At 52.4% G+C, this 71,448-nt stretch overlaps 1 long non-coding RNA gene across 1 annotated transcript; it reads right to left on the minus strand.

Annotated features, from left to right (window-relative positions):
* Positions 1-29,018: 29,018 nt before the first annotated feature.
* LOC137231464 (uncharacterized) lies at positions 29,019-39,668 on the minus strand. The gene is made up of 4 exons (XR_010946554.1): positions 39,166-39,668; positions 37,528-37,879; positions 36,604-36,685; positions 29,019-35,872 (listed from the first exon to the last, which is right to left on the minus strand). It is a non-coding gene; the product is annotated as an uncharacterized lncRNA (long non-coding RNA).
* Between the last annotated feature and the right edge of the window lie 31,780 nt (positions 39,669-71,448).

Genomic DNA, 71,448 nt, shown 5'->3' on the forward strand with positions numbered 1-71,448 from the left:
CCTAGTTGGCAAGATTTTCCTCGAGGGTGGCAGGCAGTGTCCCTGGGCTTATTCATTTTCCTGCATCCCTCATGAAATGACCCCAATAGTACAGTCTTCCCCAGGCCCTCTCTAAGGAAAAGCTTTCCAAGCTCTGTCCACGGGAACAGTTGAGACAGGGTAGCTGTGTAATTTTGCCCCTGAGGCTGTGTGGTGTGGCACAAGGCCGCCCACCCAAGAGGCGCGGCCCTCTTCCTTGGTGGTCATGTTGGGGGAAGAGAATCTGCACTTCCAGAATACTCACATGCCCAACAAGAGGCGTGTGCCCTGGCCTCCCATACAGAGCCGACCTCTCTCACCCTCTCAGGCGGTGGGACCCACATAAAAATGATGTGTTCCTGGTGAGGCGGCCCCCGCTCCATCTCACTGTGACCTCTGGTCTCACTTTCCAAGCCCTACTTATCTGGTCTGACTTTGAACTTTTTCCTTTCATTTGTGCAACTGTCAGCTCAAGGTACTTTCTGTGAACTGAGATTTTCAAGAGCCCTGCAAGAACTGTCCCTTTCCTCCCTTTTTGCATCTTGGTAAATTTAGACCTTTCTTTCCTCTTGAAATTTCACCTTCACCCATTCTCTTCTGAGAACCCATTATGGGCTTGACGTGAAAAATGGACTTCAGTGAAAGCTTATGAAATCATACTATATTTATGATTTTTCCCTTTGATATATTTAACCATTAGGCCATGTAAAGCTGTAACAGACTCGCAACCTGCCTTATAAAAACATTTCCTCGCAAGATCATGTTTGCCTGAGATGGTTTTCCTGCCTCTACAAGACAGATTTTTTACATGCCTTCACATTTTGTAATAAATATTCTTCACTCAGTGTTTTCGCTTCCACGTGTGGTACTGACTCCGGGGGATGTTTTCCAGTTAAGTGTGTTTCAGAGTCTTTATTCTCATGTTTCCCATTAGACTTCCCGTGCTTCTCCTGGCAGCTCATCCTGCGTGTTTTTAACGAGCGGAGTGTTGGTGGGAGCTGATCAGTGAAGTAAACCCACCCAGAGATCAATTCATCGGCCTGCTTTTACTTACTTAACACCACAAACCTAAACAAAGGAGGCACCAATTTCAGATTTTCTGGCCTCATTTTAAGGGTGTTCGTGATACTCTGCACTCGGACGTCAGTCCTTGGAGACAGTGCACCTCACCGGAGGTCATTCAGAAGGTTTGTGATTATAGAGATGTTTCAGCATGGGCAAGCCAAGCTTTGGGGTCTGCTTGGAGCTTTCAGCTCCTAAAATAATCCTGTGAAGTAAGTAGAAAACAGATCTAACAAGGCTAAGTGATTTGCCAAGAGTACAATAAATCAACACGAGCCAGGGCTAGGTGGGTCTTCTGGAAACAAGTTCAGGGCCTCAACCACCTGAGGTGTGGCCCCAGGGCCTTCCTGGACCTCCCAGCCAGGTGTCTCCGATGAGCACTTGAAGACAGCATGGACTTCTCGGCTGGGAGGCCCACAAGGCACAAAACCAGCCTTTTGCCTCTGGAGTGGATGCTGGGTCTGCGCACTCGACATGGAACCAGAGCTGCTTTGGCCGTGATCCCCTGACCCCCTTCGAGAGCACGGAGGAGGAAGGACGGAGAAGTGAGTAAACCAGCCTGACCCCAGTGAGCTGGACTCTCCCAAGGACAGTCTGTAACTGTGACATGAAACCCAGGGGACATGTGGCAAGATGGAGTGTCGGTGACTGTTTGGTGTTTAGAACCATGGGGAACCTTGTTTATTGTTTATGTGGTTAAATTCTTTCTCTTCAGCTTACCATCAGGAAAAGTGCGCACATGCACATACACACACACTCACACGCGCACGCACACGCATGCACGTGCACACGCTTAATTAAAGACCAGCACAGCCACTGCCTCCACCGCTTCTGATGTGGAAATTAATCTAAAGACAGAAGACAGGACATAAATAAAGGGACCAAACAGACACACGGTTGTCACATTTGTTTGGCTCGTTCCTATTTACTCCCTGTTTCTGACTGTCCTGGAAAATTCCTCTGATCAAAAGGCTATCAGGACAAACCATCGTTATAGTGATTGAGTTTTCAAGTTTCCTTTGAATAAAAGTCCTGGAGGATCCCATGCGCAACAACCTGGACAACCTAGAATAAATGGATAAAATCCTAGAAATATACACTATTTTAAGACTGAATCAGGAAGAAATAGAAAATCTGAATAGACTGGTTACTAAGTCAGTAATCAAAAAACTCCCAACAAACAAAAGTCCAGGGTTGGATAGCTTCACGGGGGAATTCTACCAAACATTTAGAGAAGAGTTAGTATTGCTCCTTCTCAAACTATTGCAGAAAACTGAAGAGGAAGGAACACCCCCAAACTCATTCTAGAAGGCCAGCATTACCCTGACGCCAAAACCAAAGACACAACGAAAAAAGAAAATTATAGGCTAATATCTCCGATGAATACAGATGCAAAAATCCTCAACAAAATATTAGCAAACTGAATGCAACAATACATAAAAACGATCACACATCATGATCAAGTGGGATTTATCCCAGGGATGCAAGGATGGTTCAATAGCCACAAATCAATCATCCACAGGTCAAATGTGATACAACATATTAGTAAGATAAAGAATAAAATATCACATGATCACCTCATAGGTCATTTCATGATTTAATAAACTCAACAAAGTGGGCATAGAGGGAACATACTTCAGTATAATAAAGGCCTTTTATGACAAGCCCACAGTGAACATCATTCTCAATGGTGAAAAGCTGAAATCTTTTCTTCTAAGATCAGAAACAAGACAAGGATGCCCACTCTCGCCATTTCTTTTTAACGTAGCATTGGAAGTCCTAGTTACAGCAATCAGATAAGAAAAATAGTAATAAAAGGCATCCAAATTGGAATGGAAGAAGTAAAACTGTCACTACTTGCAGATGACATGATACTGTACAGTCATGTAGTTATATAATTATACAAAAAACTAATAGAACTGGGCTTCCCTGGTGGTGCAGTGGTTAAGAATCTGCCTGCCAATGAAAGGGACACAGGTTTGAGCCCTGGTCTGGGAAGATCCCACATGCTGCGGAGCAACTAAGCCCATGTGCCACAACTACTGAGCCTGCGCTCTAGAGCCCACGAGTCACAACTACTGAAGCCCACATGCCACACCTACTGAAGCCCGCGTGCCTAGAGCCCGTGCTCCACAACAAGAGAAGCCACCACAATGAGAAGCCCACGCACCTCAATGAAGAGTAGCCCCTGCTCACGGCAACTAGAGAAAGCCCATGTGCAGCAACGAAGACCCAATGCAGCCAAAAATAAATAAAATAAAAATAAATTTAAAAAAACTAATAGGACTAGTAAATGAATTCAGTAAATTTGCAGAATATAAGATTAATATATAGATATATGTTGCATTCCTTACACTAATAAAGAACTCTCAGAAAGCGAAATCCAGAAAACAATCTCATTTAAATTCAAATCAAAAAGAATAAAATACCTAGGAATAAATTTAACCAAGGAGATGAAAAACCTATACTTTGAAAATTCCAAGACATAGTCAAGAGAAATTAAAGATGATATGAATAAGTGGAAAAATATACTGTGCTCATGGATTGGAAGAACTAATATTGTTAAAGTTTCCATACTACCTACAGCTATTACATCAGGGAAATGCAAATCAAACCACAATGAGATACCACCTCACACCTGTCAGAATGGCTACTGTCAAAAAAATAAGAAATAACAGATGCTGGTGAGGGTGTGAGGAAAAGGGAGCCCTCCTGCACTATTGGCGGGAGTGTAAGTTGATGCAGCCACTATGGAAAACAGTTTGGAGGTCCCTCAAAAAATTAAAAATAGAACTACCGTATGACCCAGCAATTCCACTCCTGGGCATATATCCAAAGGAAACGAAAACACTAATTCAAAAAGATACATGCACCCGTGTGTTCACTGCAGCATTATTTACAATAGCCAAGATAGGGAAGCAGCCTAAGTGTCCACCATCAGATGAATGGATAAAGAAGATGTGATGTATCTATACAATGGAATATTACTCAGCCATAAAAAAGAATAAATTTCTGCCATTTGCAACAACAAGGGTGGACTTGAAGGGTATTATGCTTAGTGATACAAGTCAGAGAAAGACAAATGCTGTATGATGTCACTTATATGTGGAATCTAAAAATAAAACAAATGAATGAATATAACAAAACAGAAACAGACTCACAGATACAGAGAACAAACTAGCGGTTACCAGTGGGGATGAGGGGAGGGGCAAGATAGGGGTAAGTGATTAAGAGGTACAAACTACTAGGTATAAAGTGAATGATACAAAGATGTACTATACAGCCCAGGGAATAAAGCCAATATTTTATAATAACTTTATATGGGGTATATTCTATAAAAATATTAAATCACTATGTTGTACACCTGAAACTAATATAATATTGTAAATCAACTGTGCTACAATAAAAAAGAAAAAAAATAGTGGCTAGAGAAATGACTGGTGATTTTTTTCTCACCGCTCGCCTGGCTTTCTAATTTTGTGGCAGGTGTAGAAACGTGTGGTGCATTCCTTCCCCTGGGTGGGGAGTGGGGGTCTGGACACAGCTACCGCCTCTGGGGCCCGCTGATCTGGGTTTGAATCCTGCTCCGCTCACCACGCTTGCTGTGTGACTTGTACCCAGTCACTGTGTGCCTCGGCCTCCCCATCTGTAAGGTGGGGGCATCAGGAGACGCAGTGGTTGTGAAGATGATGAATGAGCACCCGGGTCCATGGAGCAGGGCCTGGCACACAGGGAGCTCTGCCCCCGTCACTCCCTCTGCAGGAGGGTAGGACCCGACGAAACTTAGATCAAGACGCGGGTTGACTACGGAACGATTTCATCAGCACAAGTCACTGGCTCCGGTTCTCATGCCGGGTTGTCGCCCAGAGGGCGGGGCCCGTGGGCACCCGGGACCCTCCTCGATGGCAAGCATGTCCCATGATGAACACTCAACACACTCACAGGCGGAAGTGAACCCTGTGGTTCTGGTTCAGAAAAGGGGACATGTTAACTGGGACGTGGGTTTGAAATGCCTGAGGAGCAGACGAGCTGGGTAGTTGGTCTGAGTCACAAAGTCCGGGGAGGGCGGTGCCCGGTGAGTGGATGCCCACATCTCGGGGGACCTGCAGGTCCAGCAGTGGGCTCTCCCAAGTGTGCATGCACCAGGGTGGTGCACAGGGCTGGGCAACCGTTTCCTTCCCCAGGAGGTTCCGTGCAGCTAGGGTGAGAATCAAAGAACATGGCCCCTGTGAACCTGAACCCCAGGGTTACTACTCACTGGCTCTGGAAGCTCAGGGAAATCCCTCAACCTCCTGGAGACCTCGCTTCTCATTTGAAAAAGAAGGAAGCAGTGGGAAAACGTTTACCCACAGGCTATTGTGAGGATTTAATGGGATGATAGGGGAAGATGCCCAGCACACTCTCTGTGTGCACTTAGTGCTCACTGAGTGCTAAACGCTGGCCTCATTTTACTGTTAACTTGAAAGTCAGTGGGTTGTGGAGGAATGGGGCCCGAGCCTATAACTCTTTCCTCCAGTTTTCAAAAAAAAGTAGAGGGCTTCTACTGAGAATCTGCCTGCCAATGCAGGGAACATGAGTCCGAGCCCTGGTCTGGGAAGATCCCACATGCCACGGAGCAACTAGGCCTGTGAGCCACGGCCGCTGAGCCTGCACATACGGAGCCTGTGCTCCACAACGGGAGAGGCTGCGATAGTGAGAGGCCTGCGCACTGTGATGAAGAGTGGCCCCAGCTCACCACAACTAGAGAAAGCCCTCGCACAGAAACGAAGACCCAGCACAGCCAAAAATAAATTAATTAATTAAAAAACATTTTTTTTAAAAAAAAAGTAGAAATCATCAACTAAGCAGAAAAGAGCAAGAAAAGACACCTGAGAATGAAGCAAATCTCCTAGCATATCCTGGAAGAATTACAGTCGCAGTGAAGGTGCAGACTGTTTCATTTAAAGGAAATGTATATTAATTGAACTCTGCAGAGTTTAGACTAGGAACATTGAACACTGTGGCCAAAAGCGATTCTGAGTTTCTTATTCAAAGTCAGAGTCGTTGGTACCAGCCTTGTTGGGACGGGAGCTTACAGCTTCCGTTTTCAGGACAAGTTGGGAGGGCCCGTCCCATGTGCAGCCCTTCTGCCGGGAAGCTCAGAACCCCCCTGGAGGTAGCCCTCGGGCAGACCCCTCAGTCACAGGGAGGGTCCAGGCAGTATCCCACCCCAACTAGAGATGTCTGGCTTTGCTTTGTGGGTAAAATCTAAAGGCCCTTTATCCTTTGGTGAGCGTTCTCATCTCTCCCTCAGGATGCGTGTGTGAGAGGGGATAGGGTTCCCTCTAAGTGTTTCCACCTGCACGGCCCAGAGCTCAACCCATCCTGTTTCAGTTACGGCCTCAAATAATACACATAAACACTTGATACATCAGGGCAATTTATGTGGTCTGCTTGTCTGCATTTCCCCAAGAAATTCCACTCAAAATTCTCCCACATTTAGAGTGGGAAGAACAAATCCATTCTTGGGGTTACCATGAAAGTATGCTATTCATCAAAGAAATTCATATTCTCTGAAAGTATGGTGATTCACATCTGTGTGTACATCACACTAACATCCACATTTACGAGAACAGTCGGAATGTTCCTGAGTGAGCCCCGCATTGACTTCTCACGGTCACCTGGGTTCCTGTGCGTGAGCAATGCTTCTCAGACTTTGCCAGAATGTTCGGTGCCTGTCTGTAAATTGCATATGTGAATTTCTACAAAACATCTCCATTTTCCAGTTTATTCCTGAAGTAGTTCCCATACTGACATTTATATTCAAAGCGTTAAATTTAGTAGCATTAACTATGACCTTAAACTCTGAATCAGGAAAAGATTAATTTCTTATTCCTTATTGTGCACACGAGTACATGATTTTAAGCTTTCAAAGCATACATGTATTGTTTAGCATTACAGGTCTTTACACTGGGAAAGGAACTCAAACATTACTTAGTTGGACCCAACAGTAGAGTGTTAACCGTCTTCCTCAGACTGAGGAATCCTACGCTCCTGCCTCAGTGCCAGGGGGTCCCTCCCTCAGAGGACAATTGCCTCTAGACAATGGGGGGGTTCAAATGTGAAAATTCGGGAGTCTGGGCACTGAGAAAAGAAGACGAACTTTCTGCCGGCGAGACTGTCCTCAGCCCCTGCTCCTTGCTCCCTCCTTTTCAAGGCTATTGTAGATGTTGAGCTGCACCCTGTCAGTGCACATCCTTTCCCATCCTAAGAGCACTCTGCTCTAAGAGTCTCTAAAACTCCCTGCAGGCCAGGTCCCTTGAGCTATGGCTCCAAACCCACCATTCGTCACGGGAATTGTGACCTCCTGCTTTCCAGTCTCCACGGCTTTGGGTGACACGAGGTATTTCTGAGGTGCTTTGACTCAATTACGGGATCAACTTCATCCCCATTTAACTCATTATCAGTTGTGTTTTGGTTGATCTGATTTGGCCTCTCCCATTTTCAGATTTTTAAAAAAAATCTAATTTTATTTCTCTATGGATTTTATTGTTAATAATAAGTTCATAGCATTTTCCCAAAACCAACAATGCCACATAGAAAACATGCTTTAGACTAAGAAAAAAATAAACATACTTTTCAGTCCTAAAAACAGAAGTTTATAACGGCAGCGGAATGCCTGTGATCACTGATTGCCAACGTTAACTGGAGAATCTTCCGTTGCCATCGATGTGTCCTGCGTAAATGGATAATTAAACTGCACCTTCTCCATCAGAGCTCCCTTATTGCTTCAACAGCCCCCCTCTTCCGTAGCCTGCCCCCCAGGAGAGCGCTGGGAAGCCAGCCCTCCCATCAAAGGAGTCCGACCAGTGGCACCTGCTGGTTCCCGTGGATGCACGCCCCCAATGCCTGGTCCCCAGTATGATGGGGGATCCTGCCGCCCCCAGGATCCTACTGCTGCCAGACCACCATCAGCCGCCCCCGCCCCGGCTGAGCGTTCAGAGTCCGCGCACCCCATCCCTCCACGTTCAGATGGGCAGCGCCCTGACCCGCCCCCTGACCCGCCCCCTGACCTGCCCCCTGACCCAGTGGGAACGCGCCACGTCCTCTGACGCTGGACACGAACACCAGCGTTTGGACGAGGTTGTGGCTACAAGGCGTCTCGTGTCCACTTTCAGCCGTCCCCTATGCCCTGTGGGGTCACTGTCACTCCTTCCTGTCTGCTTTGAAAGCTCAGGGGCCTCGGGGTCACCCAGGTGACCCCACAGGGCAGGCTCATCCCTAAGGGCTGGGGACCGAGGCTGAGAGGGGTACAGGGAGGAGCGGAACGGACTCGGGTCCTTCTCAGGGGTAAATCGGCTCCCTTCCTGGAATACTTGTTCGTAAACCTCCGTTTGGTGGATGGCGAAGGACTCGGTGGCTCTCTGTGGGAAAGGACGAGCCCCGCAGACACCTGGGCGGGACCTGAGCGCCCCCGCCGGCGCCCCCGCGGCCGTGGCCCCCAGGAGCACCGGCCCGGGAAGGACATGGCTCCAAGGCCCTCTCTTTGTTCGGCTTTGCACAGCTGAGAAAGCTTGGGGTTTTCAAAAGAAATTTCACTAAAACATCACAGGAGGACAAACAACGAATGAACAAAGAAGAGACCAAAAGCATTAAAACAGCCTTCAAAATTCCGCCGTGGAGGCCTCAGGGCTCACCTCCTGCCAAGCTCGCCCGCCGTCCGGCAGGCAGAGCCCTTCCCGAGCGAGTCCCCCGCCTCTGCCCCAGCCGCTGTGTTGCGGGAGAGGGTCCTGCTGCCGAGGAGAGCGGGCATGAGACCAACGGTCGGGGCCACGGCCGCAAAATGCAGCCGCGCCCGTCACCTCTGGCGGGCCCAGGACCGCGCCTGGGAAGTGATGCACTTGGACCAGCCCCAGGGCCTCGGTCAGTAAGATGGAGATAAGCATAGTGCCTGCTGATGGGGGGCGTGAGGACGGAGCGAAGGGACACATGGGCAGTGCTGGGCACAGCACTGCCCCCTGATCAGCCCTCCCGCAGGTGGGCTCTCACTGTCACCAACAGCCAATGTGAGCCTGACTTTCCTGCTGCCCCAGCCTGGCTCCTAATGGGCAGTGGCAGTGGCATATCAGGTGTGTGATGGGTGCTGGACCCTGGCCTGGGCTCTGTTCCAGCCGCCAGTGACCAGCCGGCCCTCCCGCAGCTCATGGGGGCCCCGCAGCCGACGTTATTTGTTCAGGAACAGGCACGGGACCCAAGTGAGATCCACCAGGACCCAGTAGACTCAACCCTAGCACTTTGGTTGGTCTGTTGGAAGGAAGTTTCTTTTTTTTTTTCTGCTGGGGTAAATGGGACTTATGTGGCCGGAAGATTCAGCCAGCCCCTTGAGACCACCAAGGGAAGGCCCACCTGACAAGTGAGCACCTGCAGGGGTGCAAAGCCGAGAAACAGAGACAATCGTTGGTGGTCACACTGAAGCTGGGTTTGCCCTTGGGCTCGGTGGCTCTGGGAGACAGTTGTAGAAAAGTATTTGGTGGCAATAGAGCTGATTGGTAGCTGGTGCCTGCTCCAGCTAACACTCTGGCCTCTCCACCCTGTGTTCAAGCAAATAGCGGATCCAGATAAAATCATCCCAATACAATATGAAGAATAAGCCAAAAGAGTACGAAAGGATGCGCATAAACATGACACATTTTTAAGCAGAAGGAAAGGAAAATTAGAAGCAAAGAGCAAAGAAGAATACACTTAAAAAGAAGAAACATTGCAGGCAATAAAAGAAAATTTTAGGAAAATACGTCTCCATTCTCTCAAATAAATTGAAGAATAAACAGATTTTGGGGGCAGTTGGTTGAGAAATACCCTAAAAAAGAGATACAGAGAATATCAAAGGAGATTGCAGAACCCAGAAAGGCAGTTGAGGATAACAATATAACTGCTAACGGGAGAAAAATGGATAGTTTAGAAAACACTGGAATATACACCCCTGAACACAGTCAGTAGTATGAGAAAATCACCCAGACTAAGGGAAATAAAAAGAGCTAGTGAAAAAAGATAAAATGAAAACTATATAAAGCCGGACAGAAAAGAACTAAACTGAGTATAATTGGTGCCTGAAGACTGAAGAGAATAAACAGGAAAGTAAAAGCACTCAAATATGATAGAATGAAGCATTTCTAAAATGAACATAAGACCTGCAACTGAAGGTGCAAAGGGCACACGTTGTACCAGGAAAAAGTAATGACACCGAATTACAAACACTGAGCCATATCTTGGTAAAGTTTTGGAGACTTAAGGATAAAGAGTAAACATCCAGCAAAAAGCAAGGCACCTGTGAAGATGAACCTCAAACTCCTCTTACAGGAACACTTGGTGCTTCAAGGCGAAGTGAAAATGCTCAAGGGTCCAAAGGGGTAACGCGTGGCCTAAGTGTGACTGGCAATTTCTACACAGTTAAATTTTACTTCATCATATAAAAACTTAGGCATATAACAGCCCAAAACATTTTTGGAAAATTACTTGGTGATTGTATTTACTGAGAGAGGAATTAAACTAAAAAACGCAGGGATTCAGAAGGAGCAAAATGAAAGAACACGTGTGGACGTTATATATACAATTACAAGGAGGGTCAAATGTACCTATTTAATAGGATCAGACCGGCTGTCAATTTTCCAAAGACTGTACTTTTTAGAACAGTTTTAGGCTCAGAAGAAATCAAGAAGAAGGTGTGGAACCTTCCTACAGGCGCCTGCTTCCAGCCCGTGCAGTCTCCCTGCTGGCAACATCTTCACCAAGGATGAGCTATGTCGACACACCATAATCGCCCAAACCCATACTTTACCTGAGGTCCACTCTTGGGGTCTACGTTGCATGGCTTTGGATGCATGTACAGTGACAGGTATGCATTACTATAATATCACACACAGCAGTCTCACTGACCTAAAAGCCCTCTGTGCTCCCCCCTTCATCCCTCCCTCTTCTCCACCCCCAACCCCTGGCAGCCCCTGGTCTTTCTACTGTCTCCATAGTGTGACTTTTTTGGGAATGTCATATAGTTGAGATCATACAGTCTGGAGCCTTTCCAGATTGGCTTCTTTCACTTAGTCACATGCATTTAAGGTTCCTCCACGGCTTTTCATGAATTGATAGCTCATTGCTTTTTACTGCTGGGTAACGTTCCATTGTCTGGATGGACCACAGTTCATTGATCCATTCACCTGCTGAAGGACATCTCGGTCGCTACTAAGTTTGGGCCATTGCGAATAACACTGCTATCAATATCCATGTGCAGGATTTCGTGTGGACGTGAGATTTCAACTCCTTTGGATAAATATCAAGAAGCGTGACTGGTGCGTCACCTGGTAAGAGCACATTTAGTTTCGTGAGAACCCACCAACTTGTCTTCCAGAGTTGCTGCACCGTTTCACACTCCCGTCAGCAAGAATGCGTCCCTGCCGCTCCATTGTCCTCCCCAGCTTTTGGTGCTGTCAGGTGTCCGGATTTTGGCGGTTCTCCTAGGAGTGTAGCGGTGTTGCATTGTTTTAATTAACTCTGTCAGTGTTTAAAACTTAATAGCAAGTCTGGTGACAAACAAATTATCAAGGAATGAGGAAAGATAAGGTGAAAAACTGAGAGAATTAAAGTGACATAGGAGAACATAAGTATTATACTTCTTCATACAGTAAAAGTAATTCTAATGTAGCTTAAATATCTGGAAATGCAGCTGGAAAGAGCCGGGAGGAAACTTCAGTGCTCTTATGTCCTCATATGTAATATCGGGGAATCTATAAAATTACATTTGTTTTTTAAATCCAAAGTTTAAAAAAAAATTACTGAAAGGGTAAATGAACGACAGGGAGGATGATTTTGGTGGCCAGAAAATTTGAAATCGGGGCGGATGGAGTTTTTACAGTTTTATGTCAACTTTAGCCTCCAGTTTATAGCTTATTTCTGTATTTATTTTGGTTTCACAGAACCGAGAAACTCCTGTTACATACAGATAATTCCCTACAATCGAATCCTTTTTAAAAAATTTAACAGCTAGGCTTAGACTCTCAGGGAGCTCGGATCAGCCTGGCCTGGAAGCTTGAAGTCCAAGTACTGAACGTCTGTGTCAGGCTGAACAACTACATTCCCAAGTGGACACACTCTCAGCTGAGAAGGAAGCCCTGAGCAGATTGCCCTGCCAGTTACCCAGTGTCATTTGATGGAAAAACGCCTTTCAAATATGCCCATTCAGCTTGGGCTGTCGTAACAAGACCCCACTGATGGCGCAGCGTAAACGACAGGCATACTTGTTTTTCGCAGTCCTGGAGACGAAGCCCAAGGTCAAGGTGGGCAGCTGGCATCCGGTGTGGCCCCTCTCCTTGCCGCCTCCTCACCAGGTGCTCACGCGGCCCAAAGCATCCTTGCCGTCACTCCTTCACCCTCTACGTAACTCACGCTGAGCTGCTTGTTTTCACCTGTCAGACTGGCAAACGTCAGGAAGCCTGAAAACGTTCCCTGTATTGTGCGTGTGGATACAGGAAAGGTCTGCTGCAGGTGGGCATGCGGTCCGGGACACCCTTGACAGTGGGCGCCTGAAACCCCATCACAGCTGTAACTCACCCGCCCTCTGACCCAGCAACTCCACGTCTGGGGATTCACCCCACAGGAATCCTCGTCCCTATGTTCCATGAGGTCTGGACAAGCTTATTATTCATTGCATCCTTGTCTGGCAGCAAACGTTTGGAGAAAATATGCATGTCCCATGTGAGAGCAGTTAAATAAATGGGTGCTCGCAGAGAACATGGACCGTGAGATAAACAGGGAGAAACCTCACGCAGACACACAGGGAGCCATGCCCCAAACTCGCTGCAGAGCTCCCTAACAGAGCATGACTTAACAGTACGTGCCATTTATTTTTCTAAAGAGAGGGGAACATGCATAAAATATCTCTGAAAGGATAGACACTTCAAAGGCGGATCAAGGACAGGCTTGTCTTTTGATACATTTCTGGGTCAATTTTCTTGTCATAATGTTTACTTTTTAAAATAATTTTTATTCCTTATTTCAAAGTTAGTTTTTAAATGTATGAAATGAAGCAAATAAAAAATAATCCTGGGCTTCCCTGGTGGCACAGTGGCTGGGAGTCCTCCTGCCGATGCAGGGGACACGGGTTCGTGTCCCGGTCCGGGAAGATCCCACATGCCACGGAGCGGCGGGGCCCGTGAGCCATGGCCGCTGAGCCTGCGCGTCCGGAGCCTGTGCTCCGCAACGGGAGAGGCCACAGCAGTGAGAGGCCCGCGTACCGCAAAAAAAAAAAAAAAAAAAATTCCTTCGTAAGACTGGCAGACCCTGTGGGCTCTGGGAGGTTTGGATCCGTCATCAGTGTGGTGACTTCTGTGCTTCTTTGAGCCACCGATTTAGCCGTCAGGCCATGGGATTTTAAATCTACTGGGTTTATTTGATGCTCTATTAAAAATGATCTAATACATGAAAAGTTCTCCCTCTCTTGTCTTTGTTTACATAATAATAAAAGTCCCTCTCATGTACTGCACGAGAATCCCACAAACATGCAAATTACATTTTCGCTGCCTGAGTCTCACTATTTCAAAGAGTAACTGAAAGTTTTGCCAAACCCGTCATCTTAACCAGCTGAGCTGTACAGACTTTATAATCCCATCGTCCAGACGAATCAAGAACAGTGAACATCTTTTCTCGAGTTTGCGTTGCATCGTTTTCAAGTGCCGTGTTGGGACCCACTGGTGAGTTTCAAAGCTTGCTGGGTCACAAATAGCTTTTTGAGAAAATGAAGTACAACAGAACACAACAGAGTAGAAAATAGCCACGAATCACACATAATACAAGCGTATGTTCTGGGCTGTGGTGAAAACTGCATTTCTTACATTCCAGGTGCTGAGGGTTCTGAGAACACAGTGATAACGGGACTCTAACCCTTTTCCAGCCCTAATAGGGTTTACAGTCCATGGGGGAGAGGCAGGCAGTACAGAAGCAGTACAGAAAGAAATAAGCCAGAGCAGATTATAAACAGTGCCTGGAAGGAATGAAGGAGATGCTGGGCGGAGGTACTGGGGTGGTAACATCTTACTTACATGCAGGACCCACAGACGGCCGCTCTGAGAGGCGATGTTTAGTTCCACGTGGAGGATGCAGGGAAGCTACGCGTGAAGGTCCCGGAGAAGCAGCTCTAGGCACAGGGCACGCAGGTGTGGACCCCAGGCCGAGGAACAGTAAGGGGTGTTCTAGGGATGGAGGCCTTGGGAATGTAGCAGGACAGGGAAGGAGAGAGATGAGCTGGACCAGGCCAGGAGTCCCGGGCCAGGGGAAAGGATCCGGTTCTAAGTTCAGCGTGAGGCTATGGAAGGACTTTCAGTTTAAAAATATCATCCTGGCTTCTCAGCCTTGGATGAACTGGAAATAGGTCAAGGTGGCTTCTCCAGGGGGCTTCAGGGGGCCGGAGAAGAGGGGTGGAGGAATCTGCCCTTGACTTGGAGGTGGGCTGGCCGGGCGCCAGTGCAGGGTAAGCAGCAGGGAGACGTAAGATGACCAGCCTCACGGCTTTGACGGCTGGTGACACCAGTACAACTGGCTGCGTTTTTGTAGCCATCTGCTTGTCAACAGACTTGATCAAACGTCAGTGGCGTGACGGCGTGACGTGCGATTAGCTTTGGCCTCGAGGACTGTGCTTCATACGTGATGTGCTAACTTCACTTCAGATGACATTCTAAGCGTATGTTCACTGTCACATTTAAATGTCGTGTATACGGTTGACCTTTGAACAGCACAACTTTGAACTGCCCACTTACGCGTAGATTTTCTTCAGTAAGTACATGTACGTACTGTAAATGTATTTTCTCTTCCTTATAATTTTCTTTGTTGTAAGAACACAGTAGATAACACACATAGCACAAAATATGTGCTCACCGCCTGTTGATGTGATCAGTAAGGCTTCAGGCCAGCAGTGGGTCATCAGCAGTTAAGTTTGTGTGAGGTCAAAGTTACAGGCTGCACAGAGGTAAGTGCCTCTGACCCCAACATGGTTCAAGGGTCAATTGTTCATAGATTTCGTATGACTTTGAGTTATTCGATTTATGCTGAAAAAACTTAGAGCCTTATATATGCAGAGTTTTCTTTTGACCTGATAGCTTCAAATGATGTTTCATGTTGGCAGAACCCATAGAGCTATTTTCTAAAACTCCATAAAATAGTAAGAACTTGAGCGATTTGATCATCTTGGAAGGTGACTCCTCATGAAGAATACGTTGTGGCTTATTCCTCGTTTCTCGTCACGTTGGCTTTACGTCCTGTGCTGGCCGCGTGGACACAGCTGGAACATCAGTGCTATGTGCTGTGATGCGTTACTGAGCTGGAGTCTGGTTAATCTTCCACATTCATTTTCAATTTTAAAAAATATTTTTAGCTTTTAATAATAATCTGTTTCTAATTTTAAGCAAAAATTTTTAAATATTTTAAAAACAAAAAATGATGAAAAAGTACCACTTATAAATATTAGAATGGAGATATCCCAGTCTCTCCACGTTTATAATAATTCTGTCCTATATATCATAGTGAAAGAAAAAAACATTCCAAACTGCACTTAAATGGTACCTTATACCAGGACTTCAGGAGAACACGTGGTGCTGGGTTCAGCTATTATCAGGGAACAATTATGAACTGAAGAATTCCTGCCCGAGCAGGTGCCCTGGGCATCCTGGCCTTTAGTAGAGAGGATGCCCGTGGGCCGCTCAGGCTGAGGCATCCACGGACCTCCACTTAAAACAAGATCAGTGCAGGGTTGCACTTGTTAATCACCAATTTGTAGATACCAAGTTCAATTTTAAATATAGGTATTGGGAGAAAGCAAATTTTAAAAGGCTTTTTTTTACAAAAAGGACTTAAACTAGAAGCCCAGCCATTACATCTGAGGACGCTCGCTCTTTCCTTTGGCTTTCAAACAGTTAAAAATCTATTTTTCAAAATTAAATTGGAAGAGGATGTTTGCAGAACCACTGAAGCACATCTCACAGCCCAAATGTTCCAGGGACATGGTTCAAAAACCACAGAAACACACAGTGCCTAGAATCAAGACATTGATAAGTTAGGAGGGTAGAGGGCATGTTAGAAGCTGCTCCGACGACCCCCTCCCAGGCCCCCACCCATCTCAGGGGTGTTCGGGCTAGGAGCCAAATCATGTCTGCAATTTCTGTGCAGTTTCAGAAGGGCAAGCAAAAGAGGGGGCAGCCCAGATGTTGCCTCGCTCTGACTGCTGGCCCTTGGGCAGATAGAGTCCCCCCGAGCTCAGTTGCCTCGTCTGCTAACACCAGTCCCGCAGGGCAGTTCTGAGCAGAAAATGAGGAACATGGTGTCACTGGCCCCGGACACCGCCTGGCTTGTAGGAAGTAGTCACTGACTAGCAGACGTGTTAATCGATCAATCGGCAGGGAGTATTCTGTGTCCCCGGATGCAATGTCGAGTATGAGAGCTGGAGCAACACACCAGGTGGCCCGCAGAGGCCTGGCCACCAGGAAGTCACGTCCACGACGGGGGAGGGTGGGGAACGCAAAGGAGAGGACGGCGGTCCTCGGGCCAGGCGGTCCTAGCCCCAGGCGGTCCTGGGGCTCAGAGTCGAGGGTTTTGTCTAAAGAATAAAGCACTGAAACTCGTATTCAAATGTCACGTGCTTGGTCCACTACTTCATCTCTGAGCCGTTAGTTTCTTGGGGCAGAGCTGGGCTGTGGTTCTCAGTTAAGGAGGGTTGGAGTTGGCAGTTGGGAGCTGGATTCAGATGTACCTGGGAGACACGCCTGGTCTCTCTGTATGTGAACTGAGCCCAGTGTCAGTACAGGTCTGAAGGAAGAGACCATGGCCAGTGACCAAGATGGGAGAAGGGACTGGAGAACCTCCCGCACTATGTACACAGACAGCCCTGAGCTGAGGCCCAGCTGCCCCTGACTGGACCCTGGAGGTCTCTGGTTTTAACTGTTTCCTGTTCAGTTAGTTCGTTCACAAGAGTGTTTTCTTAAGTGCTTTTCACCCATGAGTTTCAACAGTTTTTTCCAATGATATTTAACCAACTGACTAAACAATTGTTTTCCTGAGTTCAAACTTAGGTTTTAAGAGCTATAAACAACACCTGATATCTACTAGTCCTTGAAATACATGTGGGTATGTGCAAATATGCATGTGCGCGCTATGTGCAGTGTAGGCATGTGTGTATATATGTACTTATGTGTGTGTACATGTGCATATATGTAGACGTGCAAGTGTGCATATGTGTATACACGTAATTGTATTATGTACATATGTATGTGCACGTGTGTATGCATGCACACACGTATGCTGTGTATGTGCTGCGTTGTAGGTATGCGCACATATACACACATGTGTATGCATGTGTGCATATATGTATGCACGTGTGTGCACACGCATGTATTTGTATATGTGTGTGCGTGTACGTGTGTGACCGCGTCTGTGTGTATGCATGTACACGTGTGTATGTGTGTACATGTGTATACGTGTATGCACGTGCATATAAAGCGCTCTATCCCCCTGCCCCCCGAGACATATGTGGTTCCTTTTTACCTGCGTGAGAAACCCCTAGGCCCCAGACTCTGAACCCGTCCTTCAGCACAGCTGTCAGCATCCCCACTCCCTTCCCGGGAGGCTTAACGTCTGTGGAAGAAGCTAAACTGCTTTCACACCTACGGAAACAGGTTAAGCAGACCTCCTTGTCTGAATTCCTCCTGGAGAGAATAGAAGTTAAGTGCCCAATGCCCAGGCCTGCCTAGGACTGGGGGTGACGGGCCTTGTGCCGTCCACATGGGGGACAGGTGGGTAGCCTGCAGTTGGCATCTGACCTACTGGATGCCTGTGTGCGTAACCCGAGTTCCAGAAGAAAAACAATCCCCGGGGAACCAAGCCAAGGGGTGGGGCTGAGGAGCAAAGGACGAGCCTGGACCCGGGCAGCAGAGCTCGCGGCCCCGTGAGCCGCCACCCATGCGGCCTGTGCTGCTGCGTTTGCTCAGCGCTCTGGCCACAGGAGACACTGGATTCCCGAGGGCGGCTCCACCCGGCCCGCTGCAAGTCATCCCGTCCCCTGGGAGGCACGACCCCTGGGAGCCGGGCGGGCAGTGTGGGCATCCCGCCCCACACACCCTCGTGCCGCAGGCCCTAGCCCCTCACTTTCAGGACAGCTGCTGCTCCTGGCTTCACTCGGCATTTCTCAAGCCGTAGGGGGACTCTAAGTGGTCTGTCTGCAGGGAAGGTGCTGTGATCAAAAGGACAGGATGATTAAAAGAAGAGAGAGAGAGAGAGATGGCTGGAGTCCAGCTCTGAACGGTCTCCTCTCAACCATTTTTAAGTGTGCAGGTCAGTGGCATTAAGTACATTCGGGGTATTGTGCAACCGTCACCACCGTCATCCTCAGAACTCTTTTCACCTTGTAAAACTGAAACTCTGTCCCCATTAAACACTAACCCCCATTCCTCTCCCCCAGCCCCTGGAAACCACCCTCTGTCTCTGAATTTGATGATTCTAGGGACCTCGCATAAGTGGAATCATACGATACAGGCCTGTTTGCAATTGGTTATGTCACTGAGCATGATGCCTTCAAGGGTCACCCATGCTGTAGCCTGTGTCCGAATTTCCTTCCTTTCTAAGGACAAATCGTATTATATTCCATTGTGTGGATAGACCACATTTGTTTATCCATTCACCCACTGATGGACACATCCCAGCATTGGATATGGTTAATAATGCTGCTGTGAACATGGATGTGCAAATAACTTCTTGCTTTTTAAATCCCATCACTACTGAACAAATCTCACCACGTGACATTCAGCTGCCTTGTCAGGGTCCTCAGAGCCACGGTCAGGTCTTGTCTGTTGTTTCTTTTTACGATGACTGTGGTAGGTGATCCTCATTAAAGATGGTTTTGATTACTCCTTCCGACTTTCCGGAAGTTAGGATGGGTCATTAACTGGGGCTTTCTTGAGAATTGTCTTTCCGGTTCCTTTAAGGTTTACACTAAAGTTCTGACTCGTATCAGGGATGAAAATGTTGATTGAAAATGAGTTAGAGTGATGTGTCTAAATGAAGAAACAAAAATAAGAGTTTGAATATGTGTAAGACAATGATGCTTTCTTGGCTAGCTGAAATGGGTCTGAAAGCCTAAATAATCAAAGATCTGGGCAAACAAATGTAGGAAGGAAGGTTTATATGGGAAATTAGCAGCAGGGGAACACAAGACCAGACAGGAACTTTCAACCTAGCAAGAAACGTAACAGGATATTTATGTAATTTCTTAAAAGCACACTTTGTTATTTTTTAAAAAAAAACATGAAATATGTATCAAAGTATAGATAACCCACGAGGATTTCAGAGTTGGTATAGCTTTTCCTCACGGTGATAAACAGAAGCTTTATGGGCCCAGCGTTTACCTGATACTAGAAGGCACGTAATTCTTGCGTCCTGGGCAAAGCGGGGCTGGTTTGGATGCTGCGGGCAGGGTTCAAATCCCTATCTGCTACCGGGGTCAACCACTTCCCCTTCCTGAATCTATTTCCATTACTGTAAAATGGAGAAAATGAGTTTTTATAGAGCTCACAAGGATATTTCGAGCATTAAATAGCACGTGTTTTAAAGTGTCTGGCCCACGGCCTCTCCTTCCCATCCCTGAGAGGTGGGTTTCACTGGTCAGCCAATGACGCCTGTGTCGTCAGCGTTGAAAAAAGTCATTTCGTCTGAGCCAAACCAGTTCAGTTGCTAAGTAAGAAAAAAAAGCTACTTTCACAAATGAATGATTCAAGAAAGAGGCCCCAGCAGATGTGCCTTTGCTTTTCCACCAAAGGTCTCCTTCTGCTGGGCAGGTCAGCACGCTGAGGCCAGCTATGTGAAGGGAACTGTGTGAGGATCTGTTTTTTCCTCTGGGTTCTTTGGCATTCGGTCTTTTACCAAAACACGTGTGTCTCTGGAGCATCCTTTGGTCCCAGCTGCATTTAAGCGAACCCCTCCCGCGCTGTGTGGTTCTCTTGGGGGGCGTAGCTGTCCCGTGATACGTACAGCTGTGTCGACATTTTGCCTTCCCACGCCGCTTGCAGCTCTTCGCATCGTGTACACAGCGAGGAAATGCAGGATGCCGTTTAGTGGAAACGCTCTGGTCCATCCACTTCTTCGTATGATAACCTGGAGACGTGTCTGGTTGCCAGTGCTGAGCCGTGAAGCAGGTACCTTCCTCGGGAGAGAACTGCTAGGTGTGGAACATGGGGAGGACTAGCCCAGAAAACCGGGACAGGAATCCCGGAACCTGCGTCCTAAACTCATCTTACCCCTGGCCGCTTGCTGAATGACAGCCACCGTGAGCGAGCCGTACTGAGCGTGTAACACCGTTTCTAATGTCATTTATTCGGTGCAAATTGAATACAACTGAGCAGCTGGTGCAGGGATGCCAAGGACGGACCAGGGCGAGAGCCTCCCTTCCCCGACACCTGTCAGGGAAGATGGATAGTAAACAGTGGGTCACAGGTGCGTCAGGGTCCCGATAGGATGAAGCCCAGGTGCTACAGGACCACGGCTTCAGCCTTATCGACTAGGAGGTGGACTGAGTGGGCCGGCCTCACGGAGGATCACTGCGCTGAACCCATCTTGCCCAAACAGCTAAAGCCTACTGGAGACAATTCCTTGGGAACCCAGTCAGCACACCTCCTGTGCAGGGTGGTCTTGGGTCCCGGGCAGGGACAGGGTGGTGGGGTCTCGGGGGATGCTCCTCGGGCCGGCCGTGTCCTCCACTCCGAGGTTCCCAGACTGGGAGACCAGTGGTCCCTGTGATCCAGGCAGGGAGGTGCAGCCCCGACCTGCCCACTCCCTCACGAGGTGGGTCTACAGGGGAAAGAAGGTACCAGGTGCCCCATTAGCATATTTTTAGAACAACTGCCGGCAACCCAGGCTTTGATCTGCGGGCTTTCTTGTCTGAGAATGCCTGCCGTCCTGGCAGGAAGTCAGCGGGCTGTTGACTTTACTGGCAGATAAACAAGCCTCCTTTGACCCACAGAATATGGCAGAAACCGATTTCCTTCCCACCGCCCGCGGCGTGAGGCCGCCCGAGATGGAGGAAGCAGAGGGCTGAGCGTCGCGTGGATTCAGAGCAAAAGTCAGGGCTAAGCATCTAGAGAAACGCTCCCCGTAGAGGCAGGAAGGAGTGGAGGGCGGCAGAGGCTCTGCACGACTCCTCAAGTGAGGCCGGGGGCAGTCCAGGAAGGAGAGAGGGATGGACCTGCTCCGCTGGACGCGTGCTTTGCAAGCACTGACGGCCATTTCCGCGGCGGGTTTCCACTCTGCGACTGCTCCATCTTATTTGGTGAAATGATTGTAAATGAACTTGAAAGACAAAGAAGCATTCGGTGACGGTGTAACGGGTACATTGAAAACTAAGACTTGGGGAGATAATCATAAAAGCAACTTCTATTTTTGTCCCTCTTCTACCCACTTGAAGCTGCTCATCGAAGTTTAATGGTAGCAGCCCCCGCTTCCCCTGGTGAAACGTCGGGCATCTCCATGACGTTCTGTTCACTGTTTAATAGAAAATCCCACCAATACCGTAAGATATAAAAGCAAACTTAATTAGGCAACTACAATGCTCGGTCCTAATGGTAAACAGGACTTGATGTTCCATTAAATCTCCAGCCCTTCCCCCAGCCGGGTGGGTGGGGGCTGCCTCAGGGGTTGGGGGCAGGGGAGAGGGGGCCGGGAAGGGGCTGGTTCCTCTCTTTCCTCCACTTTGCTTATCAGGCTTCTGACCTGGCTGCGGGCAAGGGCCTCCAGGGCACGGCGGTGAGGAAGGGTAAGGCAGTCTGTGTCCATTGATGCTGTCACACAAGGCGTCAGGGTCACTGAACCTGGAAGGTTGTATCTTTGTATCCCCTGTGGGCATTTCCACGGGTTCACGGGGGAGGGGCACAGAAACATTTGCTTGTACTTCTCCAAATGAAGATGGTATCTTTTCTCTGAAGAATTCCAGGAAAATACTCAAATGATTAGGATAATTTTATTCGGTGGCAAAATTGAGGCCATGTCAACAGAGAACAGGGAATGGGTTACCCATGTGGACTTAGAACAGGGACCAACCAGGTTGGTTCATTGTCTACGTCCTGGAGAATGGCCGGCCCAGCTTCTGTGTGCGTGGCTGCCGTGTCCCTGTCCCTCTCCTGCCTGACCCTGGCATCCCCTGGGGAGAGTGTGGCCCAGCCTGTGGCCAGGATGCTGAGAACGGGAGGGCCCTCAGTCCTGCCAAGGAGGGTGTTTGTGGCATGAACCGCAGAGCTTCGGTCCTAGTCTCCTGTAGGAGTAGTGAGTCTCCACTTTGGAAATGGGAGGATGTGACGACAGCATAGGATATGGGGGAATTTATGAGGCTAAGGATTGAAAGTACCCTTCACGTAGCCAAGGTGAATGAACATGAATTCCTTCCCTGTTTCTCTAAAAGAGCTCACCATGAATGGGTGGCATTAGCACCAGTCACTGGTTAGGATGAATAGTACTGTCAGTATTCAAAGTCAATTGCTTTGTAGATTAACCAGGGGGGTATGGGTTCATCTGAACCTTTATCACCATCTGACTTTGCTTTTTGAGAAAAATGTTACAAGTTTTAACCAACTGTTTCTACATGAAATCTTGGACTAAAAACTGGCAAATGTAATGTGTGTGCGTATATATATATATGGGGAGAGAGAGAGAGATTACATATATGTGTGCTCTCTATTTATCTATCTACCTAGATCCATCGGTCGATCAACAGATAGAATTTTGTTACCAAAATTCCCAAGCCCTTCTGCTCAAAGCCCCAAGGAAATAAATGACATTAATTAGAAAACAGATTGCACCCGTATCAGCTATCTGACGGGTCTTCAGATGAACAAATACCCGAAGAACACTTAAGAGGGTTGGGTTTCTGCAGGGCAACCTGGAGAACGGAGGGGTCTTGTCCGGGCTTACTCTGGGCTGGAACCGGTGAGCCGGAAGCTCCGGGTCCATGCTTCCCCTCCTGGCGGATCACCTCAGGCTGCTGGGGAGGCCCATCTGTGCAACCTGGTGACACCACGCGGGGCCCGCGGTCTGTCCTGCCGGGTGGGGTGGGCAGAGCTCGTGCAGGGCAGCCCCCAATGCCAGGAGCGCTCCCGGGAAGAGCAGACCAACCCTGGGCTTCCCGCGGGCCGCGCGCTCCAGAGCGTTCTCTGCGGTAACCCTGATCGCAGAGGCCTGGGACCGAAGGGCCAGGATTTGTGGCGTGTTTGTCTGGAGGGCAGCCCCTTCCCCTGTCTCCTTGCCAGTTATGTCACCCGCTTGTCCCCCCAGCAGCTGTCTGTGTGCCAGGCAGCCCCACCCCAGTCTGGGGCCCCGGCCTCTCTCCCTTCTGTTTTCCCATCGGAAGCCAGTGACTGTGGAATGCGGTCTGTTCGGCCTCAGTTGTGTCAAGTGGAGTCACTGCCTTCGAGCCGGTGTCACCGGGAGCGTCCTTCTCTACCACTGCAAACCCCTGTGGACTTGCAAGTGTGTCCACTGTTTCCTGACAGCCCTTCTCGTAGAGAAGCGGGACAGGTGTCTGCCTGGGGTTGAGGGAAGGGACAGAAGCCAGGGAGCCGAGCTCTGGGACGTCCCGTCTCCAGTTTCCCAGCCACTCGATAGACGGAGCCTGGGGAGTGGGCCTGGCGGGCGTGACACCTACCGGGCGCCCTGCACTTTCACAGCTGCCTCCTGGCAGAGTTGCCGCCCAGCTTGTTCAGCAACCACTTTAATCATTTTGCTAAAATCTTGACACTTGCTCTCACGAGCAAGTTGTTACAACAGGTTTCCGTTTCTGCCTTCCCTTGTTTCATGCACACACAAGGCACACACATGCACACACATACACAGGCACACACACACACATACACAGGCACACAATGCACATATGCACACACATACACAGGCACACACAGAGATGCACACACACAGGCACACACACGTACACAGGCACACACACACGGCCCCTCCCTGAAGCCAGCCAGGCTGCACACTGACTATTCCAGCCTCTCCTGCAGGACAGCCCTGTCCTGGCTCAGCCCGCCCCGTCCCCCTCCACCTGGAAGAGGGCACAAGGCGGCCATGGCCTTCCCCCAGCCCCCCCTTTCCCCCACCCAGCCGGCAGCTCGAGGGGCTGTGGCGTCGCCTCCAGGCACCACAATAGCAAGTCCCCTCCTGCCCTCCCACAAAAGAAAGAAAACATCCTTGCGCCCTGGCCCTCGGCCAGCTTTCCAAAATAATTAAACTTCCCTCACGTTCAAAGAGACTGTTCTCCAAGCCCGCGGGGCCTCCGCGGCCGTGACCGGCCTGCCCTCTAGACCCTCCGATGACACGGCCGGAGACCCGCAGGCTGACGAGCAAGCCTCCCGTGACCCGTTTCCTGTTGTCCGGGCGGCTGAGGCCTGTGGGTTCAGGGACGGGGGCGGGGCCGCTGCTGAGGCCAGAGGTGCGTCCAGGGTCATCGGCCCCTCGGGGTGGGCTCAGCGCGTCTCCAGGGCAGCGTCTCTGGGCTGCTCTGCTGGCGCCCCCTCAAGTCTGATGCTCAGCATCTTCTCCCCGTTTCCTCCTCCTGGGCCTCTGGCCTGTCGACAAACACCACCAAGCAGAAGCCCCATTAGGCGTGGGAGCCCGGCTCGCTCACCCACTGCTGGGGTCGGAAGGTGTCGGTGCGGGAAGAAGCGCAAGGCCTTTGCGGCCCACTTGCCGGCTCAGGGGGCAGCTGGCGCTGACCACGCGGGCTCTGGGCGAATACTGGCCTCCTGGAAATAGGAAGGAAGCTATTTCCGAATACTCGAAGCTCAGTTTCTCCACCTTTAAAACTGCGGTGACGTACATGATCGTTTTGTTTCGCTTTTTCAAATTACAGACCATCTGTGCAAAAGTCCTCGTGCTGTGCTTGCTACAAAATGTCATCAATACAGTGCTAGCGTTATTATCGTGCGAAGCATGCTTCCCGCGCTTTTTGTAAATTTGCGCGCGCTGGATCGTGAAAGGAGCTCAGGACAGCGGCAAGATGGTAGGCGAGGGCTGATCTTTCATTTTTCAAAACACTGGAAAATATACTTCAATTTAAAAAAAATTAAAACCTTGGGGGACTGTGAAAGAAAATGAATGTTGACTTCTGTCGGTGCTTGGGGACACCAGGTGTTTGTGTTGGGTACCTAGCAGCTGCGTAGACGTAAAGCTTTTAGGCGTTAGAGTCAAGGAATTCAAAACTAAGGACAGGAAAATACGTAGAGGATTTGAATAAAATTCCAGCATTTTGAGCCCCAAATGCTCAGCTCCAGGGTTTGGCAAAATAAGCATTATCTTTGCTCTCCATCCCAAGGATGTGTACATTTCATTTGACATGTTCATCTGATAAGCTTTTACTGAGCGCCTGCTGTATGCTCTGGAGACTCAGCAGTGAACAGAGCTGACAGTTTCCGTGTGCTCTCGATGGTTAGAGTCTATGACTGTGGGGCTTTTGTAAAAGATGCTGATTCCCGGGCCTGGCTGCTGGAAATGGTGACTCAGCCGTGGTCGGAGCCAGGCTTTATTGTTCCTGAAAGCCCTTCAGGTGCTCTTACCTGCAGCCAAGACTGAGTGAGCGTCTCCAAGGAAGGCCCTTGTCGGTCCTGTAAGGATGCTGGAGTTTGTGCCGGTGAGAAGGCAGGACGTGGAAGGTTCCGAGCGGAGGGGCACTGCGGTCTGATCCGCGTTCTTACCGACGTGGGCAGGCTGGAGCAAAGACAGTACTCGGCAGACAGTAACTTCTAAGAGTTCTCAGCACAAAGAAAGGCGCGCGTTGTTTTCTGTATCTTTGATTTTGCATCCACGTGAGATGACGGATGTTCCCTAAACTTACCGTGATGACCGCTCCACGATGTGGTAAGTCAGACCGCCACTCTACGACACCTTATACAGAGCTGTCTGCCAATTATATCTCAGTAAAACTGGACAAAAAAATAAAGTGTCTCTTTTGTGAATAGAAAACAAGAAATGCCTAAAATGCCTGACTTCACGTCCCTGGGGGATAATGTAACGCCAGGTGACGCCCGAGCCCCACACCCATCCCCCTCGCCTCCGGGCCGGGATGCTGTGAACCCTGCAGCGCTCTGTGTTGAAGCTCGGACTCTATTCATGCCTCTGCACTTGGCTGTGAAACCTATCTTTTCATAGATTATTTTTTTTTAAGATTTTTTTTTTTGATGTGGGCAATTTTTAGTCTTTTTTGAATTTGTTACAATATTGCTTCTGTTTCATGTTTTGGTTTTTTGGCCACAAGGCCTGTGGGATCTTAGCTCCCCGACCAGGGATCGAACCCTCACCCCCTGCATTGGAAGGTGAAGTCCCTAACCACTGGACCGCCAGGAGGTCCCTTTTCATAGATTTTTAAGATGAGGGATTTTAAGTCTGTGACACGCAACTCATATATTTTGGGGGGTGGGGTTCCAGAAGATTCTTTCTTTTTTTTTTTAACTTTTACTTTATATCGGAGTATAGCCGATTAACAGTGTTGTGGTAGTTTCAGGTGCACAGCAAAGGGACTCAGCCGTACATGTACATGTATCCGTTATCCCGCAGACTCCCCTCCCATGTTTTTAATGGTGTCCTTTTGCAATATCCTTGCCGTTCATGCTCCCCAGCCTTCTGTGACAATGGAGGATGGAATTTCATGGGCATTTTGAAAGAAGAAAGAGACAAAGAAAGTGAGAAACCAAGTGACCGCTCAGCCTGCGAGGAGAGCAGCAGTTGGTTCCAGTCGCCCGAGTGCTGATCTGGGCGACCCACCCGGAGCGTCTGTGCCGTTGGGTGCCCAGGTGGTCACCGTGAGTGCCCGGAGGGGACGACCGCCTTGTAGGTCAAGCCAGGCTTTCTGTGTCATTTTTTAGGCCGGGCATCGGGAAGTCTTGGCCTGCCTTTGCTCCTAAGTGAGGCCTCCGTCTGAAGACACAGACACAGACTCAGTCACTGCCATGGCCACGCGCTCCCGTCAGTGTCCTTGGTCGTCCACGGCCACATGCAAGCAAAAGAGATGGAGCTTTGCCCTTCTCAGCCCCCTGGTCGCTTCCGGCGTCTCCCCGCCACCGTCACGCCCAGATGCTGGCGGGAGTCCGTGGCGCTTCTGCCAGCACACGGACAGCGCAGTCCACACCCACCTGGACACGGTGCGCCGCGCTTGTGCTGTTGCCACGTGACCCCTTTGTGTTGGGAGAAGAATGAAGGCCTTTGTGGACTTGAGGTGAAGTCGAGCTCAGACAGTCCCCAAACGCAGGGAGTTGTGTTGGGTTCCAGAACATTTTCTCACGGGTGTGTCGCTTTTGTATCTGAATGTCGTCACTGATGGACAAATCTACCCCTTCACACGCATGTGTCTCGAACCTATACTGCCTCTGTCTCCACAAACTGGCGCGTCCTGGGCTGTGAGCTGGATTATAACCCAGATGTTCATTCTTTTGAAACCCGCCCCTGACCTGAGCACTGCTGTCTTCATGGAGTCCTTCGTGGTGACTTTATTGATGGAATTGAGAGAACCTCACGCAAATCCTTACGCACTTTCTGAGTTTTTAAAACTTTACGTTTTTGCCCCCAATTTAAACAGTTATTCACAACTCTCCAGTGACATGTGATCCTGAGAGAAACCCCTCCCCTCCCACTCAAGGAATCAAGTCTCAATTGTGGCAAAAAGTCCCTTTGCCCTTGGTGGCCTTACATGGAAAGTGATTTGATCGCTGACTTAGCAGCAACAAGAAAAGTAAAATGTCTCCTATTGCAGTCAGTGACCCACCGAAGTTGTGATCATGTGATGCTTAATTTTAGATATGAGTCTTACATTCCCTACTCCAGTCGGGACATTCCTCTCAACTCTGTTTCAGGAGCCTGGGGTGTTTTACTGTGAGTTTGGGTTTGATTTCTAATCATAAGGAGCAGAAGAAAAATGAGAAAATAAATGACAGAATTTATAGAGGGAAAATGAGATCAGACAGAAGAGAAGAACATAGATCATGAAGGTAATAAAGGAAGAACAATGACATCGGAGATGTAAAGCCCCGTAAGAAGGCTCGTAAGAGACTCAGGAGATGCTTCTGAGGCCTGGGAGGCTCAGTGTTGAGTGTGGGGTGGTGGACGTGATGGTGAAACTCCCCGGAGGCGTCAGCAAACATCAAAACTTCTCAGAAGACACATCAGGGACACGAATGCTGCTCTTCTGCTTCCTTCCGTGGAGGGACGCCCGGCTGGCACTTGGGACATTTTGAACCCCGTGATTCTCCACCGTGGGGACCGCCCGTGCCCTGCAGGATGCTGAGCTGAACCCACCGGTGGCAGTAACCCCTCCTCCCACTGTGATGATCGAGCCTGTCCCCAGATGTGGCCGGTGTCAACTGCCAACCTTGCCCCCGGTTGACGAGGGCTGGCCTGTGAGATGGGGGGGCAGTAGGGAACAGATATGCCGGGGAGGTTCAGGTAATTCTCTTCCGTGTCCCTGCCGTGTCAGGGTGTCTGGCGGTGGGTAAGGGGTTATCCTGATAGGACTTAATTTTAACTTGGCTTTGAACCCCCCGCCCCACCCACCGGGATGTGCATCCCTCCCTGTTCCGCAGCTGGAGGAGGCCTTCAGATCAAGCTCGTTTGCCTTTGACAGTTTCCTTCCTTAGGAAACGCTTTCTAATGTCATCCCCGCAAACGCTCCCTGGGGAGGGACTGGCAAGGAGGTTGGGGCCACGACCTCCCGTGGGCCACCCGGGAGGTCACGGCCAAATTTGGAAGCAGGGGCCCCGCCTCGCTGGGGGTCCTCATTGGTGTTTAGGGTGGCGAGCCCACCGTTCTCCCACACGGGTCCATACGGGGGTTAGGGGGCATCCACACCCGACCGCAGGGACCCATGTCACACTGGTCCCTCCAGATCCTAGGACGACGCTCCTGGCTTCAAATGACATGGTCTCTCCTTCATGGCAAATCTGAAATTAGTTATTCATAAGTATTATTTTTATTCCCAATGACTAGAGGTTCACTGCTGAGGGGCTTTTGAATATATAAAGAAGCAAACCAAAACAGAAGAAAATCAACCACCAGCCCACACTGCTATGTAAAGATCACTCTTGCTAACATCTTGTCTGTATTCATCCAGTTCTGTCACTGCAAAGATGTACATTTTTTAAGGAAAAGTCATTTACTACTTCTCCTTAAGTGAAAATCACAGCACACCTTGGAAGGCATCACCAGGTGGTACGTGATTGCAGTCTCAGAGCGACGACCCTTAGACCGCCACGTGCATTCACTCGCCCGGGAGTTTTCAAAAATATGGATGCCTGGGTTCTGAGCTCAGAGATCTTTTTTTTTTTTTTTTTAATTGGTCTTGAGTGTGGCCTGGAAATCTGAATACTTGAAAGCCCCAGACAATCACATTGTGCGACCAACCTCCGCTGAAAGCCTGCTCCTGGGCCTTCCGGCTAACGGCCGCTTTCGCAGGCTGGCACTGGCCTTGTTGGACCTGACGGCCACCGACACTCCTGCCACGTGAGGAGATACTCAAAATACCCGGCCAGCAGGGACTCGAATGCTTTCGGCAACGTTGGCACGTAAGCCCACGAGTGGAGCAGCAACTTGAAGAATTAAAACATAGGCTGTGCCCATCCCGGCCCAGCCTCCATCCCCACATCCCCCGGGAGGAGGTGGGCTTCAGGGACAGGCCAGCAGGTGGGAAGGCAGAGCGGGAGGGGGCTCTGTGCCTGAGGCCGTGGGCTCGAGCCTGCGGGGTACGCGGCTGCCCACTCCTCCCGAGGTGCCACGAGGGCGTGTCCGGCGCGCCTCGGACTTCCCCAGGTGCTGGGTTCAGGGTGGGACTCTCACTTGCCATCAGAAAACGCTAATTCCCATTGCTAGAGCATTAAGTCTCCTGGAAGATTGTGCTTTTGTTTTCTAATAAACAAGATGGAGAATTTCTTGGTGTGCTTCCTTTCCTTTCCTGCTTGTCTGAGGCACGTGCGGTCCCGAAGGGGCCCACGGTCGTTGGTGCCCCAGCAGCTTGTGAGTCACCGTGAGCTCCCCTCGCCTGCAGGTCCCTCACAGGCAGCGCCGAGGTCTGAGGCCGGGGCCTCTGTACTGTCCTCCTTCCTCATGGTCTCCGTCCAGCTCACACTCTGAGGCTCCTGTCTGCAGAGGAAGATGCTGTGTGGTGAGCACGTCCGAGCAGGACGCCTAACCGTGGGGCCGCCCAGGGTGCTGCGCGCGGACAGAGCGCAGCCTGACGGCAGTACACACAGCCTCTTGGTTTGAATAACGTGAGGGCAGAGTGTTTGCCCCCCTGAGCTGCTGACCCAGGGGACAAGAAGCAGATAAAGCTAAAACCCTTTGGAACCTGGTGCACGGACGGTGGGAAGTGAGACGGTGCAGCTGCTGTGGAAACTGTCTGGCGGTTTCTCAAAAACGTAGACGCACTGCATGATACGGTGACCCCACTCCTGGGCAAAGACCCCGAAGAACTGAAAGCAGGGTCTTGAGGAGATATTTGTGGACGTGGGTTCACAGCAGCTAAAAGTGGAGACTACCCCAGTGTCCAACAACAGATGACGGATGAACAAAAGGTGGTCCACCCACACAATAGAATATCACTCAGCCTGAAAAAGGAAGGAAATCCTGGCAGAGGCTACAACAAGGGTGAACCCTGAGGACATGATGCTCATGAACGAATCCAGTCAGAGAGGACAAATCGTCCAGAAAAGCAGGACTCCACTAATATGAGGTCCATGAAGGAGTCAGAGTCACAGAGGCAGAGAGTAGGACTGTGGTTTCCAGGGGCTGGTGAGGGTGGGGCCTTTGTGTTTAATGGGGTTAGAGTTTCAGCTTTGCAAGATGAAAACGCTTTGGAGACGGATGGTGGGGTGGCTGCACCACATTACGAATGCGCTTAACACCACTGACCTGTCACTTAAAAATGGTTAAAATGTGTATCTGACCATAATTAAAAAAGCCAAACCTGCTTTTGTGAACCGTACACAGAAAGCAAACAAAATCTCCCCGACGCAGCAGAGAATTGCCTTTGTTGCTATACGTGCTCAAAGAAGGAAAGGCCAGGCCAGGCCCGACCCGTCGTAATAGAAGGAAAGGTGTTTTCCTCCCGATGCTTTGGTGGGAGGAGTCGACACGGGTTTCTCTCTCTTCGTTTCCTGTTCAGTTTTCCCATTTCACTACTCAGTGGAGACACGCTTTTTTCTTTTCTTTTTCTCCAGAGACCCAGACTCAGAAAGGGCTAAAGAGAAAGAGGTTCCATGTCGGCCCCAGGAAGGCGGTGGGTCTGGGGGTGGCTGAGAAGGACCCCTGCTAACTCTTCCCCTGGGACTCCACCAGCCCCACTTCATCAGTTCTTTTATCAGTTCTTTTATATTTCTATACCTATATCTTTATCTGTAATTAGATGCTTTTACCTTTAAAATACATATTTTTCCACTGAGAAAGCTAATATTAAATCTGAAACACTTTATAATCATTATAAAAGCTAATATTATAATATGAAACATTTTATAATCATTGTCATAGAATTCCTGAGATATAAATTCTGTTTATTTTAGTTTCAGTGGTAGATGGGAAACTCTTGAAAGCAGTGATTGTTCTAGAGAAGAGTTGTCAGTAGGGGGTGGGGATGGCTTACAGACAAACCCCCCACCCAGATCCCCACCCTACCCCTCTCACCCTCCAGATCTGGATGTAAAACCAATGACCTCGTGGGCTGAGGAACAAGTGTCCTGACCCCACCACACTGGCTGCCTCCTTGGTCCCCTCCAGTGCATATTTTCACATAAAATAGAAAATGGAAGCAAAAGGAAGGGCAGAAGTTTTAATTTGAACACTATTCTGATGTTAACAGAATACTTTCCTCTCCAATCTGTGGTCCTCAAAAGCATGTAGAAAAATTCTGTTTACCTTGAATGTGTGTATTAGATAGGACAGACTCAGCTACGCTGCAGTAACAAATAAGCCCCCAAGTCTTACCAACATGATAGCAGTTTATTCCTTTTCCACATCACAGTTCCTTCCTCTGACGGTGGTGCTACCTGGAGGGCACGACCCCCGAGCTCACGGGAGAGGACATGAAGGGCTGGCCCAGGAGCCTGAGCTGCCTCAGCCTGGAAAGGACCCAGGGCCCATTTGCTCCCATTTTCCGGGCCCAGGCCACCTGCACGGTGGCTGGGAAATGCCACCTCTCAGACGTGTTAACTGGGCGGGTGAGACACGACTTGCAATTAAGGAAGTGAGTTGTCACCAAAACCTTTAACTCAAAGAGAAGTTACAAACATTAGTTTCAATGAGAAATTTAGCAAATTGTGCTGCATTTTTAAACTTAAGAACTTTAAAAACTTTTCTGCACATACGTCACATGGTTTTATTTTCTTCAGCCGACATCTGACTCCTACACTGACACACGCAGGCTCAGAGACCCTTCACGCTGGACTTCTTCTCAAGGACCTTGTGTGCTCGTGGTGACGTAGCTGCCTTTTCACCAACAGACGTTCCCGTCTGCAGGAGTTCCAGCTCTGCAGGGACTGTCTCCAGACCACGTGTGTTTTTGTCGAGCGTGCTGTCATGACTCCCGTGTGAAGGGCTTGTCTTATAAAGGAGACATAGAATCACCTAATTCTAATGGAATTCATCTGACGTAGGAAACAAAGGCTGGGATTTAGCTAGAAATTGCCATGAGTGGCTCCCACAGAAACCACAAGAGGGCTGGGCCCACACGTGGTCCGGCAGGAGCCCCTAAGTCACTGGCCCTCACCCGCGTCTGACCTTCCCCTGCACCGCTCTCCCATCCTGAGTCACCGCCCGGGCAGCTCTCCGGGAACTCCGTGCAGACACGGAGAGCAGATAACACACTTTATAAGTCAGCGAATCAATGTCAGTTGTAGCTTAGGGCATGTCAGGGCTGTAGGAACAGTGTAAAGTTATACAGGGTGTGAACGAGGCACAGAACAACAGAGACAGAGGCCGTGTGTTCTCGTACCGGTGATTAACAAGGCAAACGCACCCTCTGTTGATGCTGGGGCCGTGCCAGCTGCGGCGGCATGTGGGTGTGGGAGTCCCTTTGCAGTGGGAGCTGGCGGCAAGGGCCGACGTGCAGGAGCCACCCGCGAGCCCTGCGGCAGGAGAGCCGGTCCCTCGCGGGCCTCACCCTCCTCCCAGCGGGCCACCCGCACAGCAAGAGCGCTCGGCCTCCAAGGCCCGTGAACAGAGTTGTGACACGCAGGGGTCAGAGAAGGGGGCGTAAGGACAGACGCTGGTGCGACCACGCAGGGACCCACGAGGGCGGCCCACGTCACCAAGCACTTTTGTCCGCGCTCCGGCCACTTGCTCTCAGTCACCCTGTAAAGGAAGCGGGTCCAGGCTGGGGGCCAGTGCACAGCCGGGCAGCGCTCGCGCTCCGAACCCAGCCTGAGCTTCTCCACCTTCATGCTCAGCTCTCCTCGCTCTGTCACAGAGCTGATGCTTCCAGGTCCTGGGCAGGGAGGCCCATGCGGGGTGGTGGCGACTGGAGAGCCGGTCACACCTGCCAGTGCCACCTCCACTACCTCCCTCCGTCCCGCCCTCAGTACAGACCCCGAGCGGCCTGGCCTCTGGCTTCCGGGAGAGCCAGCTGCCCGAGTCCCGGACGTTCTCTGGCCTCATCTGACTTGTCTTTTCAGCCGCACACTGTGAGCTGATGTTGGCTTACAGGTGGCAGCCGCTGCCCTGGAGTGTCCCTGGGCAGAGAGTCAGACGGAGGATGGGTGGGAGGCCACAGGGGGGGCAAAGGAAGTGATGAAGCACAGACGTCTGCTGGGAGACGCAATCTGAAAACAGGTTCGAACCAAGGAGAGGATCAAAGGGGAGCCACGCCCATTTGTGGTGTCCCTGCAGAAGAGGGACCAGGGAGGCTGCGGGCAGAGCCCTGTGAGAGGAGGCTGCTCCTTGGCTCGACGGATGGGAACAAGTTGCTAGAGATAAAGGCAGGTAAACGGAGAGGAAATTGCTGGGTGGGGTTGTGTAAGCAGGCTTCAGAATGAAAAAGAAGGAGAAGATGGGGTGGCAGGATGACAGCCCTACAACTCCCAGCATGCAGTGCTCCAGCTCCCAGCATGCAGTGCACCCACTTTGGGCCGGGCCCTGGGGAGGCACTTCCCATGGTTACGCCCTAGTTAGGATGGGAGCAGGGTCACCAGTTGGTGACATGCTCGCCCGAGGGCCCCACGAGGTCGGGCACCCCCTAGAGTCTGACTCTGAGTCCGTCCTTAATTGAGGAGTGACCAGAGCGTGCAGGAATTCCAGCCCCCTGGTGGCTTCCCGTCCAGGGGTGATTCCACATCTGCACTGAGTGGACAAAATCTTGACCAGAAACACAAAGATACGGGTTTTATCGATGTCTGGTCACCCATCGATTCACCACGGATCACCTTCAGAGGACTTGCTAAATAATCCACAAGAGTTCCTCATGACTCTTATCCTCAAGGAAACTGGGGAGATAAGATTGACACCAAAGAGACAGGAGCAAACAATGACACCACCGGGTCAGGACCACCCGACGTGGTGGCCAGGGGGCCACCAGCCCCATTCACACAGCGAGGGTGCAGGGAGCTACCCCGTCAACTTTCTCAAGGAAATAGCAAATTCCAGGTTCAGAGGAGCTGCTCTTGCCGCCACCATCACCTGGATGGACAGGGAGCCAGGGGACGGCAGCATATTCTCAGCCTGCAGACGTGGCCTCTGCTTCCCGGCCCTGGGCGTCCCCCAGCGTTTCACGTGGAGTGGAACAAACTACAGGGCAAAGGGGAGTCTGAAGAGAATACATGTTCCAAAGCACCTCTTCACGCCTCCTGATCTGATGCTTCCCAGGCAGGCAGTTAGTTCCAAGGGGACAGGCCTGGGCCTGCCGTCCCAGCAGAGGCCAGGCTCCTTCCAGAGCCGTTAAATGATAACTTGCAATGATTTATCCCTCTTAATTTACACAGCCACCCTCAGAAAGCTCTCTAAATGCAGGCTAGCCTGTTATCTTAAAAATGCATTCAGCGGTAAAAAGCGCAACGAAAGCCCTTAAAGCCATAAGCTAACAGGGTAAGTTCCTCCCAGGTGACCAGGGAGAGCCCGCCCTGAGTCCTGAGTCTGGTCCTGGCCAAGGCCAAGCGCCGGTCACGGACACGGACACAGCAGGGCATCTCCCGGCCACTGTTCCCGGAGGTGGATTCGGTCAGGACGGTGATGTGCGCAGTGCTGTACTGCGGGGACAGGGCAGGAGCCCTGTGGCTCAGGCAGAGCGTGAGAGCCCTGCGAGGTTCCCAAGTGCCAGGGAAGTAAAGACGCTACACAGACAGCAGCTGGACCCTCACATCGGCACCTCACTTCGTAGCTTAAATAAATGATTTCCCCATCGCTTAGCGGCAGGCTGTAAGATGCTGGGGCAGGAGTCCGATTCCAGGGTCCCATCCACGTGGGAGACACTCACTCGGCCACAGAGGGCGGGCAGGCTGGCCTCCTCTGGCAGGAGGCTCAAGGCTGGTCCAGAGCAATGTTGGCCTAAAGCCCCTGCTCGTCCAGCTGGAGGGCAGAGGAGACAGACGTGTCGTCTACAGCTGGAAGGACAGACAAGCGTGGGGCTGTGGAAGATGCCGCAACTTTGGGGAGAATCCCTCACTACCCACGGCGTGTGCATCCAGTTTTGGGGGGTGTGTGTGTGCGTGTGTGGCTGATTCTCCCTCTATCCTCCGTCCGTCAGGGTCAGTAGCTGGTAAAGCTGGACGAGCAGAAGGAAAACGTCCTGAAGGTGAAACAAAGACAGACAGAGAGACTCACAGAGGAAGATGTCTCCGTCATAACTTCCTTGGAAACACAACTAACTTGAGCTAACAGCGAAACCCAGGAACCCCGAAGTCGGCCCTTTGGGACAGGACATGCCTTCCTGCATTCTCCTGTCTACTTAGCCGTAGTGGTCTGTGTGTGGAACGCTCTGGAAAGGGCTCCACCGGTCCTGAGGAGGCGTCCCACCCGCCCCCCCAGCCCAGAGCACCCCTCCTCCTGGGAGGGTTTCTTTCTCCAGTGCAGAAGTCTACTCACAAGCGAGGCCGTTCCGTGTTCTTGCACGGATGGGCTTCGTGGCGTGTCTGTGGTCACAGCCACGTCACCACGTGGCACGGGATTTACATGGAGGCAAATGCGCTGGACGCATCAGACGTGAGGATGGGAGGGAGCAAGCAGACCGCCCACCCCGCCCGAGGGCCGGGCAGCCACGGTCCCTCCCTCTGGGGGCACGCGTGTGTCCACGTGCTCAGTCAGACGGCAGCCCACCTCCCACCTGGGCACAGAGTGTCTCAAAGGTGAGCGAAGGTGCTTGCACTGCATTTCCCAACATCCAGCGCTGAACTGAAGGGCTAGTTTCTGGGTGCTTATGCGGCACTTTGCAGGGAATTTTAAATGCCGCGTCCCCATAGGAGCCTCTAGACGCGGCCTCCTTCCCTTCGGGGGCCGACGTTCTTGGGCGGTGACACTGACCTGTCCCGGAAAGGTGAGAGCAGGACTCTCCCCAGTCACGCAGGACCTGGATGCTGACCTGGTGGATCCTCGGCGGCCCGGCCTGTGATGATAAACCAGAGACAAACGTAACGAGCGCCAGTGTCCCTGTGCCCAGTGGCGGTGACTTGCGTTTTCCCTCTTTTCCATTTTTCAAAAGATAAATCGCTCGGATCTGTTGGCTCAAGCCCCTCTGTCACATGTCACATGGAGGAGCCAGTGTGGACAGTGACAGGGACGGGCACCTCAGCCCCGGGACACCCCCCTCACAGCTGGGCCTCCCAGGGACCCGCTCAGAAGTTTGGGAGCCAGGGTGGGGCATGGTCTGCAGGGTCCCGGAGCGTCTGCTCTGCCGTCCAAAGGGCGCGTCGAGGCCAGGCCTCCCGCCTGCAGGCTCTCCTTTCTGGGGTTCCCGCCTCACCTCCCGGGGCCCACACAGCCCGATGAAACTGGTCCCCAGGCCCCTGCCCTCGCTCTGGGCTTATCCTTCAGATGCTGGCAGCCGTGCAGTGTGCTCAGGATGGCCCCCCAGGACTGTGCCATCTTTGCACTGGGAGTCCACACCCCGGCACCCCTGGCCCCAAAGCTGCCTCCTTGTGCAGCTGGTGACACCCCAAGAAATCAAGCCCCCCAGACAGTCCAGGGGCAGCGGGCAGCAGCCGGACTCCAGAGAGCACCAGGATTAGGGGCAAGAGCCAGACCCGGAGCCGGAACGCAGCTGCCGCCTGGTCCGCCTGATGGGCACCAGGCCTCAGGCTCCGCGGGAACAGCGGCCCAGCCCCCAGGACTTTCCCCCTTCCTGGGCGCCCGCCCCCACACCGCCCCGGGCTCAGGAAGCCTGTTCACCATAACATTTCTGTTTCTTCCTCTAAAAAGGGCAAGGGAAGCCCAGGCAAACAGACGCACTCTGGGGCCATGTGCTCCGTCGTGTGCTCCGTCAGAGCCACCAGAGGTCTGGGGCCGTGTGCTCCGTCGTGGGCTCCGTCAGAGCCGCCAGAGGTCTGGGGCCGTGTACTCCGTCGTGTGCCCCGTCAGAGCCACCAGAGGCCACCCGCCGGGTCCGGCACGTGGGCTCTTGGGCACACCCGTGAGCAGCGTGGACAGGCACCTCGGGGTTTGGAGGGGCCGGGCTCTTTCCCAGCCGGGAAGCGACGTGAGCTGGGCCTTGACCAGAAGGCTGTCGATGGGCTCGCGGGGTCCAGGCGACATCTCAGGGCTCAGACGGCCTGCACACAGCAGGTGCTCAGTAACCTGTGTGCTGAGAAGGGGGAGTAGCTGTGTCTGGCAGCAGGTGTCACCATCGGAGCCCCCAGCTTCAGGCAGCGGAGGGCACGGAGCGGAAGAGCGGGGTGTCACCTGGAAGCCGCGTCTAACCGCCCCAGTCGGAGCGGACCCGCAGAGCGGTGCTTTCAGGCACCTCTCCCCTAGGCTGTCCAAGAGGAGGCACTGCCGTCCCCTGGCAGGACACTCTGGAGTCACCCTGCGCCAGAGGCAGAGAGTCTCGACCCCAAGAGCCCTGCAGACGCGGGCTTGCCCTCCAGTCACCAGGGGGCTGGGACGGGCCTGGACGGACCAGGGCCCTCTGACCCATCTGCGCTCGCTGATTAGGAGCCTCCTAAGTGCTGCGCACTGCCCTTGGCCCTGAGGACACACCCATTTATTCAAAGAAAGACAAGTCCTGTGTCTCGGGATACACGCTTTCCCTGGAGGGGGAAGTGAGTACATTTTCTTATAAAACCAGGTCCCGGGGTGTCCCCCATATGGTGACGTCAGTGGTGGAGGCTGTGACCCCAGCATCCCCTCCAGACCCGCAGGCGCCTCTGGGGGTCGGCTGGCTGTTTGGGGCAGCACCCCAGCTCTAACCCCGGGAGGGGGGTCCTGCGAGCACCAGTGCCCGGCCAGGGGGGCAGAACTCAGCCCTGGTGCCCAGAATCTAAGTCCTTGCGGGGCCCGGCCTCTGGGAAGCAGAGAAGGAGCTGCCCCTGCTGGGGAAAGAGGCAGGGGGACAGCCAGCCCCCCTCGGGAACCTGCGGCCCTGAGGCTGCTTCCAAGACCACACTTGGCGCTGGTTCCCACACCTGGAGGAGAAGCGGAACGGCCACTCCCAGCTACACCGTGTGTGGCTGGATGTAGGCAGGGTGACCAGCCGTCCGGCTTGCCGCTGACGTGGGGCTCTTAGTGCGAAGACTGGGATGGTCCCCGGCACACAGGACAGAGGGTCACCCAGGGCAGGGTGGAGCCTTGAGGGCTGAAGTGTTTCTTCCTGCCGAGCTTTCTGGTGGAGAAGGTGATTATGGCAATGTTTAAACTTACGTGATAGGAGCAGGCCAGTTATCTTCAGCCAGTCAAAGCCCCACCCTGCACCTTTGTGACTCAGTGACAGCGCGCGGGCACCGGGTTGAGCTGGACCTGGAGGGGCCCAGAGCGCCCCACCCTCTGCTGGGACAGCACCCAGCACACGGGGTCCGAGGATCCCTCCCCTTGAACGGAACCAGGGACCCAGTACGTTGTACGGGCTCTGACGTGACCGAGGTCACTGTTTACCTGGATACCTTGTTGTTTCAGGAGCCAGGTGTATAGGCGAGAGGATGCTCCGGAGAGGCACGGTTTGGGGTGCCCAGACCTCCTCTGGAAACAGCCGCACTGATCTCAGGATGGTCCCCACCGTTCCCACACCGGCTGGATGGTGGTGGATGCCGGCTCAGGACCGGCCAATTCCCTTCTCCCCCCAGAACGTGACGTGTGGCCACAGACACCGCAGCTCCATCCAGGGGCCGGTTAGTGGCGACTTCGTAGGGCCTTCCTGAGATGCGGGGATGCTGGGATGAGCCTCTTTTCCAGGGGTGGCCACTGGGAACCTCCGCACTGACAGGTAAGCAGAGGAGGCTGGTTTGCAAGGAACGTGGACACTGTGGGCACGTCCAGGTCAGACGGGAGGGAACAGGCCGGCGCAGGAGGGAGGGGAGAGGAGCCCGATGGCTTCCTGCTGGTCCCGGAGGACGCCCACCCCCGCCCAGCGTCTGCAGTTCACACACGCCCGGGGGGATTGTACCCCTCACCCCGGACGCACCCGCAGAGGAGGAACTTGGACGTTGCTTGTTCCAAGCGCCTCTCTTCAGTAGTTCTCCCAAGGCTGCTACGTGGCGGACGGGGCTTCCTTCTGCTCCCCTGTCAGGAGGACATGTGCAGAGTCAGAGTTCATGTCCCTTTGCCTCCTGGTGTCCTGAACATGCGATAGAGCAAAGGTGGTGTGAAAACGATGTCAACTTCCAAACACATCGCTTACCAACTAAAAACACGCATGCAGGTGACCAACGTGAGCGGAGGCTTAGAATCAGTGAGTAACTATTTCCCTTTCCCGGGCATCCCTAACTCAGATCACTGCATTGTCACATTTGTGTAAGGTTAGAATATGCTCGTCGGTACCCGGGAGACCCGGGATCTGGTTTGTGGAGGGCGTGCCTCACGTTTCAGAAGTGCGTCCCGTGAAATCTAGGCTTGGAGGAGAATAGGGGCATTTCAGTGACTAGTTCAGCCGCTCGGGTCACCCGAAAGACAGGGCCCTTCTGCGGGCGTGGAGCCCGGCCCGGCCTGGCCAGCCCACCCGTGCTCTGAGGGCCCCAGGGAAAGAGGAGCTGTGGATTCAGTGCGGAGGAGCGTGGGCAGGGGCTGGGAAAAGGGCAGAGAGCGGGCCTCCCCGGCCTGTCCCATCCAGGAGCCTAGCTGGAGGGCAAAGTCCCCGGGAAGAGGCAGAGCCCCGAGTACTCTGGCTCTCCTGGGCCGGGAGCCGGCCAGCCACGGCCCCGGGCCAGATGCGGCCCCACAGTCACTGCTTCTGTGACGTCTTCACAGAACACCCACGCGGCGTGTCTTGTCTTGTCTGTGGCCGCTTGGCTACAGCAAAGGGATGAGCAGCCTCAACAGAGGAAAGACATTTGCTCTCAGATCCTTCTCAGAGGAAAGGTCGCGGGCCCTGTTCTCGACCCACGCCGAGTCAAAGCATCGGGACGCCTGCAAGTGTTCTGGAACTTTCTTCTTTGCGACCAAGCCTGCTTCAGGCTGGACGTTTATGGGAGTGGCGGGTTTGGAGTTAAGAAACTATTATCAGAGCCCTTCCCTTGGTCAACACTGACGGCTTTCTCAGATAAACCGTGAGTTTATTCCCAGGCCCCCCTCGGGATCTCGTGCTTTTCTGGGGCGGGTGCAGCGTCCACTCAACTATGCCACAGTGGCCGAGGCCAGGGGAGGGGGGACGCCGGGACCACTTTGCCACGACCTCCCCACGGCCCCCTTCTCTGCTCTGCGCGGGATGTGAAACCAAAACGTCACAAAGGTCACCCCTTCCCCCCTCCCAGGAGCTCACAGTCGTACTAATGCTCCTGGGAACTCTGCAAAGGCAGTTACAGGCCCCCTTCCACAGGGCAGGAGCCGAGCAGAACATCGCGCTGTACGCAGATCTGAAGCAGAGATGAGTAATGGAGCAACTAGAAAACAGGGAGAAGAAAGCCTTTCACTTTCCGCTCTTAGGAGGATGTTTCTTCAAGGGATCAGGAGATATTTTAGCCAAATTTAAAAATGTTCCAACAAGACATCAGTGCAATTGAGAGGACCCCTTAATTAACACATTAGGGGATGGAACGAAACCTGCTGACAGCGGAGGGCGGGGTGTGTGGCAGATACACACGGGGACTTGCCCGAGGTCTGTCACTCCTGTGTCACTGGGGAGCGGCACCTGCAGCCTCCACTGAGGAGGCAGCTGGGGACAGAGGTTGTAGGAAGCTACAGTTCCCTGGAAAGAGAAACACTTGAGAAAAGTTTTGAAGGCAGCGAGGTGGCCCTTGAGGGAGGTCTGGGTAAAACACTGTTCCTGCTAAGGCACACGACGCGGGGGGTGGGGGGGCATCGTCACTGAGTCTGAACAAGCCTTGGAGGCAGGAAGACGCAGGGTCTGGGCAGTAGGTCAGAGCGCGTCTGTGGCAACAAGCGGCCCCCGGCCAGCCGCCCAGGCCTCTGCTTCCCACCCCGGGACCCTCAGCTGCAGCATCTCCCAGGAAGCCGCCCAGCGTGGCCCCTGAGCTGTGAAAGGTCATTGCCTTGCGTTTCTCTGCTTCAGACTTTCCAGACTGTGAAACTCTAGGGGACCAGGGCAGAGGGAACGGAGCAAAAGGGGAAAAGGAACAATATTTGCCTCTACTATCGTGAGAGATTACCGGCCGAACCCTCAGACACGGCGATTGCTCAAGTGTTTAACTATTTTTTTAAATAGCAGATACCAGTGTGAACCGGTTTGGAGAAAGAGTTTGCCCGATAACAGCTCTGCCATTTGCAGACTGTGAGGGAGAGATTCCCAGCTCCTCGGCCGGCGCTGAGAAGCCTGAGCTCCGGGGATTGGGAGGGTGAGGCTCTGTGAGCTGCCAGCACTCAGCACCGCCAAGCACACCCACGCGGACCGCCTCGCCCCCCGGGGGTGCAGGCAGCCCTGAGCCTCTGTCTACAGTTGGGGTGCACGAGACAGACTTGGCGGCTTCGGCTGCCCGGGCCCCGGGGAAGATGCTCTGCTCGCAGAACCGAGGTCTCCGAACACCTTCTCTGCTGCCCTGACTCCTGCCAGATGTTACTTCCCAATGGACCTTGGTTAAAACATTTCACGTTTGGACTTGGAGAGATTTCAAATCTTTTCCTAAATGTGACTGTTTCTGACACAGATACTTTAAAACCAAGGGGGTCCAAACTGATTAAAGTTACAACCAATTGGGACTCCGGACAGTCCGTGTCATCGGCCAAGGAAAGAGATTAATCGGATTGAATAATGAGTTTCATCTGGATTTGCCTTGCCGTCTGCTACAGATGTTTTCCAAATCGTGTAGTGTGAGGGCGGGGCTTCGTGGAGGGGAGTATTCGCTATTGTAACAAAAGTAACATGTTCTTATCCTTCCAAAAAAGGTAAATCTTTCCCCCAACGTCCACATCATGTAAAACAAACACATGGAGACAAGACAGAGCAAAAGCCTTAGAAAGTTGTAGGTGCCTCTGAGCCGTAAATCCCCCACGTCAGCCTGTAGACTTTTCGAGCGTTGACGCTTGTTCAGTTAACACCTGACTGTCTCTGAAACTGTGAACACGCACAGGTTCTGATAAAGAGAACATCAGACCAGGAGGCGAACCTGGAGATCGCTGGCTTCGATCCACCAAGGTGGCAGGTCAGAGAAAGGAAGCCACAGGGGCTGGGTCTCCGGGTCCTACCCCAGGGCCTGTTGTCGTGCAGGTGGCGACAGAGGCCAGGAGCAGAACCAGGGGCCGCGACCCACAGCTCATCGTTCTTCCTGCTGTCACGTGTGGCTTTGCAATTCCTTCCACTCTGTTTTATTTTGGTTTATTTTATTCTATCTAGTGCATTTTTCATTTCATTTCCATTCGTGTTTTGCTTTCGTCTGTGTCCCAAAACACCACCACAGTAAATCATTGCAAGGTGGATAATATTTTCTCATGGGAACAATGATAAAATCGAGGGCCGTGTTTCTAATCAGGAATGTAACGTCGAGCAGATGGCATACACGAGAGACAGCTTTATTAAGGCAAAGATTAAACAACCACAACCTTTAAAACAATTTTCATGTCTCCAAGCCTCAATTACCTCATCTGTAAACTAGTTATAATAGTGGGGTCATCTCGTAACACTGAAGGCTTAGTGGAGATGATGTAAACAAAGAACTTGACGGCACCCTTGAAGTCCAGGGTTACCCTTTGTTCACTGTCAGGTGCCTGCAGGCACTCGGCACATTCGTTGGCCGTGATCCCCGCAACAGTGTTAGGAGGTGGGCGCCATTGTTAGTCCCGTTTTAAGCCTGAAAAAATAGATGCCCGGAGACACGAAGCAAGTGTCCGAGGCACGAGGCCAGTAAGCACGGGGCCGGTGAGCACGGGGCCGGTGAGCACGGGGCCGGTGAGCACGAGGCCGGTGAGCACGGGGCCGGTGAGCACGAGGCCGGTGAGCACGGGGCCGGTGAGCACGAGGCCGGTGAGCACGGGGCCGGTGAGCACGAGGCCGGTGAGCACGGGGCCGGTGAGCACGAGGCCGGTGAGCACGGGGCCGGTGAGCACGAGGCCGGTGAGCACGGGGCCGGTGAGCACGGGGCCGGTGAGCACGGGGCCGGTGAGCACGAGGCCGGTGAGCACGGGGCCAGTGAGCTGGCATTTCAACCCAGATGATGTGACTTCACAGTCTAAAGGCTCTACCCCTGTTCTGCGAGCAGAGCTGATGTGTTAGAAATAATGTTAATATTTTGATTTCATTTAAAAAGAATAGTTATTATCCATATCATACAGGGCAGCATACGTGTGCTGTGAACATCATTTCACAGAAGGCCTCATCAACTCTCAAGGTAGTGAAACAGCAAAGTAGAAACCTACTGATCATGGCATTGGCCCCAAACTAATAGATAGGGGACACGTGTCCAGTCATGTAGGAGCACTTTTTACGTTATATGAATACATGACCCATATTATCATCAAATATGGTCCAACGAAATATGGGCTCATGTTTCCTTTTTTCTGAATAAATTTCAGACTCGACATAAATCGTCTGAAAGCATTGTGTGGGGCTGGTGTCCCACACCCACTGCTGTTGCTAAGGGCGTCTGAGCTGCTGCTTTCTGTGAAAAGCATGTTTTTTTAATTATGAAAGATGTGATTGTCCTGAAAAGGATAGAGAATGAAGTAACATCTCCTCACACCTCCACCCAGCATCTCAGACCCCAACGTTGGATAAATTTCAACACTGTTTCATTAAAACTCTTAGGAAAATAGGAATCAAGGGGAAACTCTTTAACCTGAAAGCGTAGCCCTAAATATCGCACGATTAGCCACACGCCTCAAGCACTGTTCCCTTTAAAGGTGGACGTGTCGAGACGAGAGTGTCCACTTTGCCTCCTGTGTCCTGCGACGCTCGGACCTGCGGGACCAGCCACGACGGGAAGAGCCGGAAGAAAGCACAGACTGGGCTGTCCCCATGTGGGGGTGGGCGTGGGCTTTGCCGTGGTCAGTTCCTAGTTGGTGGGGCGTTTGCTGGAGAACGTGGCTCGTGTGACAGCAGTTCTGCGCTTTGGTTGCCGTCTGCACTCGGGGCTGCAGCCACGTGGTCAGTGTCAGGCCGTGTCCCATGGGTGTTGGGCCAGAACGGGCTTCTCCAACTCGGGGATGCAGAGTCCCCAGATACAGTGGAGGGGCTGACCCCGCTCAGCGCGTGGGCAGGCCCCATGTGGACACCGTGTCGCTGCACACTCTGCCACGACACGTGGGGCCCGCCAGGCCCAAAGTGTCCCTGACTGTCCCTGAGTTGCGTGTGGGGCAACGCCAAGGACTATCCCAACTCGGCTAAGCCGCAGAACCATAGGATTACTGGCACCTTCGGGTGCTTGAATTTCCCGGATAAACTTCCCACTTGCAGCAGGAGCCCTGGGACGGGGTGCTTGGCCTCTGGGGATGGGCCCGCCCAGCAACGGGGCTGTGATCTGCCGGCTCCCACGCACGGGGAGGTGTCTGCAGGGAAGCTAGAGCCCTGACTTCTTTCAGCATCACTTACCAATTCCTTCAACAACGACCAGTCCGGTGCTGCCGTTCGAGCCCCTTGGGGTGAGCCGGGAACTGCTGTGAAGCGCCTGCCCCAGAGCCTGTAACCAGGCGTGGTGCGAGCGGGGGGCTCCCACTTTCTCCTTGGAAGCCCGTCAGCTTCTGCTTTATACACATTACATGACGTTACTGGCCTGATCCCATCTCAGAACTGAGTATTTCCCTGTTACTTAGCGACTTAAAAAAATCTCTGATAGCACTCCTTTACCCGGATGTTTGTCTCTCCTAACGCCTCGATTCCAGCTTCTGTGTCTTTGGAATCTACCTGGGCCTCCTCCCCGGGGTGCGGGGCCCCTTCCGGGAATTCCCAGGGGAGACCCAGGCCCGGGCGCTGCCTCTCTCTACGGGGAGGACAGACTCCTTCATTGCTCCTGTTCTTTGGGGTCCATCCTTCCTGGTCTCACGAAGGTGGTTTGCAGTCAGAGCCCCTTGATTACCCTGGGGCCCCAGGCCCTTGCCCGGGATCCCGGTGCCCCTGCCAGTCCCCGACCCAGCCCCCTCTGATCCCTGGAAGCACCCCAGCCTTTCTCACAAGCTCAGCTCCACGTTTAAGAGAACGTTTGCTAATGCGTTCTTAGCACTTCAAGATAGTCGCAGCTGGACAGATTTCAGATTACTTATCCACCACATTTCTGGAACCAGAGAGCTTTCCTGAGACTCGTGCTCGAAAGCCAGGAATGACTCAGCTCTCCTCACCTTCGGCCGCTCTTCTCTCTAAAATGTATCCAAGGACTGACTCAACCCCCCTCCAAAACGCGCAGCCATCTGAGCGCTTCCCGCGCAGTGGGCAAGTCGTGGAAACGGGGAGGAGCCCGCGGTCCCTGCACAGCTGCTGACGGGGCAGCAGCTTCCCAACAGGAAGACGCAGAAGATGCAGGTGTCTTGCGGGGTCACCTCTGCCCCACAGCGCCCCGGGTCTCACAGGAAGAGGCAGAGCATAAATCCATACAGTGATTAAATCCCAGGCCGCACTAGTTCCACAGTCTGAAGATTTATGGCCCTTTTAGACCAGAACCAACCCCAGTGCCTCCTGTCAGGCCTTCTCTTCTCTCTTCTTCCAAAAGTAAATATTTTGGCGTTACAACAAGTGATTTTACGGACAGTTTCTCCCCAGATCCCAGAGCAGGCTGATGGCAGGACCAGCTTTTCACACGTCTTTCAACAAAGCCCTTCGTCAATGGTCCCACCCTTGCTTCTCTCCCCACGCGTGTGCGGTGTGAGCACGGACACGCAAGTGTAACACACGCACACACCAGACACACAAATACACACCCGCTGCACACACGTGCACACACGTGGACATGCACGTGTGCCTGACCCCGTGACCCAGGACCTCTTGCACCTGCTACTTTCTCTGCTGTTGTGTCTTCCCTCGTGAAGTCATTATAAACGTATCTACCGAGGGCCCCTGTTCCGGCGCATCCGGGGATGGGAACGTGAGTGAAGTCAGCTGTCGAGCGCCTGCCGTGTGCTAGGCTGTGTCCTGGCTGCCCCTCCCCCCCGGGAGGCGGATCATGATCCCATTTGACAGGCAAAGGACTTGAGTCTCGCAGAGAACAGTGAACCTGTGAGCGGCTCACAGCCCCTGACACGAGGTCTGCTCTTTCCGTGCCAGGGGCAAATCCTCCACACGAGCCAGATGGAGAGCTGGCTTACCTGCGGAGCCGTCACTGACCCTCCGCCCCGAGCCCATGGCTCGGTTCCGGATGGCTCAGGCTCCTGAGACGGGCACCTGCCGACACGCCTCTGCATCCAGGTATGGACCACATCCCGTTCATCGCGGCATGGTCGGTGCTCCGCACAGCTCCAGATGCCTCTGGCCATGCTGGGTCCTCAAGCCTTTCACCGAAGCCGCGTGTTCCGGGCAGGGCTGATGTCTCAGGATCGTATAAACAGAGGCTGGGGCGTCTCCCTCTGAGCTGTTCTCCTCTCACCTTCGCGCCTCACAGGAAGCACCTAACACGCTGTGCCACGCCTTGGGCAGGGACATCCCAGCCACGGCCTCATCAGGGAGGTTGTCCTCCTTATCTAAGGCACAGCCGTTGTACCTGGAATGCAACAGTTATCCATATACTTCCTCTGTAAAGTCACAGCTAAAATTTAGTTCTCAAAATCAAGATGAATTCTGCTCAATAAAATCCATTTCTAAAACCTTTTCAAAACCTAATAACCGGTGTTCTAAACCCTAATCTTCTTAGAATGCACGTTTCCTTCAAACCACTGCCCTCTCGCAGTGAACCACTGGGTAAGAGACAATCACGGCAAACGCATGCTACATGCTGCGCGTGCCAGACACCCGCGCCAGTGCTCTCCAAGCACTTTCTGCTTTTCATCGTAACCTATGGATTAGGTGCTACTATCTTCATCCCCATTTTACATGTGAGGAAATGCATCACAGGAAGCCTACGTTGCCAAGGCCACACGTCTGCTAACTCTGGAGCTCATGCTTTATTTCTTTAATTTCTCATTTACGTAGGTAAGATATTCACCCGGCTCGAAAATCAAAACCATCTAAAAAGACCAAGGCTACCCCCAGCCCCAGCCTCCTGCTTTGTCTCTGACCACCTGGACCCCAAGTCCCACCTGCAGGCGCAACTTCCACTAGTTTCTGCAGCGTCCTTTCTGAGCTGTAGAAGTCAATGCAAGAGGTGCGAATACGTTCCTAGGTTCCTCCCCTTGTTACACAAACCGCAGGTGCTGCGCTCGCCTGTGTCCCCAGTTAGCGATCTCCCTGCCGGACCTTCTTCCTGGGTTCATAAATGTCTCTCGTCTTTTACGCGTGCGCATGCGCCCGCTGGACCTGCCCCAGCCCAGGTAACCAGTCCCTCCACGGAACCTCGGTTGTTGCAGTTTTTGCTACATGCACAACGTTGCCGAGAATAAGCCTGATGCCCATCTTTTCCCATCAAAAGATAAGCATTTTTATGATGTTCTTAGTATTGATGAATCCCCTCTATATTAACTGACCAATTTGCACACTTTCCCTGCAATTTGAGTAAATGCAGGAAAATAAGTAATTTTCTTACAGCCTCACCAACAGAACGTATTGTTAAGTGTTCTTGAATCTTTGCCCATTTTGCAGGTGAGTCTGTGTTCCTTGTGTTACCATGAGGATGAGTGGTTTCTCATGATTTCTTCCCATGAGCCATAATATTCACATCGCCTGCCCATTTTTCAGTTGGTTTGTTGGTCTTTTTCTTGATGAAATCCGGGATTTCTTTAACTATTTTGTTATAGCAACTCCCAGGAAAAATGGAGACAATATTAATGAAGGGAATTACCACAAATATGACATTTTATCGTAACTGTTTTAGGTAAAAGTTAAAAAAATCTCCCTGATTACTTTTAACATTAAACTCTATTCATCAAATAAAGTAATTCATATTAAATGCTCTACAAATTCCAGCCCATTGGTTATTCATTAATATAATAGGAAAAAAAACATTTAGAGAAGATAACGTAAAAATGTAAATAATGAGATTAAGATTCAGACCCTGAGAATTTCACAAACAACAGGTGATTAATTTGTTCCAAGAAGCTTTCATCTGTACTCAGCTCATCCATGACCTTTTCAATAATGAGGAAATAAAGGAAAGTTAAAAGCTTTCTCTTCTGTCACCTTTCTGAAGCACAGTGCCAATTATATTTAGTGTCTGAATTTCTCGGGGTTTCTAAAATACTGTGTAGTTTTTTATTTTTGAAGCATTCGCAAACTCGTCATCCATTGCAGACCATCTCCTTAGAGACGTGACTGAGGGGTTGCCCGTAGCAACCGTCCTAACCCTCCGGACTGTTTATATCTGCAGCCCTCAGATCTCAGGCAACGGGTTGTCTTGGACTGTAGGTGCACAGAGCTGTAGGAAACACGTTTGAGTTCCTACCCCGTGCAGTACTGTGAATGCCGGAGCTAACTTACAGCGCCTCTGCTTTCCCTGGCCTGGGAAGGAGGGGCGGAGGGCAGGGTCTGGGGCACTGGCCTGGAGGCAGAGCAATGCCAACGGCCCTGAGCCTCACAGACCGACGTGCCAGCTCAGGCCCTCGACCAGGCCAGTGTGTGCGAGCCTCTGGGATCACTTGGTCATAAAAAGCTGGCAGAGCCAGGACACTGCTCCGAAAAGGATACACTCGCAGTGACGTGTGTCGCCAGGCAGGACGTACTGAGTGCTTAGAGCGCACGGGCTTTGGGGAGAAATTCTGGAGCCCGCAGGGGCCACCGTGGAACAAAACCCCACGCCACCAGGTGATCGGGGCCCTGGTCAACCCAGTCCCAGCAGGACTCAGCGGCCGCTTCCCTGCTGGAGGATTTGCAAGTGTGGGTCAGGCGACACTTCCTTGTCTGCAGCTGAGTTTACTGACCAATGTGGCTCAGCCATAGGGCCTCAGAAAGAAGGCCAGTTTGCGCTCCTGTGATTCTGCTGTATCAAAGCAGATCCCCATAACTCCTCTCTGTTGGGAGCTGAGTCGTCTGCACACGCTCTGAAATCCCCGACGGGCCCCATCTCCGCATAGGGGTCCAGGACCGGGTCATCTGTCCTGTAGCCACAAACACACTCCTGCGTGGGTCAATACGAACTCGTAGTCGGGATGGTTCTGGTTCCGGTTCAGACGGGAATCGGTCTGTAACGAGTGGAGGGTGACGGGGACCCTGCCCCTCGGAACTGAGCAGAAGTGCAGGGCCTTTACAAAAGCACGGGTAGCACCCGGCGGCGAACTACAAACACTCGCTCCTCTTCACACTTTGCTTTCATGGCTAATGCGTCCCTTTAAACCCGAAATGCAAAGCTAGCCCTTCAGGAAGACTGCCCTGTGCTCGCTGTGAGGGGCCTGGAAGGCCAGGCGAGGACAGGGGTTCCCGGGCATCCGGACGGCCATCCTGGTGTGTCCCTCGAGGACACTCATCCCCGAGGCCCGGGGACAGAGGCACACCTTCTGGAGGAAAGCTTTGATCTCAGCTCGGAGGGAACAAGGCCCGACCTTCCAGACTCCCCTGTGCAGCCCAGCCTCCCTTCCAGGCCCCTCTGCCAGCTCTGTCCTCACCTTGTCAGCCGTCGAGGCTACTTCGTTCTCAGGGTCCCCGGCCCCGACTCGGGGCTGCGGGGCCCGGGGTCCCCCTCCTTCCCACAGCCTCTGCTCCGCTGCGACACCCCAGATGCCAGGTCACTTTCTCTGAAACTCCCCCGTCCACCCCAGATTTCTCCTGGTGGCACGTGGGGTCTGAGCTCCCTTTTGGGACATGGGCTCTGTGGGCACAGAGACTGATGGCCCCTGACCCCATGCTGTCCCCGTCCTGTCCCCGTGGGCGCGAACGAGGGGACTGAGCCACCTGTGCTGCGTGGAGACCCTGAACAAATCGCTGGGCGAACGGGTGAGTGAACCCGGGACTGTCCACACGCACACAACTTAGCATCAGATCAGTGACCATCAGCATCGACTACACTGCTCCTTACTGCCTGTTACCTTTGGGGTGTTTTCCTCCCACCCAGGTTCTTGGAAATTCTATTGTGGAGGCAGTGGTCCTGAAAATTCCTCTTGTCCCCGGACCAGGGCCTTTGCGGGGTGACTCATACCCCCAGGATCAGAGGCGCGTCTCACGCGGTCCGCCTTCTGACCCAGTTCTGAACATCTGTGTTGATGTTCCTTTCTTTCTTTTCTAAAACTCTGTTTGGCCCACGGCGTAGTGAAATGAGAGGCTTTGCATCGCGTCCTGAGGCTGAGGGACTCGCTGTACCCACTGCAGCTGCAAAGGGCCCTGGCGCCGTGGCTGCGCCTAAGAGAACGTGCGTCGTCCTGTGGCCCGAGGACCATAGGAAGCAGGGAGCGAACCCCAGTGTCAGCACAGTGTAAGGGGGGAGCACCTCACACCCTCCCAGAAACAGGCCTACACCCCACAAGCACACACACCTGACAGCGGTGTACGTCCCACACGCGCACACACCCCCGATGGGGACCTGAGTCTCCCTGACCCTGAGCAACGGTCTCCTGGAGGCCCCTCTCCTCCTTTCCTTCCCCCTCCATTCCCCCATTCGCCCCCCTCATTCGACACTGTCTCCCCTCTGACACCCAGGCTCTCCGTCACTGAAAATTCTTCAGTCAGAATTTTCTGGGTTCCAGACACGGGGCTGGGGGCCGCGACGTGTCTGCCACCCGCCTCGCACTGAGAGCCCGGGGACCGGGACCCCCAGAAGCGGCTCTGAACTGCCGCTGGTCCTGGAACTTGTGTCCCCCTGGCTTCCGACAGCTGTCCTGATGATTTCAGTGTCTTATCACCCAGGGCCGTCAGGGACCCATTCTGTAACCAGCCCTCAGCCACTCTCAGCCCTGGGTGACAGGGAACGGTCCCTCCGAGTTCCAGTAGATGAAGGCTCTCTGGGGTCTCCTGCAGAACGGAGCTGGTCGGGGCCTCTTCCAGCCTTGCCTGTGAAGACCCAATTCCGTGGTTTCTCAGACCCTGTCTGCGCTACGCGCCATGCTGGTCTGGCCCCTCTACTGGACCTTAATGATCGGCCTGGTCCCCAGGAAGTGTGGTGTCCCAAGGGCGATAAAGGGTGTCTTGTAAGCAACGGGCCTGGGGACTGTCTTCCAGCAAATGAGAGGGTGCTGGCCACCCGCAGGGAAATGAGGCCCGCCCGCAGACCCAGCAGGTCGGGGAGCCCGGGGCGCCCACCCAGAGGCCTCCGGCCCACGTCGGGGCCGCGCCTTCTTCCTGAGCGCCCGCGCGGCCCCCTGTCCCTCTGTGCGCCTTGCCGCCTCTTGTGGCCTCTCGGACATTTTACGTAACCCGGCGAGGGACTCGGGCTTGTGACTTCTCCCTCGGGAACTGTTGCTGTTATTGTTCCGCGTTTATTTGTTTAGTCACTCTCATTGTGTGGCACTGACGTCTCTGCTGAGGTTTTTTCCTTTCTTTTGACTTTTTTGAAGCCCAGCTGCCTAGGAGCTGAGTGATCAGAGGAGGACTGGCCAGCACAGGTGATGACTCGCCTCACACCGGCACTGCCAGTGCTAATGCCTGGGGCGGGGGCCGGGGGCACCTTCACCATCTGGGCGGCTTCACGGCTGCCCAGCGGCTGCCTCTGCGGGCCTCCCCTTTCTCCCGTGCCCCCGCTCCGTCGACCAGGCGTGCGTGGTGGCTCAAGGCCCCTCTGGTCTCCACACGTGCGCATGGCCTCTGGGCGACAGGAGTTGTGGGGTCTTATTAAGCCCCCGTGGCTGGTCCGCCTCCTGGAGTCCCTGGTAAACACCAGCTAGTGCCCCGCCCACTGCCCGCCCTGCCTCCCTGGAGGCTGCTGCCTGGGGGAACAGTGCTCCGGGCCCAGCCAGCCCTCCAGCGCCCGCTCCCAGCTTGAAGCCCCTCGGGCAGAGCTCAGTTTTTGGAGCGCTCAGATGACCAGGAGAGTTGGTCCAGCATAATCGTTGCTTTGGGGGAAGAGGATTTGTCACCCTCCCATGCTGGAAGTGACTCTTGCCAAGTGTTTTAATCATCCTCTCACGGTGACGCCCACTCCGAGTAGAACAGACAAGCAGAGACCAATTCTGGCTCCTCCACTGCACGGTTCGCAGCTCCCCGACCCCCAAACACACTCGGCAGCGGAGGCAAAGGCCTGTCGCATTTGGTGGTTTGAAGGCCATCGGGGTCTCCGCTCCACGTCGGTACCTGGCCTGGTGGCTGCTTCCCCTGCGGGTAGATGTGGCTGATGGCAGGGGCCCGACGGGGGCTCTGGGCTCAGCTGGGACCTTTCCTTCTTGCCTGAAGCCACACTGGCAAGGAGGACTGTCCCCGGCCTTGCTCTGGGGGGCGGACAGCACCCAGCCTCTTTTCCATACAAAGATTTTCAAATAGAGACTGAGGGTTACCTTTTTAATCCCAAACCCCAAAGTAAGCTAATCATAACTAAAAATCTTTTAACTTTTATAGACACAGAGAATATATTGGTAGCTCTCAATGCAGTTCAGTTCATTAAAGGCCTCCTGATATTTTATGTTCAAAAATATTTATTAATTTACATTATCCCTTACTATCTTATTTAAAACGTCTTTAAAATCGCTCAATAGTTTTACACTTTTACCCAGCAGAACTCTGCAGCTTATAATTGTCCGCCAATTCTTTTTTGTTAGAACTGTCAAACAGATACCAGGGAGGGTCATAAAGCAAACATCGCTCTAGATGTTTATTTAAAGTTATCTTTTGTTTATTAACGATACCTGTGAAGTTCCCAATTAATACAAACAGGCTCAAACTAAAAAGGATCAAGAGTTTAACTATTACACTAGGCGCTTTTTCACCGTGTAAAAATAGCACTTTATCATTTAAATGGAACAATTAACACAATTTCCTTTTGATGTTGATTGCGATTGTCAAGAATTCTAATTTACTAATGTAATCCATTTAAATAGATTTGATGTACCTCTTTTCAAACGCTACACTCTATGCAGCAGTGCACAGGGCACGTACCTCTCCTGCGAGCCCAGCTGTTCCCCTCGGGCCCCTAAGCTCCTCAGTTGTCCCTGGCCTGTGAGCAGAGACTCAGGGCAAGGCCCTGACTGGGTCAGGGGACGGGGTGGGGCATGAGCTGCTGGGAGACCATGTGCGGTGGGTGTAGGGGCTGCCCAATCCGCTAGATCCAGACGCAGTGCCCGAAGATCTGCTTAAACCCCAGTTTCAAGTCTGCTTTCCACACGGCAAATCCCATGTCTCTCAAGCTAAAGGATCATAATACACTTGTGCTGGGGGCAAGTTTAGAAATCGTTCAGTAAGTGCTATTCTTTTCGCAGATGAGGAAACTGAAGGCCCAGAGAGGTGGCCGCACTGGCCTGAAGACACACAGTGTCGGTGGCAGAATTAGACTTGTTCCCAGGGCTGCTCGTGTCTAACCAGAACCCCTTTCCACTCCGCCAAGGCCTCCGAGTCAGGCCCTCTGCTCTCTGCACCTCTGATTTTCTGGAAAACTCACAGCTGGAAGGTGATTGCCTGGTGCGGTACCCCCAGCTCCCTGGACAGAGCAGGGCCCCTGCCTTTCAGCCACAGACCGGAGAGGCAGCTGGAATAAAGGACGCATTTCACAGCCCCCAGCTGCCCCGGGAGCCAGAAGGAGGAAGCAGGGCAGGAGACCCTATGTGAGTAGGTGGGGAACACGTTCCAAAGGCGGAAAGCTCTGCAGGGAGTCGCTGGTCCCCTCCGCTCACCTGCTTGACAAACACGGAAGGTTTATACAGAGAAGCCGCAAACAGCTGGTGCGGTGGTGACCCCTCACAGCCCTCACACACGCTCTGGAAATGCACGGAGGTCTCGAGAGGCTGCGCACAAACGGGCAGCTGGCGGAAGGGAGTCTGGGTCTCAGACATTGCACGGAATTGCACAGACACCTGAAGTCACGGCCACGCGAGGCCAAGAGCAACCTGGGGTCCCTGCTCCCTGCGCAGGAAGACCTGGCCGAGAAGGGTCCCCATGAAGAGGGGCCGGCGCCTCGGGCCCTGGTAGGTCCACACGGCTGGCTCCTTCGGGGTGACTCCAGCAGGTCCGGTCTCTACTGCTGGTTCCTGGAACCCAAAGAGGTGCTTCCCCGGGGCCACGTGCTCATCCAGCTGCTTGTAGACTGAGCGTCAGCTCTGTGTTACGGGATCAACAAACACAGAGATTTGCAGATATTCCTGCCTGATGACACCCCCGACTCAAAGAGGGCCTGACAACCGCCCCCTGGGGTCAAAGCCCCTGGTTGATTGTTTCTTCCCCAGTGGACCTATTGGAAGATAAATTACAGGCGACAAAACAAGACCTGGTCCTAAGCGGGTGGTTCTTTGCTGAAGGACCCCATGTCTTTCAACACCCCTGTCAGGACACGGCTTTCTGCCCGGGGCCCCTCCTGCTGTCCCAAGGCAGCTCCACACCTTGGAAAGCAAAGCCCACGTTATCACAGGCCCAGAAGTGTTATTTTCTTTTAGCCAATAGTACACGCTCGGGCTTACGCCGACTCTATACTAGAGTCACACGGGTCATGACGGCAGGAAGCTCAGGACCACGGACTGTGGACCAGGATGCCGGCCCCCTCGCCAGCCTGGTTCTTTGACAAAGGAGGGCCCTGGCCCAGCGAGGTTAGGGGTCACTGCAAGACGTCCTGGCCGGGTGAAGGCCGAGGAAGCCTTTGAAGCTACGTCTTCTAAGCCCCAGCCTTCCAGTCTGTGGCCTTGATGTCACATGACGTCGAGGCCAGAAGTAGGGACTTACGAACAGACGTAGAAGCAGGAAAGAAAGCACAATACTGCCCTCTGACAAATGCTCACGTTTTCTTTGGGCCAATCTTCTTTGCAATTATCCTTAAGTAAATATCCAGAAATAAATTTTAAATACAGCCCCGTGGTTCTTCCAAGGAACTGATTAAAGGAATATTCTGTAAGCGAGGAGGAACATCTTATTGAACATTTCTTGGAAAACACAAATATGATATGAAACCGTAAAACTGCACTTCATCGTGTATCTTTCCTGCTTGAAAAACCTTAGTGACGGAAAAAAGGGGCCTCTTGAGGGATGAGGGCAGAAACCCATCTCATCTTCGGGGAGCAGCTGCCGTCGGTGGCGGGGGAGACGTGAGCTGCAGAACAAAGAGAAAGGCGCGGGGCTGGAGCCGAAGCGGGGCGTCTCTTCCCCGGGGGGTTGCCCCCGACCCCACTGGGGCATCACCTCTCGTGTGGCTGTTCAGGGCTCGCCTGGGAGGCCTGGACAAAAAGGGGAATTTAAATGTGGTCGTTTGGGGGCCAAGATGCATGACAATGCGGTCGGTTCCCGAGCTCAGCCTGGTGTTTGGGGGGCTACGTGGGGCTCCGGTGAGGCCTGTTTCCTGCGAAGTGACACAGGGACCACCGGCAGACGGTGTTTATAAATCCAGCGGCGGGGCCGACTGATCTCACAATGGGCCGGGTCACACAAACAGTTCATTATTCTACAAACAGACACGCACAGGCGTCCTCCGCCAACAGGCTGGGCGGTGACCGTGGGAAACGCCCCGCCGGGGGGGGGATGGAGCCCGCCCTGCAAGCGGCTCGAATGTGGCTCTAGCCACAGAAACACGGCATTTAACTCGAGGCTGGTTTGTGACTGCTCCAGATAGCCGAGATAAAATTAGGGCTGAACGCAGAGCTCTGAAATTTTCTAATTTGGGGGTTAATCTATTTCAACAGGCTCTTGGCACGCATGTGAACATGTGTGTCCCTGAGTGTGTGTGTGCACCCTTTTGAGGTTTACTTACTTGGTAGCATTAATTCTAAAAGGACACGCCCAGGGGGATGTTATGAGGTAACATGTTAGAATGTCGACATTATAAACGGAATTTCTGTTTTCCCAGTAATTGCAAGCAGGTGAAATTAACTATGAGGAAAGAGAGAGAGAGAGAGAGAGAGAGAGAGGAACAGAAATAAGGAAAACCAGCTCTGGTCATCCGAGATGAGCACCAATAAATACCATTGTTTCACACCCCTGGCAGGGTTTTTGGGGGCAGAGGGGTCAGTAGCTTTCAACCCAGTACAATCCGTTCAGCACTCATTTGGCACAGATGCAGTTTGGAAACAGTGACGACTTCGAAGCTAAGTAGACGTAAGGAAATGAGTTTTAGATCAGTTGAGAGCTGAGTGACTTCTCGAGGGGGCAGCTGGCAAGCCCTTCGCTTGTGTCCAGACACCTTGTGGGGAGGCGGCATGAGCAGTGCAGAGGGGGTGGGTCCAGGGCGTCGGAATCGCCCCGTGTTTGGGGTAAACCAAGTGCACAGGGAACAGACTCTATGAGGCCACGCTCGGGTGACAGAAGCACAGCCCTGCTGAGGCCATAACAACGCTTCAGGTGACAGCACAGCTGCACGCCGGAAGGCAAACGGCTCACAGGACCTCACGTCTGGCAGCATGGAAGCCCCCAGAGGGGCGCTCAGAGCAGGGGCCGGGGTGGGTACGCTGGGGGCTGGCTCCCCGCAAAAAGAAAATCAGTTTAGAAGGAGAGAGGGAGCTCTTACTTGGCCCCAAAGTATAGATTTTGGAGCCAATTGCAGTCTGAGATCAGATTTTTCAAAATGCATTTGGTTTTAAGCAGGCGGGTGACTTACAGAACGTGTCTTGGGGACTCGGAGACCTGGACTCGGCGGCCGCGTGGGGAGAGCTGGGCCCAGCAGGCCTTGTGCGTCGCCCAGGCCCAGCGTGCCCAGCACCCACGTTGATGCCTGTGGGAGCGGAGCAGGGAGAACGGGGGACCCTCAGGAGATGCGGACAAAGCCCGGCGAGAGCCCGTGGCCTTGACATCCTGCACTGGCCTCCCTGAGACCCAGGCTCATCCCAGGATCACTGCGCAGAGGGAAGGGGGGCTGCGAGGGAGGGATGTGGCCCTTCTCTCTGGCCCCAGGGCCTGCATGAGGACCGATGTGTACAGAGAGTCACTGAGTATCTGTCGCACCAATGATCGAACGTCCGAACAAGGGGACCCGGGAGCCCAGGGCCGGTGCCCTCGGGGAGCAGGCACAGGGCAGAGTCTGCTGCCCCCCGCCCCTGAGGTCTCCTCGCCCAGCCCCCTGCTGCAGGCTCCCCCATGGGTTTGGGCAACGGGAGGCCTTGGTGGGTCTGGAAGCAGGAGGAAGGGAAAAGCTAGGGTGTTTCTTCCTCTGTCTCTGCTATAATTCTTCAGAAAGCAGGCGGTTGGAATCAAAGCTTGTTAAACACCCCGAGCTGGTGAGAGTGTGGGACAGGCCCTCACGCCTGCTCTGGCGCGGATGCAGGTGGCACCAGCGTTTTGAGGGGCAGGAAGTGGCACCCATCACTGTTTAGGAGATGCAGACCTTTGACCCCAGCAATTAGAAATCTGGAGGTTGAGAGTCTAGGAACCTAAGAATCTGTGAATTTATCTAGAGTCTAAGCATCTATCTCACCAGTAGCTGTTTTATACCCACAGGCATTCAGGGCTGTCAGAGTGAGATTAGAAACAATCCAGCTGTCCATCAGTAGGGGCAATCTGAAATGAGCTACAGTCTGTCCAGACTGCGTTACATTTGAATCCCCCCGAAAGCACGAAGCAGATCACCTGTACTGACCCGGCAGGGCGCCGCCGGCCTGAGAAGGTGATGCCCCCGGGGGAGTGAGTACAGCCCCCCGCCCCGTCCACTCAGGAGGCCTGAGAAGGTGATGCCCCCGGGGGAGTGAGTACAGGCCCCCGCCCCGTCCACTCAGGAGGCCTGAGAAGGTGATGCCCCCGGGGGAGTGAGTACAGGCCCCCGCCCCGTCCACTCAGGAGGCGATGCTTGTCAGCTCACCTCTGTCTCGGCAGCAGTGGGTTTTCCGCTTTGAAAATCATCTAGGATGTGAAGCAGGGGCGTCCTTCCACCTACATCTTAGTCGTGGAAACTCCAGTTTCAGTCAATGCTCTTAGGTAGAGGAAGAGGAGAGCCCTCAGTCTTTGTGCATCCTCTTAGTCAGAGTTTAAACAGCTGCTGACTCTCACCAAGGATCTTACCTGAAGGAAAAAGTCATCCTTTCAAAAAGCAAAGCTCAGATCTACATTCAGCTGCTACAAAATGGAATGAAATAAACCAGCTGGATTCAAACAACGGTTCCGGAGCTGCTGCCTCCGACGGGTGGTTCGCACAACACAGAGATGGGCAGGGCCAGACCCTGGATTGGGGTCTCTGTAAAGCTCAAGGTCTCAGTTTGTGTAAAGGCATAAACTCATAGAGATGACAGATATTCTAAGATTTTTTAAGCAGTTTGTTTGTGGATTTCTTTTACGGCCGTCTTGTATTGGTGGGCCTCCGTGATGGGGTTGAAGAAAACTTACACTTTTCCCAGGAACCTGTTTCACTTCCAAAAGCACCTGGAACAGGGAATTCTCCCGAGCTGCCCCAGCTTCTCATCTCAGACCTAAAAGCACGTTTAAAGCTCGCCATTCGTACAGTTAGACGTTAACTGAGCAACGACTCACCAAATCTCTTCACTCGTCAATTTATCATTAGAGTTGATGGGATTGCTCATCTGCACCAGGGACTGTGCCCAGGTGAGAAAGAAGCCCCCGAGGGGCGCTGGGAGCGGGCGCGAGTGGAGAGTGGAGGAGAGGGGGAACCCCCTCAGCCCCGGGGGCAGGGGCTTTGGCTGCAGTCTGGCTGGGAAGTCTTCTGTCTTGACTGAGCCATGAAGAATATCTACCTCACTGGGCCGTCATCCAGCACCCTTTTCCAGGCAGGCCTGTTTGCCACCTCTGACCAGAGCTGTTCTCCAGGGCGGCTAAGCCTCCCTGAGCTTTTGTTACTGATCTGTGGGCACGAGCGTTGCTCCCCAATAGGTTGTCAGCGTCCCAAGGGCGGGAACGTGTGGCATCCGCTGCTTTGCAATCTTCACGGCTCTCGGCTGAGTGTAAAGCCCACGGCCGGTGCCGGGGAGGTGCTGACTGGGGTGAGATGGTCCTCACGGGCCACCCCCAGCTCCCCCTGCCCCAGTGCATCTGTGCAACCCTGTATCACACATCACGGCTGCTGTTAAATGTACCCGCCGAGCGCAGCTCAAACACATCCACCAGGGCAGGGGTTTCAGACTTGCTTTACCGCACCCCACGGTGAGAAAGATGTTTCCAGCAGCCGTCACGCATGCATGGAAGGGAAACTCCCTCTGTGTGATGCGTACGTCCTCGCTTAATCTGTCTTTCTGTTCTGATCTATAACTCCTATTCTGTCCTATTTCATTTTCAAAATGCCAGAAGTCGGTCCACCGAAAGGATGTCACAACCCACTAGTGATTTCAAAACCCTGCTCTCAGGGCCCCTGACGTCTTGGAGCCCCGTGAGAACCTTGGGTTGCAAACCTGAGCAGGACACAGACCCATCAGCCCCCAGGAAGCCGCCTTTCCAGGGGGTGAGGCAACACATTAAAGGTAACTCACATACATTCCCATTAGCGTTTCCAGAATTAGCATGTTTATGCAATCGATGTTTCTTTTTTTCCAGAAAGCTATTATTAAATGAGCGGTGCACATCACACCGTGCTTTGGGGATGATACTGTCCCATAACTGCTGTGCAGCACGTCCGAGACTCTGAATACGCCACGTGGCACCTCGGCTAATTGCAGAAGCAGCTTGTTACGCTCTGCCGGCAGCTGCAGTGACCCCCCCCCCCCCGCCCGAGTGGCCCATTCACTGGAATCTAAAAGGAGAACTTCAACCCCAAGCCTCCTGTGCTGTTACTACCAAAGACTGGAGCCGGGGTCAGCCGCTAAGCTAGGGGTCGCCAAGAGTTTTCGGGAAAGAGCCAGAGAGTAAATCCTTAGGCGTTGAGGGTCCTGCGTCTCTATCACGACTACTGAGTTCTGCTCCTGTGGCCACATATGCAAAGGAGGGGGTGATTTTGTTCCCACGAAGCTGTATGTACGGACACGGAAGCTTGAATTTCATATCATTTTCACATGTCATGAAACCTTCTTTTGACTTTTCTTCAGCATTTGAAAATATGGGAACCATCCTTAGCTTGAGGGCTGCAACCAACCAGGCTGGAAGCTGGATGTGTCTCCAGGGCCCGTGGTCTCCAGCCTCTGACGATGGAAAATATTCCATCTCCACTGTGAGCCTCTCCACCTTAGGCCCCCGGGAACCCTGGGTCAGAGGCACCAGGCAATTTGCTCTCGATGTCTGTGCCCAGGACGGTCACACGGAGAGACTAAAGAATTGTTTAGAAAGAGGCGGTCGCTGGGGGCAAGAAGCCTTAAAACAACTATACTGTTCACAGAGGAGGGGAGGTTATAAACGGAAGGCTGGCAGGGGTGTTCTCCCACGGGTGCTGTGGGCGCAGCTCCTTTCAGGATGAAAGGCTAAATCCACCTTTGAAAACAACCAGGCTCGGCCCGTCATGTGGTTTACCAGTGCCAGCTTCCCGGGACAGACCGTCCCCTGCTTTCACAGGGCTGATCCCGTCTTCGTGCGCATGGGAGGCTCAGGACCCAATAGGCGGTGAGCGGGATGAAGGCTCCCGTCACCAGATTGCTCTGATCAGTGCTGCCGGGTGGTCAGGGCCCACGGGACGCAGCTGGGCCTTCTCCCAGGCAGGTGCCGATGACTCAGCCACACACACCCCCACTTGCTTCATCTTTGCTCTTTAATTTACCAAATTAATACATGCAGATTTTAGAAACAAATCCAGCCAGTTCCGAGCTAAGTGGACAGAAGACCAGCCACGTCCCCTCCTCAGCCATTCCCCTCACGGCCCAAAACCCGCTGCGGCCGCGAGCGGCGTCCTATGTAACCCAGAGCCCATGTACGTACGTCGTGTCCGTGTTTGTGCCATTTTTGATGTGCTTTGTCCGTCTTTCATTCTTCGTTCTTTCGCCTTCACGGGGTTCCGAGGCCAAGCACCCGTGCGTGTATATTCACCTGTGTCGTCTGCAGGGCGCGTTGTCCTGACCTGCCGCCAGGTGAGCCTGGAGTTTGTACCTTGGAAAATCCCCAGCTCTTCTCTCCAGAAGCAGCCAACAGGGTAGCTGAACTTAACTGCGTGTTTGGTTGTGGTCCACGCGCTCTGAGTCAGCCACACCTTCAGACCAGAGGGAGTGTCACCCAAAGGCAAATTCCCACCGGCTGGCAGAGAGGGCCTTGCTCCCGGGGTCCTCCCACGGGGCACTTTTGGTTTTAATGCTTCTGAGACGTGTGTTAACGTAAGCCCCCTGGTCCTGTGATATCTGTGGTATTTGGGGCAAATTTGAGTTGAGGGGATTCCTTCAGAGTCAAAAACCTTTGACCGTGTCTGCAGAGACAGCCGCAGAGATGCTTTCAAAAAGCTTTACTGCGGTATAACGTGTGCGCCTGTATACAGAGTTAACTCTCTTGAGTACATTGTGGTATAACGTGTGCGCCTGTACACAGTTAACTCTCGAGTACACATGGAATGGGTCCAGTAAGTTTATAGAGTTGTGCAGCCTTCACTCCAACCTCATTCTGGAACGTTCCCATCCCCCAGAGAGGAGCCTTGCACCCACTTGCGACCACTCCCCTTCCCAGCCCAGGCCCAGGAACCACCGATCTGCTTCTGTGTCTGCAGATTTGCCTCTTCTGGAAATTTCATAGAGTGGCACCGCACACCACATGGTCTTTAGGGAGTGGCTTCTCCCACTTAGCATAATACGTTCGCGGTTCATCCAGCCTGTAGCAGGCGTCAGTGCTTCATTCCTTTTTATGGCTGAATGATACTCCACGGAGCGGTATGGAGCAGTGTGTATCAGTTCACCAGTGATGCACGTTTTGATCGTCTCCACTTTTCTGGCCATTGTGCATAAGTGTACTGTGCACATGTACATACAAGTCTGTGTGGAGAGGTGATCTGGGCGTTTCCATTTATCTTGGGTAGATACCTAACGGTGGAATTGCCGGGTCATGTAGCGCGTCTGTCTATAGTACATCTAACGGTGGAATTGCCGGGTCATGTAGCGCGTCTGTCTATAGTACATCTAACGGTGGAATTGCCGGGTCATGTAGCACGTCTGTCTATGGTACATCTAACGGTGGAATTGCTGGGTCATATAGCGCGTCTGTCTATGGTACATCTAACAGTGGAATTGCCGGGTCAGGTAGCGCGTCTGTCTATAGTACATCTAACAGTGGAATTGCTGGGTCATATAGCACGTCTGTCTATAGTACATCTAATGGTGGAATTGCCGGGTCATATAGCGCGTCTGTCTATGGTACATCTAACAGTGGAATTGCCGGGTCATGTAGCACGTCTGTCTATAGTACATCTAACGGTGGAATTGCTGGGTCATGTAGCGCGTCTGTCTATAGTACATCTAACGGTGGAATTGCCGGGTCATATAGCGCGTCTGTCTATAGTACATCTAACGGTGGAAGTGCTGGGTCATATAGCACGTCTGTCTATAGTACATCTAACGGTGGCATTGCTGGGTCATATAGCGCGTCTGTCTACGGTACATCTAACAGTGGAATTGCTGGGTCATATAGCGCGTCTGTCTATAGTACATCTAACATTTTGGGCAACTGACTGCAGCAAATGTCAAGTCTGAATCTTTGCTACTTGCTTTTAAGAAAGACCTTGGGTCACAGGACCTAACGGGAAAGGAGTCGGTCAAGCCCACAGCAGGCCAGCTGGGGACAAAGTCCTGATACCTTCCGTCCTTTCTGTCCCTCTGTCGCCCCTCATTCCTGGCCCTGGGGCTTCTCCTGGACTGAGTCAGAAGAGCAGCGTTCCTGCTGGCCAGGCCTCTGTGCACCATCTCGACCCCGGCCAACATAAGGCGTTTCTAAGGGTAAAGGGATCTACAGATGCACACCAGGGCCCCCCTTCTCCCCAGGAGCAGTGACCACCACTGGGAGATCAGAGGACGGAGTATTCAATGCGCCTGCATCTGTCTCCCTGGGGAGACCCCAGCAGCGTCACTTACCTGCTGCCCCTTCACTATGATGACTCCAGTGCCCCCCATCATGGCTTAGATCTTGGGGTGCAGCCCTCCAAAGAGTAGGTGCCCCTTCTCTGGGGAGGGGATGAGTCAGGACGAACCCTCCTTGAGGGTCTCCCCAGACTGGCACGGCGAGTGCGAATTTCTCTACCCTGAGAATCAGACAAGGTCAAGAGAGAATTTGACTGTAGGCGGGAAAGTTCCCATTTGTGGTGAACATGGGCTTACAGCAAGGAGCCCTCTGCCGCTTCCCTGGACTCCTAACCCAGGGCTCCTACTGTCCCGTGAGCCCGTCTCCCCAGGAAAGCCCTTCACACCCCGCCTGAAACATCACCCCTGCGCCCAGGCACAGGTGGCTGCCTCCCCGGACCCCTGCAAGGCCCCGGCGTGTGGGCTCCACAGGTTCCCGGCTTCAGCCGGGCAGGAAGTCGAGTCCAGGCTGAACCCCTCACACAGCGGGGAGCGGGGGGTCTCCAGTTCAAGGCACTTTCCCACAGCACGACTGTGTGTTTTGGCTCTGCTGAAACTCTCAATTGAGTTCACACTGAAACACTAACATTAAAAGATGCTATGTGCAGCCATGTAGGAAGTTCAACTTTAAAAATAAGCTTGTCTTTCAAGTCCAAACATAATGTTTTGGGGTCATTGTGGTTCAAACCCGTGAGAAAGGAGTCCCTCTGTGTAGAGGCAGCTCTGCCTGGGTGGGAGGGGGGCCTCGGGGTCCCCGCGATGGCTCAGAAGCCCGGGAGATCCGCTCCCGCCTGGATCCCTCTCGGGAACCCCTCAGGATGCCGGTCCAGGGGCCAGGCTTCCGTGCGGCGTCTGTAGCAACAGAAGGAGGGAGGAGAAGCCAGGGCAGCCCCAGGACGGGGCAGTGTGTGGAGAGGGGCTTCCCGCAAGCAGAAGGGACGTCTGGAGGTCACAGGCCCATCACACTTGATAAAAGAGGCTGTGACGACTCGGGCTCCTTTTCCGCACGGTTCTCACCCAGGGCAAGGGAGCAGCTGGCGGCTCAGACATGTCCACACAGCAGCTGCGGAGCCGGATCCCTGCTAGACGGTTCCGCTGGAACTTGAATGCGCGACGCGTGACCTTCCGAAGGTCGGAAACCCTCTGAGAATCTCAGGCTGGGAACGCTCTCTCCAGAAAAATCTACACCAGCTCCACATTTTCACAAGCAAGTCTGGGGGCTTCACACATGCCGAAGCCACGCGAGAGCTCTTTCTCAGAGTCGTGTTTTACACTCTTTTTACAATAGAGTCCACTTTCGGGAAATGAAAACTCTCCTCCACTCCTTTTAATGTTGATTGCAAAGCAGTCCACATAGTGTAGCTAGAAGAAGAGCAGAGCAGGGAGACGAAGCCCTTCCGGATCACGGGAGCCCCACCCCACTCTCCGCAAGCCGCTGCCCTGCAGGAGCGCAGAGACCGCGCCCGAGGCAGCAGGGGTGGCTCAGGTCACAGGGCGACTGGGTTTCATCCTCGGTATGTGTTGGGGGCTGACCTCCGACAACCTGTAAGGAAGGAACTGCACGCGTGCATTTTGTATTTGAACTTGCCGTGGTCACACTTAGAAGGACCTGACCTGTCTTCTGACCTCTTTTTTCCTCCTGGTTTCCCTGATCTTGCTGTAATTTACAGAGTCTGCAATAACACACAAAGTAAAGAATTCACATGTAGCAGTAGTTCATTCCACCTCTGGAAAGAGACGGGGCAGGATGAGGAAGTTAATGGGTCAACTGTCAATAAAACTTTTTCCAAAAAAGACCTTTACATAATTTTACCATTTTCTCAAGCAAAATAAACCTTTCCCTTTCCTAAGAAATACTGATTGCGGAGAACTGTAGCAGTTCATTTGATGAGTATCGTTATCAGTTATTAGGTAATCACTAGTCAGAGAACTATAAACAAGAGAAGGACACGATCATCCTCTCCCACCTTGGAACTGGGGGCATCCCTGCCGGGAGCGGTGGTCCATGGTGCACGCAGAACGGGAGGGAGGGAAGGCAGAGGGGACAGGAGTGGACTCCGGGCAGGTGCGCTCAGGTATACCTGCCAGAACTGCCGTCACACACACAGCTGAGGAGGGACTCGGAGATCCAAGATCTTGGGGCTTATGTTCAATTGATCTGCATTACTTTATCGATCCTATGAATTAAGAATTTAATTTTTCTATCTTTCACTGATAAAAGCACTAGGAAATCAAGAGGCAAAATTATTTTTCTAGGATTTCACTGTTGTTGGAGCCTGAACCAGGGTTACTATTCATAATATTGGCTCTTAACCTTAGAATCCTCCTCCCAGGAATCCATCCTAGAGAAATAATCACACACACAAGGAGCCAAGTCAGAGCTGTTCATGCAGCAAAACACTGGAAACTGTTGACTGTCCAGCAGGAGCCTCACGTCCCAGACTTCAGACCCTCAGTTTCCTACACCATCATCAACTACCTGTATTTTTACTCACTTTAACACTTTTCTTTACGTCTACTTTAAACCAACTACCCTTCTTTTTACTTAGCTTCATTCTAAGTAATAATATCCAAGACATAATAGGAATATGCAGTATTCCTACATATTTTTCTCTGATATACATTAACATTTAAAATTTTTTCCTGTAGAATTCATTGCAGTTACCATGTTGTGATAACAAAAGCAGGTCATTCTTAATGTGTCAAATTCATTTATTAATTTGAATAAAAACATATGATCCCTATCAAACAAACAGAAATTCTAAATCTACTTTGAAGTTGAATTGATCAAGAAGTATCTATTTGGAAACTATGTACCTACTATCATATTGTACCAAAGATAAGGCTGCTGTCTTCCCAGAATAGTCAGATCACTGGTAATCAATCGTTAACCTAGTGAATGTTCCAATATTTGGGGACATACTGGAAAACTAACAAATTTCTCTGGATGTGGTTTATCTTATAGATCTAGATGAGATTAGTTTGGAAAAGGGGCCTCATTTAGTTCAGAAAATCTTCAGAGTCCAGTGTAGTTCTGGGCTAATCAGAGACTAAAGGAAGGTTTTTTTTTTTTGCGGTACACGGGTCTCTCACTATTGTGGCCTCTCCCTTTGCAGGACACAGGCTCCGGACGCGCAGGCTCAGCGGCCATGGCTCACGGGCCCAGCCGCTCCGCAGCATGTGGGATCTTCCCGGACCGGGGCACGAACCCGTGTGCCCTGCATCGGCAGGCGGACTCTCAACCACTGTACCCCCAGGGAAGCCCCTAAAGGAAGTTTTTAAGGAGGAGTAAGCTTGGAAGTCAAGCAGTCTTATTTTGAATTAGCATATTTAAAAAAAAAGATATGGAATTAATGATCAGGTATCAGTTCGGAATTTCTGGACTTCACTCCAAGCCCAAGTGACCACTGACATTTTATCTCCTACCGTGATGACCCCTTGATGAGAGGCGAAAGGCATGAGGAACACTGCCAGCTATAAAATAAATTGTACTTCAATGTCTATGCTCTCTAAAGATAAATCTTTTCTTAATATAAGAAACTCACTGAAACAAATGAACGCTAATTAACATTGCTATTAGAATAAAAATATTTATCTTATGCTAGCTGAAATGATCTCATATACCACTAATGATACATGTACCCTAGGTTTGATAGCTTAAGGAAACACCCACATAGCCAAATATTATTCAGCCATTAAGATTAGCTTTTTTGGTACGGGAAAATGTTTGTTATGATGTTAAATGGGGTTCAAAATACAGCATAAGCTAAATTGTATAAAAATACATATATGAAAAATTGAATGTAAATACACACAAATGATACGGTTGATAATCTCTAGGTGGTGAGATTAATTACTTTCTTTTTTTTTTAATTTTACAACAGTGAGTCTGCATTACTTTTCAGTGGGGGTTTATTTTCAAGCCTTTTATGAAGCGTCCATTTGATGAGTCTGTGAGCTGGACGTTGCCCAGGGCCCCTGTGATACAGAGAAATGGACCAGGAGTGAGCGAAGTGCGGACACTCCCCAAACGCTGTATCTTCCCCTCGGTTTAGAGCACTTCCTGTCCCCCATTAGGGTCCTCTGATTTCCCAGTGACTGAAGCTGGGAGAAACAGAATAAGCCCTCCTGAGGACTAACAGATGTCCAGTGAGACTGCATGATTTGATTGGATCGTCAATAGCTGAGCCGCCTTGAAAGCGAGCCCCGGGGCGTTTCACAGGGTTCTCCACTTTTACAGATGGGCCCCGCCTGGCCTCCTAAGACCCACGAGAATCAGAAACAGATGAGGAGTCAGGCCTGTCCTCACACGTGAGAACCGCGGACTCACCAAAATCTCACAGTCCTCGCTGGGAAAAAGGCCGTCAACCTGTGCTCATAACAATCACCTCGATGGTGACGCGGGTGACGATGGATATGACGGCGCAGGAAAATACGGTCACGTTCGTGAACTGGCAGTCTGCTGACAAAGAGGACAGGAATCTACCTCTGGGGAGCCAGAGTCTGTGCTGGACGTAAACGCTGGCCACCAGGGCTGCAGCAGCCTGGCCCAGCCCCGGGGATGAAGGATAAAGGACAGAGAGTCCCGGCCTCGGGGGCTCTGGCGGAAGCTGGCGGCCCTCAGATCCAAGCACTGGGGCTAAAAAGGGCAACTGTTTTTTCATAATCACATTTTTCCACGTAACAGATTCTTCTCATTCTTCTGTGGGTTTAGCTCTTCCTTTTCCCAAAGTCGTAATTACCAGTTTCACATCCTAACACTGAATAGCTGGAAAGCCCAGTCTGAGTAAACCATCTCTACACGGGAAAACGCAAGACGCTAATAAGGGATGATTTTGATTTAATTCACTGTTTCGCGTCAGTAACAATCACAGAGACCAATCATCTTTCCTGAGGTTTTAATGGGAAACAATGGTATTTTAAAATTTCAGTTATTATTTTAGAACCAGACTCAGAAAGTTGAAATGTCCAAAGAAACCATCTAGATCTAAGCCAGAGTCTCTGTCGAAAGCTCACTTTGACTGAGGAAGGTGCAGGATCCCTGAGGAGGACTCTAAGGAAAGGTAAAGGGAGGTGCCCGGGCTCACGTCCCCGCCTCCTGAGATACAGACACAGACACCCGCGAGCACGCATGCACACACAACACACCCCTGCACACACGAAAACGCACCACCCCCAGGTCGTGTGAATCAGCGCCAACACGACTGCAAAGGCCCCGAGGTGCCGAGAGCTCCGAGGGCCCAAGGGGGTGGCCCAGGCCTGGCCTCTAGGCCAAGGGGTGTCAGCTCGCAGAAGGTAAGAAGCGGGTACTTTCTCGGCATGAAGGGTGCCTGGGAGGAGGTGAAGATGCTGTCCTGTTCTTGGACTCGCCCGAACACTGGCCTCCGGCTTAACCAGCCTCAACACCTACAGCTGGACTTACCCCTGTTGCTGCCCGTGGGGCCTCCGGCTGGTCAAGGGGGCACCAGTCTCTCCCAGGCGACAGCACGAGCAGGGCAGGGAGGGGAGACCCCAACCCGGGTCGCTGAGGGCCCTCCACTCAAGCTTAGCTCAGGGTGCCGCATTTAGCTCCCCGTGGCCTAGCAATGTGGATTCCCCGTGTCCCACAGATGACGGCCCCCGCGTGCTAAGTGTTGGGCACACGGCGACCACGAGACTTTTTTGTTTTCTGAGGGTGTGAAACGCGTCTCAGTCACTGTTACAACCTAGAAGTCCTTTCTGTACAGAATATCTGAAGCCTGTACCACAAACCTGGAGAACTGTGGCCGGAGTGGGAGAAAGGTCTTCGCAGCGAGGCTGGGCCTGGCTCCCCGGGGTGTGGTCGGCCCAATTGCCTCATCAAAGCCGACGGCCCCCCCGCGTCCAGAAGGCCCTCCGGGCTGTGCAGGTTGTGTTGGGAACTTCGCCTCCCGGCAGTGGGCTGGGTTCCCAGCAGAGAAGGGAGGCCCTGCTGACTCAGGGACCCTCCGCCATCATCTCCAACACAGACAGCCCCCGGCAGGAGCCCCTGGGCAGGGCGGGGGCTGCGCCTCCTTCAGCCTGGGTTTCCCTTTTAGCCACTTGCATAAAGAAAGGCCTGGGAACTCTTTGCTAAAAGAGCAAATCAGAGGACAAGTTTTATAGGAAGCTGGTGACACAAAGGTTCTAAAGAGCATGTCAGACACTGTGGCAGGTGAGGAGGGCCCACGGCCTCTGGCCCAGGGAGCGGGCCCCCCTGCACCTGCGATGTCCCCGAGGTGGGCTCACTGAGGCCGGGGGAGGCACCGACCCGGGGGGCCTGCAGCTCCTGGCTGTCATCCTGGGAGCAGTCCTTGTGGAACAGAGAGACTCTGAAGGGACCTGGATGTGGATATCTGGGGACAGACAGGTGCACCCAGATCTAGACGTGAGCCCTCCCGGCGGGACGGCCTCCAGAAAGCAGGCTCAAGTTCTGGGGACCTGCTCACGCAGTGTCTCTAAGGCACCTCCCAGACCCGTTCAGCGAGGCTGCCACCTGCCTGCGGGTCAGCCCCGTCTGCTCCCTCCTCGTTCTGGTCGCTTCCCCAGTGTTCCAGGTCAGCTGGGAGGCTGGTCTCAGATGGACATGATTCAACAACTTTCCCTGGCTCACTGACGGGTCCTGGCACCAGGGATGCCCCAGAGGAGCACAGACCACGAGTGGGGCGTTCCCAGCTCTGACACGGAAGGCACAGCACCCAGCAGCCTGCAAGGCTGGGAGGGCTCACGGAGCAGCCCTACGTGTAGGACGCTGCAGCCTCTGGGCCAGGATAATCGCAGGCCAAATTTTTAGTGCAGTTTACATTTAGAATTTAGAGGGGCCTTAATGCTCCACCTAAGAATGTCTGTGTTCAGCGTGGACCTTGGGCTTAGACTCAGGGATGTGTGTGTGTGTGTCTGCATCTGTGTGCACCCCACACCCTAGGGGCCTACGAGACCTGCCTGGCCTCTAAAATAGTCTCACCTGAACCCCAAATAAATATATATCTGCTTTTGCAATGAGAGATTCATCCCTTGGGCTTAGACATTAAAGATGGGGTTTAGGGTGAGGAGAAGAAGAGCTGACTCCTGTCAAATGTAAACAGCCCTGTCTGCTTAATCAGTTTCTTTCTTTCTCAGGATACAAGCGCCCTGTTGGTCTTTCATGGAGAAATAGCGACCGTCCGGCTGGCACACTTTGTGGGAGAGAAAACTGATCCCTAAAGGGAGTGAGCATCTACGATCGGCAGGTCTGGGAGGAAAACCAGCCCTCCTGGCACACAGGGGGGCCTTTGTCATCCCACCCGTAGCATCTGCCCTTTAGCTCAAAATACAGGGTCAAATCAAGTCAGTTCTCTCCTGATTCCCCAGTCCTGGGAAGCTTCTTCCTTAACTCGGAGTCAGGAAATTGACGCTGCCCTGGGCATCCACCACATTCAAGGGGCAGGAAAGGAAGCGTCCTGCACGGGGTGGGTGTGGGAGCGTGAGGCACAGACCTCACAGATGACCTCAGGTCTTGAAGGCGGCGAAGTCCAGTTCTGTGCTGAGTAAAACCACTCAGCACCCGGAGCTTGGCATCTCCACGCTGGTTTCCAAACAAGGTTCATCCCCACTTCTACTTCCCGTGTTTATCTTCTCAGAGTACCAACTTTTAGTTTCATTGATCTCTGCTATTGTTTTCTTCATTTCTATTTCATTTTTTTCTGCTCTCATCTTTATGATTTCTTTCCTTGTACTGACTGAGTTTCCTTTGTTCTTCTTTCTCTAGTTGCTTTAGCTGTAAGGTTAGATTGTTTATTTGAGATTTTTCTTGTTTCCTGAGGTGAGATTCAATTGCTATAAACTTCCCTC

Source organism: Pseudorca crassidens, chromosome 10 (assembly GCF_039906515.1).
Source record: "Pseudorca crassidens isolate mPseCra1 chromosome 10, mPseCra1.hap1, whole genome shotgun sequence".
In the NCBI taxonomy this organism is placed as follows: domain Eukaryota; kingdom Metazoa; phylum Chordata; class Mammalia; order Artiodactyla; family Delphinidae; genus Pseudorca; species Pseudorca crassidens.